The sequence below is a fragment of the Lissotriton vulgaris genome, unplaced genomic scaffold (assembly GCF_964263255.1).
Source record: "Lissotriton vulgaris unplaced genomic scaffold, aLisVul1.2 SCAFFOLD_409, whole genome shotgun sequence".
NCBI lineage: Eukaryota > Metazoa > Chordata > Amphibia > Caudata > Salamandridae > Lissotriton > Lissotriton vulgaris.
The window spans coordinates 1,294,731-1,366,819 of NW_028244340.1; positions in this window are offsets into that span (position 1 = coordinate 1,294,731).

Consider the following 72,089-nt stretch of genomic DNA (forward strand, 5'->3'; position numbering starts at 1 on the left):
AGCACATGGCCAGTGCCTGTAGCTGCACTCAAAATGGCCACCAGCCACATGGCATGTCCCTCCCCATGAACACCCCCAAAAATCGAAAAACACTGCAAAATCAGCACAATACCATTCAATCCATGGCCTCCATGATGTTTAAATTCAAGACAACCCACAGAAATACTAGGCCCATGCAAGACTCACTACCCCTGGGCATAAATAAAGGTTGAAAAGTAGGCAAAATGGTTGGAGGCCTAACAACAAAGCCTGCATTCAAAATGGCCACTTGCCTGCCAGCACATGGCCAGTGCCTGTAGCTGCACTCAAAATGGCCACCAGCCACATGGCATGTCCCTCCCCATGAACACCCCCAAAAATCGAAAAACACTGCAAAATCAGCACAATCCCATTCCATCCATGGCCTCCATGATGTTTAAATTCAAGACAGCCCACAGAAAGACTAGGCCCATGCTAGACTCAAATACCCCTGGTGAAAAGGCCACAAGTACAGGCCCAAAAAACGAAAATCACTGAAAAATCTGCACAATCCCATTCCATCCATGGCCTCCATGATGTTTAAATTCAAGACAACCCACAGAAAGACTAGGCCCATGCAAGACTCACTACCCCTGGGCATAAATAAAGGTTGAAAAGTAGGCAAAATGGTTGGAGGCCTAACAACAAAGCCTGCATTTAAAATGGCCACTTGCCTGCCAGCACATGGCCAGTGCCTGTAGCTGCACTCAAAATGGCCACCAGCCACATGGCATGTCCCTCCCCATGAACACCCCCAAAAATCGAAAAACACTGCAAAATCAGCACAATCCCGTTCAATCCATGGCCTCCATGATGTTTAAATTCAAGACAACCCACAGAAATACTAGGCCCATGCAAGACTCACTACCCCTGGGCATAAATAAAGGTTGAAAAGTAGGCAAAATGGTTGGAGGCCTAACAACAAAGCCTGCATTCAAAATGGCCACTTGCCTGCCAGCACATGGCCAGTGCCTGTAGCTGCACTCAAAATGGCCACCAGCCACATGGCATGTCCCTCCCCATGAACACCCCCAAAAATCGAAAAACACTGCAAAATCAGCACAATCCCATTCCATCCATGGCCTCCATGATGTTTAAATTCAAGACAGCCCACAGAAAGACTAGGCCCATGCTAGACTCAAATACCCCTGGTGAAAAGGCCACAAGTACAGGCCCAAAAATCGAAAAACACTGCAAAATCAGCACAATCCCATTCAATCCATGGCCTCCATGATGTTTAAATTCAAGACAACCCACAGAAATACTAGGCCCATGCAAGACTCACTACCCCTGGGCATAAATAAAGGTTGAAAAGTAGGCAAAATGGTTGGAGGCCTAACAACAAAGCCTGCATTCAAAATGGCCACTTGCCTGCCAGCACATGGCCAGTGCCTGTAGCTGCACTCAAAATGGCCACCAGCCACATGGCATGTCCCTCCCCATGAACACCCCCAAAAATCGAAAAACACTGCAAAATCAGCACAATCCCATTCAATCCATGGCCTCCATGATGTTTAAATTCAAGACAACCCACAGAAAGACTAGGCCCATGCAAGACTCACTACCCCTGGGCATAAATAAAGGTTGAAAAGTAGGCAAAATGGTTGGAGGCCTAACAACAAAGCCTGCATTCAAAATGGCCACTTGCCTGCCAGCACATGGCCAGTGCCTGTAGCTGCACTCAAAATGGCCACCAGCCACATGGCATGTCCCTCCCCATGAACACCCCCAAAAATCGAAAAACACTGCAAAATCAGCACAATCCCATTCCATCCATGGCCTCCATGATGTTTAAATTCAAGACAGCCCACAGAAAGACTAGGCCCATGCTAGACTCAAATACCCCTGGTGAAAAGGCCACAAGTACAGGCCCAAAAAACGAAAATCACTGAAAAATCTGCACAATCCCATTCCATCCATGGCCTCCATGATGTTTAAATTCAAGACAACCCACAGAAAGACTAGGCCCATGCAAGACTCACTACCACTGGGCATAAATAAAGGTTGAAAAGTAGGCAAAATGGTTGGAGGCCTAACAACAAAGCCTGCATTCAAAATGGCCACTTGCCTGCCAGCACATGGCCAGTGCCTGTAGCTGCACTCAAAATGGCCACCAGCCACATGGCATGTCCCTCCCCATGAACACCCCCAAAAATCGAAAAACACTGCAAAATCAGCACAATCCCATTCCATCCATGCCCTCCATGATGTTTAAATTCAAGACAGCCCACAGAAAGACTAGGCCCATGCTAGACTCAAATACCCCTGGTGAAAAGGCCACAAGTACAGGCCCAAAAAACGAAAATCACTGAAAAATCTGCACAATCCCATTCCATCCATGCCCTCCATGATGTTTAAATTCAAGACAGCCCACAGAAAGACTAGGCCCATGCACCACTCACTACCCCTGGTCAAGGCCCCAACAACAGGTCAAAAATCGAAAAACACAACATTTTACAACAAAAAAAAAAAATCGAAAAACACAGAAAAATCAGCACAATCCCAATTCATCTATGGCCTCCATGATGTTTAAGTTCAAGACAACCCACAGAAAGAATCAGTCCACCCACCACTGAGTACCCCTGGGCAAAAGGCCCCAAAACAGCCCAAAAATCGAAAATCCCAAAATTTTAGTTGCAGCAACTGTAATGCCCCAAACAAACTTACTTGTAAAATTTCTAATCCAACAGTGATCCAAAGAAAGTCAAAAAGGCCTCAAATCCAAAGATCCAGCAGCATCCACAAAAAGTAATCCTTCCAGGTCCACATCCAAATGAAAAGTGACCAGGAGATGGACAAAGCACTGGGAGGAGCCTGCTGAACAGGAACAGGAAGTTGAAGACTATGGGGCACTTCCTTCCTCCCACCTCCCTGCCCCCCTCCCCAAAATGGACTCCTCGCTAAAAAAGTGCAGGCAAATGTCAAACTAAGGAGTTATTCACATAAAAATCATCATTTCTAGAAGGTTTATGCTGCTTGCTGGTGGATTTCTTGTGCAGAATTGCAAATTTATATTTTCGCTCGCCGCATCTCAAATCTCGCAATTGCGAAGTACCGCGAGACGTGATCTCGCCGTACTCGCGTTGACAAACTATCGCTGGCAAGCCGCGATGACGTAATCGCGCTCGCCAATTCCCGCGGGATCACACAGCAAGATCCAAAATGGCGCAGCACTCGCAAACTATCGAAAAAAACAACTCGGCAAACGATGATAAACGCCGCGCGCCGCAAAAATTGTATCACCAACGCCGCGCGCCGCCAAAAAAATCCGCTGCGTGCGAATTTGCGGATTTTGCGGGAAATCCGCAAATCTCGCGGATTGCGGATTTCCCGAAAATCCGCAAAATCCGCGAGCGTAACGGATTTTCCGCCCATGCTTAAACAGGAGGAAATGAAATGAAATGAAATGAAAATTATATTTATATAGCGCGTACATACCCTAAGGCCTCGCAGCGCTTGAACTGGATAGTGTGGGGAGCAGATAGCAAGGTTAACACATTTTGGCGAACAGGTAAGTTTTTAATGACCATCAGGTTGCTAACTTCCCGCATATTCGGCGGGAGCGAATTCCACATCTTAGCTGCTAATTGTGAAAACGCCCGGCCTCCCCAGCGAGCCTTATTGACTTTAGTTGTCGTGGCAAGATGAAGGACACTCGAACGAAGGGTTCTCGATGGAATGTAAGGTACAACCAGAGAGCGCAGGATAGCTGGACCTGTTCGGTGAAAAGCTTTGTGCACAATGCACATAGCTTTAAAGTGCATTCTGGCAGCTATTGGGAGCCAGTGGAGTTCTTTTAAGGTTCTTTTAAGGCCTTCCTTGCTGATTGCCCACGAGGGATGCCAAACAAAAGTCGAGCAGCACAGTTTTGTGTAACTTGGAGTCTGTTGATCACTGCTGCCGGGGCTCCCAGATATAATGCATTTCCGTAATCCAGGCGGGAGAGTATCAAGGCCTGAATCATGATTCTCCTCGCCTGGAAAGGAAGCAATGGGAGAATCTTCCGGAGCATTCTCAACAGTCCAATACAGGTGGAAGCAGTTTTAGTGGCCTGCACAGAAAAATCCAATGCTTTATCAAGCCAGACTCCAAGGCTTTTGATGTGGGGTTTTGGTGAGGGAGGAGCACCAAGACAGGCGGGCCAGATGGGAACCAGGATGGTCGGTGCGGAATTGCCCAGTAGCATAATCTCCGTCTTCTCCCCGTTGAGTCTGAGACATGAGGAATGCATCCACTTGGCTACTGCCTCTAGACAGGGCCCTAAGGTGCTGGATGAACCCTCTGTGTGATCCAAGGAGACCACCAGTTGGGTATCATCCGCGTAGGTGATAATACGCACACCGAAGGGCTGTACTATCCCTGCCAGAGGACTCATGTAGACATTAAAGAGCGTGGGGCTCAGGGCCGAGCCCTGAGGAACCCCACAGCTCAGAGGATGTTTCGAGGATGCTACCTCGCCCTCAAACACCTGGAAGAAGCGCTCATCCAGGAAGGAGGTCAGCCATTTCAGGGCCGCGCCCGACACGCCCACGCCATTTAGACGATGTAATAATGTGGCATGGTTAACCGTGTCGAACGCGGCACTAAGATCTAATAATATAATGGCTGCCTTCCCTCCCTGGTCCAGCACGGATCTCGTTTCTTCCGTTACCGCGAGTAAAGCAGTTTCGGTGCCATGTTGAGGGCGGAATCCCGTCTGGGAGGCACAAAGCAGGTCATTGGACTCCAAATACTCTACCAAGATGTTATTGATGTGTCTCTCCAGCAACTTACTCATCCAAGGGAGAAGGGAGATGGGGCGGAAGTTGGCCAAGTTGTTCTGGTCTAATGTAGGTTTTTTGAGAAGGGCCCTAACCATTGCACATTTCCACTGGGCAGGGACCAAGCTGGAAACAATGGACGAGTTTAGGACATCTAAGATAACAGGACATATGGCCTCGCTGACTTTAAGGAGGGTCTGAGGAGGTGCAGGATCATTGGGAGATCCTGAGGTGACTTTAGAAAACAATTTCTTCAGTGCAATTGAATCAAGAAGAGGGAACTCCTCGAGCGAGCTGTAAGCTGGGGCGTCCGCTTTAGGGTCAGCAGTGTCCCGCTTCTCTGCATCAGTAGGGAAAGAGGAATAGATGGCCAAAATTTTCTGAGAGAAAAAAGTTGCCAAATTATTACATCGAACAAGCGCCCCAACAGAGGAGACGCACTCAGGGGGGGGGGGAGATTAGTGACTTTGCTATTTTAAATATTTCTCTGGGTGAGTTAGCAGCTGACTTGATTTTAGAGTCATAGAATTGGATTTGTGCGCTTTTCATTTCACTCTTATATGATTTAATCGCGGCTCTATACTCGGATTTCTTGGATTGTGAGTATTCTCGCCTCCAGGCTCTCTCCAGCTTACGACACGACTGTTTCATGGATCTAAGGATGGGGGAGTACCATGGGGCCACTTTGCATCGTTTTATAGACTGTAGAGATTTTTTTGGGAGGACCTGGTCCAAAGTATCCGTGATCCAATTCTCATAGTTAGACGTGGCTATACTGGGATTCATTGATTTGGAAGGCACGTGCTCATTAAGTGCCAATTCCCATTCAGCCAGAGGCAGCGAAGCCCATTTCCTACCCCGGTGCTTGTTCTTATTTTGTGTGTGACATAGGGGGAATGTTAATAGGCCACGTAAAAGGTACTAAGTAATGGTCAGTCCAAGGCAGAGGCCTAGGAATTTCCACTGTTAAACTATCAAGATTGCTAAAAATATGGTCTAGGAGATGGCCTTTAATGTGCGTTGGATGGAAACCTTTTTGCGACAGATTAATGGCTTGAAGATTAAGTCGAAGATTAGTGGCTGTAGCATCCTGGGAGTCATCCAAGTGCAGGTTCAGGTCACCCAGCAGCGTGAAATTTGCTGCCAGGAGCATCTGATTAGCAGCCGCATCTGTCAGCTCAGTAATAAAGTTGTTCAACGGGCCCGGGGGTCGATAAACTAAAATGCCCGAGAAGGTGGATGTTGGGGAGAACTCCAGAGTAAAGTACAGACTTTCACATGCTCGCATGGCCGGAATGGAGATGCGGCATCGGAAGATGTCTCTGTATATGATGGCCAGCCCTCCACCTCTATGTATCTTACGATCTAATCGTTTTAGGGTGTAACCATGGGGAATAGCCCATACTACAGTGGGATCCATTTCCAACTGGAGCCATGTCTCTGTTAAAAAAAGGGCATCAGGGTTGAGTTCCTCAATCAACATGGCTAATTCGGTACAGTGTCTAGGTAATGATCTGCAGTTAAGAAGATACATTTTCCGATCATGTCTAAGAGGATGTATTGAAGTACTCGAAGCAGATGGAACCCAGTTGCAGGATACATGAGGAAGACCACCGCAATGACCAGAGAGGCAAGAATCCAGTGACCAAAGGAACCAACAGATGGCAAGGGAAGCAGGCGAGCAATGAGGGCAAGAAAACGTGCTACAGGTGCGGGAGTTGGTCCCATGAAGCACATGATAGAAGATGTCCGGCGTTTCGGGCCAAGTGCCTACACTGTGGCATCCTAGGCCACTATGAGAAAGTGTGTCGGAAGAAACAGCACAAGGGCGTGGTGAAATATGTCGACCCAGGTGAAGAAGATCAGGAGGAGGTCGCAGAGGAAGAGGTGGTCACCGTCTTATGCATATACGACCAGGTATTGAGCGTGGAAGGGAAGAGGTCAACCAAACCCGTCCTGGACATGTCAATGGGCGGGATCACCATCACAGTGGTGGCAGACACTGGATCTCCATTCACCATTGTACAACAGGCAGTATGGGAAGAAGCGTTCAGACCCAAGTTAGGCCCAGAGTTGGAGAAACTAGACATTCGGCCGGTCACCTACAATGGCGACCGCATTCCAATGGTAGGATTCCGACGCCTGTTGTTCGAATTTAGAGGCCGATCAGCATGGTGCAAGCTGTACATTGCAGAGAGAGGACCCTCCGTCCTAGGATGGCTAGACCAGGGCGACCTAGGAATAAAGCTGGATCCAGGAGGGAAGGAGCAAATACTACTCACAGAGCAGGAGGAATGGCCTGATATGAACAAATGGAAGGAGAACTACCCAAAGGTGTTTGGAGGCACGGTGGGAAGGATGGAGAAATTCCAACACAAGATCGTGCTCAAGGAAGGAGCCATCCCGGTAGCTCACAAAGTGAGGAATGTACCAATTGCGGTAAGAGAGGCAGTCCAGATGGAACTCCAAGAATTGGAAAGGAGGGGTATAATAGAACCAATCACCTGTGCTGAATGGCTGGCGCCCTTAGTGGTTGTAATGAAGCCCAATGGGAAGGTCAGGCTCTGCGTGGACCTGAGAGAACTGAACAAAAACATTGTAGTGGAGAAATTTCCCCTCCCCAGAATCGAGGAGATGTTGGCCAAGACCAGAGGAGTAAGGTGGTACTCCACTATTGACTTGACCTCGGCCTACCACCAAATAGCACTACATCCGGACAGCAAAAGCCTCACATCCTTCATCACCCCGTTCGGGTGCTACCAGTTCTGTCGTATGCCGTTCGGGCTGGCCTCGGCGGCTGCAGTCTTTCAGAAAATGATGCACCAACTGTTCCGAGACTGCAAGGGCGTCCAGTATTTCCAGGATGACATCCTGGTGATGGGGTGTGACAGGCTGGATCACGATCAGAAGTTAGAAAAAGTGCTACAAACGTTGGAGAACAAAGGCCTTACAGCGGAGTGGACAAAGTGCCGATTGGGCCTGCAATCGGTAACATACCTAGGCCATGAAATCGGACAACAGGGCATCACACCAAAGGCGGAGAACGTAAAAGCCATTGCTGAAGCACCGCCCCCCAAGAACAAAGAAGAAGTCAGGTCGTTCTTGGGGATGGCGGAGTACTACAGCAAGTTCGTGGTACACTTTGCCTCAAAGACCCACAACATGAGGTTGCTGACCAGGGAGAGCACTGCGTTCCAGTGGACACCGGAAGCTCAAGCAGAGTTCGAAACCATCAAAAAGGACGTCACAGGAGCCATACCGCTCAAAGGTTACGACCCACAGGGCGCCACTGTGCTCACGACCGACGCCAGCGACAAGGGTCTGGGCGCTGTGCTCATGCAAGACCGAGGAAGAGGGGAAATGGAGACAATCAGCTTTGCATCCAGAGCATTGACGGATACTGAGAGCAAATACAGTGTGATCGAGAAGGAGATGCTGGCGGTGGTATGGGCCATGGCGAGGTTCCGGCAATTCCTATGGGGTACCCGGTTTCTACTCAAAACAGACCACAAGCCGTTGGTAAAAGTACTAACATCGAGCGGACACGCCAGTGCCACACCCAGGATATCCAAAATGTCTTTAAAGTTACTCGAGTTCAGGTATGATGTGGAGTACATCCCCGGGAACCGGAACCGAGTAGCGGACTACCTGAGTAGAGCAGCCGCCATGGAGCCCGGAGAGGAAGACCCTGCTGGCAAAGGGGAGTTGGTAGCTCTCATAGAAGACCAGGAGAAGTTAATCAGCCAACAAGAATGGGCAGAGGCATACGAGGAGGACACCGACATGAAGGAAGTGAAGACGCACATCGTACAAGGATGGCCAGGCAAAAGAAATGTGAAAGTGAGCCTTAGGCCATACTACGAAGTGAGGGAAGAACTGTCAGTAGGAGACAAGGGGGTATTCATTTACAGAGGAGACAAGGTGATCCCCCCAAGGAACCTCATCACCAAGCTAGTGGACCTGCTACATGAGGGCCATTTAGGCATAGGAAAACTCAAGGCCAGAACGAAACAAAACTACTGGTGGCCAGGCATGGACATAAGAGCGGAGAGGCATGTCAGGGAGTGTCCACAATGCCAAGGAGCAGACAAAACCCTAAAACCCCTGCGTCCAGCGCTCGGAAAGTTCGATTCTCCCTCTAATCCGTGGGAAGAGCTGTCCATAGACATTTTGGGACCTGTCCTAGATGACCAGGGCACGCAGAAGTATGTGTGTGTTCTAATAGATCGATACTCTAAGTGGCCGGAGTTGAGGGTGGACGAGTCCATGGACACTGAGAATATCTTGAAGTTCCTGTCCGAGACCTTCACAAGGGAAGGAATCCCCAAATCCATTTTAAGCGACAACGGCCCACAGTTCACGTCGGAGAGGTGGAACAAATTTATGCTGAGAAATGGCATTATCATCAAACACACCGCGATTTACCATCCAGCTGGGAACGGCTTAGTGGAGCGGTTCAACAGGGTAGTGATGGGAGCCATACAAGCCGCCATCTCCAGCAACAAGGACTGGGAGAAAGCACTAGAGAATATGGTGTGGGCCTACAGAATAACTCCCACCTGTACGGGGTACAGCCCGTTCCAAATATTGAGAGGGCGAGAACCCTTCACGCATGATAACAGGATCTCGAAGGAAAAGGTCATCACCAGTGAGTGGTCTCCCGCAGTGGTCCGAGCCAACTTGGAAAAAGCACAGACTATCTACACCAACCATTACAACAAACGAAGGAACGTGAAAGAGACAGGTCTGGAGAAGGGTGAGTGGGTAAGAGTAAAACTTGCGACCCTGCAGAAGAAAGGAGACAGTAAATATAGCAGTCCCATGCAAGTTAAAGAAGTGTATGAGCGAGCGGCACTGCTGAGTGATGGAAACGTGTGGTCCCAGGACCGCATGGCCCGGTGCAACAAGGTATTGAGCTGGGAGCAACCTGGAAGGGCATGGGAAGAGACGGACGATCTAAATACTGAAGGAGGACAAGGAGTAAGTGAACAAGGCGACGGAGTAAGTACAGAGACGGTGCGAGAAGGGGAAGGAGTGAGCGAGAGTCAAGGAGCAGAGAGGGACTGGCCAGAGAGAGGCATGAATGATGGTGGAGCGGCAAGTGAAGAAACGGAAGGAACTGATATGCAAAATCAAGGGACTCAGGGGAACCCCACCAGGGTTACCAGGTGCGGAAGGCAGGTGGTGAGACCCTCCAGATTTAGAGACTTTGAATTAGACAATGGGTTATAAGTGTTTGCTTATTATTCAGTAAAAGGGGGAGATATGTAGTGTACGTTCTAGCTGATGCACGTCACGTCGGGACGTGACGTGCGGCGGCCATGTTGGCGGCGATGCACGCGCATCGCCATTGCGTGCCGAGCAGCAAACCAGACGGCAGCACCGGCCGGCGCTCCTCGAGCATAAGCCCCGAATTAAAGTTAATAAAGAAACGTTCTTGTACCTACCTGCTGTCACTCATTATTACCGACCATCTTTACAAATAGAAAAACAGTAAAACATTACAGACTACACATCCCATGAACATTAGTGGAGCAGTACCCATAGTCCAATCATATAACAGTCCATAGCATATAATCATGTGACGTCCCTTCCGACACCTATTTCTTCACTGCTCGTCAGTTAAGGAACATTCCTAGCATTCTCCTCTTTTCTGACATGATTTATTGCAATTCTGTTTAGCGTTTTTTCTTTGTAATTAGATCCGCTAGTGCATTCATTGCACAGCAGGCTTTCGCCTGAGAGCTTTCTCCCCTCTGTTCGCGTACCTCCTGGTGTGCGCACATGCGCTGTGGAGATTGTGTGAGGCGTGCAGAACCCGAACGAAGCCAGTCTGTCGAGCGCTCTCGCCGGCACTCTGTGTGCGCTTAGGGATGAGGGCTCTGAGCCTGGGGCCGGTCCGCACTGATACCGCAACGCAGTGATTCCTCCCCACACAGTCCCGATTGAGTGACTGCAGCACCACCTGGCGTTGACTGCTATATTAGCAGCTAGTTCTATTTTTGAATCCTTTCCAAGCAATTTCAGCTCAGCTGTTAAAGCACCTGCGAGGGGGCTGCCCATTTAATCTAAAGGGTGTTTTTTCTTTGTGCTCACACCCTCAAGGTTGAAATTTTCTCATCTGAGGACCATGTTTATTCCTCATTCCAGGAGGTTGAAGAGGAATGGCCCCCTCAATGCCTTCCACGTGTGGGAGAACAGTCTCTGCCGCAGGCAATTTCTAGGGCACTGGCTCCCCTGTGGGATCAGGTGGATAGGCTGGTAAGAAGCATCCCGGGGTTGTTCAGTGACCCTGATCAGGCGGAGGTAGGACCCAGTGACTCCCAGGTGGGAATAAAAGGGCCATGAGCATAACGTAGGGCACTTGGAAGTATTCAACAAACTCAGGGAAAAGTGTGCGAATGCTAAAGCACGTTACCTGCTGGGAGGGAAATGAGCCGGGAGAAAACTTTGACACAGTTGTTCCAAATTCTGACCCTGATGGTGGTTTTCCCTTGGAGGGGGAGTGTGAGTTGGAGGGAGATTTCTTCAACGAGGATAAGGACTCGGGTAGCCCCTGGCGTCCAGGTTCCCACTTCTGTGAGACCCTAGATGGGGACGGGGACCACGCAGATATGTTCGACTCTACTCAGATATACCATCCTAGGTTGGCAGAGTGGATCCCCAACGCCAAAGTGGCGGATTATGTGGCAGGGAAACTCTGTCAACCCCTAGAATAGGAAGTCAGGACTAGGCTAAAGGGAGAATGCCCCAGGCCCTCGCTTAAGGGGAAGGTGGCAAACACGCCGTAGACAGATAAAAAGCTATGCACATTGTTTTCGAAACACATGAGGGATCCCAAAAAAGGAATAGATAGGTCCTGGAGCAATTGCCAGGCCAAACTCCTGGATGTAGTGGGCCCCTTGACCCAAATTATATAACAGGTGGAATGTTCAAAAGCTACTGGATCCCCTTTGTCAATAGACATGGTTTCAGGTTGGGCGCAAAGAGTGATATGCTTCCTCTGCAATGCGAACTGAGCCCTGGCAGCTGAGAGAAGGAGTTCTCTCCTTATAAAGATTGACTTCAAATTAGGAGACATAGCAACCTCCGAGGTGGGGCCCATAGCACAGGGTAAGCTCTTTTCTGAGCCTTTTGTTAAGGAGCTTTACAAGTTTGTTACCACTTTTGAAGCCTTGGATAAGGCCCAGGCCTCCATAAAAAAGATTTTTCTAGGGTGGGTTTTTGCCGGGGCTGGAAGAGGCAGGGGTCGCTTTTCCGGCTGCATCTGTCAGCAAGGCCCCTCCAGCAGAGGTCAACAACGAAGGAATAATGGCAGGAACGATAACCGCCAAGGAACCTTCTATTGCAACAGAAGATCTGGCAGAGGGAAAGGACAAAAAAACAGAGCATGTGGCAACACTTCAGGGGGACCCTCTGGTAAGGATTACACTTTTTCCCCACAAGATATTGGGGGGTTGGGGGCTCCTACACTTTGCACACAATTGGGGAAGGATCACAACAGACCTTGGTGCTGCAGACTGTAAGGGGCTTCCACATAGAGTTCTACGGTGGCCCTATTCAGGAGGTACATCCCAGACCCTTAGTTTTTTCAGCAGAGTAAGAGTGTCTGATAGAATCCAAGATTTCGGAACTCCTGAAGAAAGGAGCTATTTGCAGGTCAGTACTCCACCCAAAAGGGTTTCTAAGCAACTTCTTCCTAGTCCAGAAGAAGGACCAGGGCTTCTGACCTGTTGTCAATTTAAAAGAATTCAATGAGTGGCTGGTCTATCGCCACTTCAAGATGGCGGGGATACGCTTGGTCCGGGACATCCTCCGGTCAGGGGATTGGATGGCCCGACTAGGACTGAAGTCTTCATTTTCCCTCCTCACCGGAATTTTCTCCAGTTCGCTTTCAAACACCAAATGTTCAAGTTTCGGGCTGCCCTTCAGCCTCTCTTCAGCCCCGTGGTGCTTCACAAGCTGTTGCGCCCAGTGGTGGAGATGCTCCATGAGAGGAGGGTGAGAATGATCATCTACCTGGACGATATCCTAATTATGTATCAGTCTTTGGTGCATCTTACCCACAACGTGAACATAACTATTGCATGTCTCCAGGATTTGGGCTTTGTCATCAATGAACAAAAGTCGGAACTACGCCAAGCGCAGCAGTTGATCCTCCTTGGATTTCTCATAGATTCAGTCTCAGCTTCCTAAGACACAGAAGGAACTCTTGCAAGTCCTCCAGAGGGACAGAATCTCGCTACGTCAGCTGGCCAGGATAGTGGGCCTTCTCTCCTTTTCGATTCAGGCCATATTACCGGGTCCATAAACCCTACAGGGCCCTCCAGATACTAAAAGATCAGCATCTTAGAAGGGGTCTTACCTACTCAGAAATAATCTCCATGACTGAGGTTGCCAGGAAGGAACTCCAGTGGGAAATCAACCACATGGCAGCCTGGAATGGAAGGGCGATCTTCCGATTGACCTTAGGTGTGGTGATAGAGTCGGATGCCAGCAGATTGGGCTGGGGAGCCTGATGCGGGGAAGTCTCGATGGGAGGCAAATGGTCAGAGGAGGAGTTGCAATTGCACATCAACTGTATGGAAATGCTGGCTGGATCCTTTGCAGTGAAATCCCTCACCAGGGACAGATTCTCTTGTTGCATCCTGTTGAGGATGGACAACATCTCAGAGGTCCAGTACATCAACCGCTTGAGCGGCCCTCGATCAAAGGCCTTATCCAACCTGGCAAAGGACTTTTGGCACTATTGCCTCCAGAGGCAGATCTCCGTAACAGCGGAGTACATTTCCGGCCTGCAAAACACAGTAGCGGATTGGAACCCCAGGAACTTCTCAGACTAAAGCGACTGTCAACTGGATTGTGCGGTCTTGCTGGCTTTGATGGACAGATGGGACCCCTGCAATCTGGATCTTTTTGCCTCACGATTGAACTAGCAACTCCCACGATTTGTGAGCTGGAGACCAGACCCGAAATCCACTGCAGTGGATGCCTTTCTCCAAGACTGGCCAAAGGAGTACCCTTATCTGTTTCCACTGTTCATGGTTATACCCAGAATAGCGGCCCAAGTTCAGTGGAAGGAAGCTTCCTTAGTATTGATCATGCCAATATGAAGAGCCCAAGCCTGGTTTCCAATGTGAATGGGGCTGTTGTGGGATTGCCCGATACAGCTACCCTCATTCCCTTCAATTCTCTGGGTGACCTTCATCCATTGGTCCTTCAGGGTAATTTGCCACTCATGCAATGGAAGATTTCAGGAGACGCTGGAAGGACAAACTGCTTTCATCAGATGCTGCGAACCTCATCCAGCAGGCATGGGTAACAGGTACAGTCAAGAGGTATCACTTGGCTTGGAGATGAATACACAGTTGGTGTCTGGAGAGACACGTGGATCTCATGGGGGCAAAGGTTACTCACATTCTAAACTTCCAAGCAGAATTGACCCAAGCTGGTCTGGCCTATTGAACAGTTGATTCTTTTCGCTCGGCCATCTCAGCGGGGCACTGCGAGATTGATGGCAAGCAGGCAGGGGAACATCCCTGGATTTGTAAGTTAGTGCGAGGCATCCAGCTGTCTAGGCCCCAAGAGCCTAGCTATTCGGGCTGTGGAATGCTAATAGAGGTCTGAAACTTCTTCTTGGCTGGCAGGATAACCAATTTCTGTCTCGCAAAGAACTGTCATTTAAACTAGCCATCTTGCTATGTCTCATTTCATGTAAGTGGGTTTCAGATGTGAGAGCCCTTGGCATCTCAGCAAGAGTTTTTCCCCCAGGGGTATCACCCTTAACATATTACGGAGGATAAAGACCAATATCAGGTCGGTATCCTATCCTTCCTTTCCAGAGCATACTAAGTTGTGTGTGGTTAGGTGCATTAAGGCATTATCGGAAATGACCTCAGAGCTTCAGCCACCTGGGGAAAGGCAATTACTATCGCCATGCAGAAACCTTTCAAAGCGGTTTCCTCGCCTTCCATTGCCCAGTGGGTACGATGGATCATGTCAGAAGCAGGTGTGGATGTGTGTAAATATGGTGCACATTCCACCAAAGAGACTATGGCATCAAAAGCCATTCAGGTAGGTGGTTGGCTGGAAGATATTATGAATGCGGTTGATTGGTCTTCTGATTCTACCTTTAAGAGGTCCTATTTCTAGCCCATTTTGGAGGCCACGTCTCTGGTCTTAAGTAAGCTTTGAATCTGCATAATCCTCGCCTCTGTCTTGACATAGAATGAAAAATGTCCTAGCTAACAAGAAGGAAAGTTTCAATTCTATTAAGGACTAGGAGACGAGGATTATCCCACACAAAGATTCCTTTTGATCTCAACCCGCCCGGGATGATTCATATCAGTGAGTACTATGCTTCCATGCTCCGGTCTTTGCTGAAACATTAATTTCACTGAAATTTTATACAGTCAAAATTTTGCACTTAGAATGGATTTTTTAAAATATTGTTGACATTCCAGTATACAGAAGAATTTGATAACAGGACTCTCTCTTTATTGTAGGGAATGACCAAAAGTTCTAATAAGCCAGCAATTGCAGCTTAACATCCTCCAGTGAAGAAGAGGGAGCGAAAGGGACGTCACATGATTATATGCTATGGACTGTTTTATGATTGAACTATGGTTACCATGGAGACTGCTCCCCTATGGTTCATGGGATGTGTAGTCTATGATGTTTTAATGTTTTTTTGTTGAATGATCTTTAAATACTGCTATGCAAATAAAGTGAAGAAAGATATACACAATCTCAGCCTCCTTGTCCTTAATAGAATTGAAACTTTCCTTCTCGTTAACTAGGATATTTTTCAATCTATTATGGACACGGAAGCGAGGATTATGTTTTCTATTTCCTTATTACTTTTCAGCAGCCAATAACCATAAAGTAAAAAATTCACTAAATTTCCCATGATACTCAACTATACCACGTGTCCAACCATAGAGCCACCGCCCTATATAAACCCTTCATGACGACATGGTGTCCTCTTTCTTTGTTCAGAAACAGTTAGGTCAATTTGAAATCATCCAACTTGCAGAAAATACTTATATGAACTCTTCATGACAGCTTATTCTTCACCCAGGAACCATAATACAAGACCCAATAGGGGTCCAACATGGAGCTCCGACTAGCAGGGGCAAGAACATTATTTGCAGTCGCAGTCGAAAATCCGAACTTCGACATAGCAATCCATGTAGAATCCAGAAAATCCACTCCATGAGGATCTCACTTGCCCTCCGAACCTGAGAAAGAAGGAAGATACCGTAACACTGATCTCACCACCCATGTCATAAATCAATGACATTAACAAAACAAAAGGGGGGGGGGATAACAATCATCATTCGATTCATCACATCAATACATTATACGATATCTTAAATATAGGTGGGATAATCCTCACCTCCGTCTCCTTAATAGAATCGAAAATTCTTGTCACAGATGTTTGCAAATTTTTAATTCTATGTCAGGACCAGGGTCTCCGATTATGCTTGTTTAAAGCTGCGCCACCACCACAGAAGCCACATCAATAATAGGTTTACAATAGAAAGTCTTGAATGTAGATTCTAATGGCCAGTCTAATGATTTCATGATTCGGATGTATGACATTACAACGCATACTTTTACCACGCATACCTTTACAACAGCGGTATTTACAACGAATACCGTTACAACGCATAGCGCTTAGAGGTGCTGGATAGTGGTAAGTATAATTTTCTATTCCAACTACAGTCCCCGTGGACACTAGGGAAGGTGTTGGATAGAAAATTAAACTTATTCCCTATCCTAGAGCGCCCCCCCAGCGCAATGCGTTGTAATGGTATGCGTGGTAATGCCTGCGTTGTAATGGTAGTGCGTTGTAAAAACTTCGTTGTAAACGTTGTATACCCATGATACCAGCGAGGGTAGCACCCAAGGCAAAGGACTTAGAAGCCATGGCATCCGAGCCAAATGGGCTCCAAACATGGAAACATCAATCCCTGCTTCGCTCATGAGCCAACACACCCATCTCGCCAAGGTGACTGGGGTCATTGGTCAAAAAGGTGTCTGTAATGCTATCAACAATTGTCCATTCAAGTCTGTATAAAATTCCGCTGTACTTACTTCATGCACTTTCAGAATTTGAACCACACATATTTTGGGATTCTCTGGAAAAGACGGATAAGGCACTGACGATGTGTTGCATTTAGTGCGACTAGAAATAGAGAATGTTACTGCTTCCGGGGAAAGTGTGAACCCTGCCAAATCTAAGGCGCGAACATCCGACACCCTTTTACAAGATACTAAGAAAAGTAACATGGTTAGTTTGGTGGATAACTGCTTTCTTGAGAAATATTTATTGACAGGCCATGCCTCTAGAAATCTTAGCACAATGGATACGTTCCAAAGCGCTGAATACTTAGTGTGCGGAGTGTGGAACACATGGATACCCCTCAGAAGTTTAAAACCCATGGGGCGCTCACCAACTGGTTTACCCTTCACCGTGAGTGGCCTGCTGAAATAGCCGATCTAAGATTATTGACCGTCCTATATGCCATACCCGAAGAGGAAAGATAAGACAGAAAATGAATTATTAAAGTATAATGTACTCCAACAGGATTAATGTCCCATTCATGGCACCAGCCGCACCATTGTTTCCAACAAGAGGTATAACATCTGTGTGTATTGGTTGACCAGGCCTCACTAAGGAAGTCGTTAGATTCCTTTGAAAGTCCTGGGATAGCCCATCTGTCCCAGAAACTCGCCATGCCAGCAGGGAGAGTTGACCCGACAAGATCAGTGGATGTGGTAGACCCCATGGATCCAGAAGGAGATTTCGCCGAAATGGAAGAAGAACTGGGGAGGCACACAACTCTCTCCAGAGCGGTATTATCAATACCAATTCTGCTCGTTTTCGACTTACCTATGTCAGGTCTGGGAATTATTAAGAACGGGGAAAACACGTATCCCAGTTTGGAGCTCCAGTCCTGGAGAAAAGCATCTGTGGCCAAGTCTTACGGATCCGGACGCCAATTGGAAAATAATGTAAATGGACAGTTGAGACAAATGGCAAATAGGTCTATCTGGCAGGGCCCCCAGAGACGGTTCAGCGTTTGAAAGACTAGCGGGTGAAGTCTCCAATCACTGAAGTCCTGAAGGTGTCTGGACTGCCAAACCGTCACAGAGTTGTTGCAGCCTGGGAGATACTCTGCCACCACTGAAATCCGGTGTTGCAGACAAAAATGGCAGAACTCCTGGGCGATTTCTGCCAACACCCGGAACTTTGTCCCTCCCAGCTTGTTCACATACCGAACTGCTGAGATGTTCTCCATGCAAAAAAAAATACAGCAGTCCGACTTCAACGCGGACAGGCTGTGAATCATATATATAATCTTTATTGCTTGATTAATTAAAATTATTGCAATCACAACATCTTATGTCGCCAAGAAAAACACATTTACATTACAAACAAAACATCTTCTCATCACATAATATTAAAAACTGTCCCATAAATACAATTTTAAAAACTTATTGATAAGCCCAAATCTAGCCACCTTACATCGGTAATCACAGAATATTATTGCACATTATACATTTTAAAGTGACGGTGTGCTTTATATACTATTTCCATGGATATAACCAAGAAATATTCTGACAAATAAACATTCATTTTCCCTTCCTTTCAAAGTGCTAATGTGCAAAAAATGCATCAATTTGCTGCAGTCTGTGAAACGCAAACGAGTCCGTAAGAAGCTCCAGACAATTGATGGGCATGGTCAGATCATCCTGCGACCACGGCCCCCCTCCCGTGGAGATCGGTACACACCTTGCTCCCCAGCAGCTGGCATCCGATTCGGTCACTATCTCTGGGGTGGAGACAAAGATGGCCTTGCCGTTCCAGGCTTCCATGTGGTCCAACCACCATGCCATCTCCGACCTCTCACTATCCAAACCACAGGGATGCTGGCCAGCCGCAGAAGGATGTAACAATCTGTTCCGTCCGGGTGAGGCTCTGGTCTGCAAAGGACCCTGGTAGGAGTTCCAAGCAACTGATTTTAAAGAAACAGTTCTGACTTGGACCAATGGCCCTCATTGGATATCATGCCACATCCAGCACCTCAGCCCCACTGGCTAGTGTCTGATTCGAAAATCATCTCTGAGGTAGAGCCAAAGATCACTATGTCATTTCACGCTTCTATGGGATCCAGCCACCAAGACATTTCCGTCCTAGCTTCCCCTGACACTGATACATGCTCCGAGAAATGGAGACCCTTGTGGAGGTGTTGGATCTTGAGATGCTTAAGGGCTTGGTAGTGGAAAGGACCAGGGAAGATGGCCTGAATTGATAAAGCCAGAAGTGCCACAATTCGAGCTATCGACTGCACGGATATTGTCTGTTTGCACAATGCAGACCTCAATTCTTTCTTTATATTCCTTAATTTCTAAGGGGGAAGGACTAGTTGCATTAAGATCGAATCTAACTGAAAACGCAGAAATTCCTGTCAATGAGATGGGACTGGGATCGACTTCTGAAGATTAATAATGAAATCCAGATCTTGAAGAAGAAGAATTGTCCACTCTAAGTGAGACCACACCATTTGAGAGCTCTGGGCCATAACAATTATGTTGTCTAGATAGACAATTAAGCGCACCCCCCCTCCCTCGCTTGAAGGGATTCTACAGCAGGCCTTGTGAGTTTTGTGAAGCACCATGGAGTGGAAGAGAGTCCAAAGGGAAGGACCTTGAATTAATAACCACGGCCCAGCCAAGGAAACTGAAGAAAATGTTGAAGTGGGGCAAAAATTGGGCTGGTGAAATAAGTGTCTTTTAAATCTAAACGAACCATTCAATCACCTTCATTTAGGATGTCTCATAAAAGATGAATGCCTTCCATCTTGAAATACCAGTAAATTACCCAAGCATTGAAGTTGTTCTAATTGAGCCCCAGACGAGATCCGCCCCTTTTCTTTTTCATGAGAAATATAGAACTGAGAAAACCTGACGGGTGAGGAGAAGTCAACACTAAAGTTTCTTCTCTAGAACAGTCTGAGTCTTAGAGAAAATTAAATCACGTTTTTGTTGGGAAAAATACATCACTTTGGGTTGTGATTCTAGGAAGGCGGTGTTGTAGAACTCCAACCTGAACCCTTGCACTTACTCAGAACCCAAGCATCTCAGGGGAGCATTTGCCAAGTGTGCAGGAATAGCCCAATTCTGCCCTCAAAAATGACCTCTGGGAGAGGAGTAATTCTCAACTACATCTCCAGAGTCCTGGGAAGTCACTTGCGCTCCTCTGTAGCGCCCTCTCCTGTAGCGATTCCTGCTGCCCCAATTTCAGTAAGAGCAGAAAGTGGGGGTCCTGACTACCTCCTCTGCCGCGTTGGTAGTAGCCTCTCTGCGGGCCTTGGTGGTAACCCTGGCAAAATGCACAACCCCTAAAGCATTCAGCCCTGACAAAAATGGATTGGTGAAACACTTTCTTAAGCGACCCCTGGGCCATTTCACGGGAGTTGTAGGTGGCAACAAATTTGTATAGTTGCTTAAGGAGACTGTGAGAAGTTGACCTGGCATATGCTGTTCACTATTCTAGTGGACACGTTGCACCAGTCCAAACGACCCTTCTGGATGGTAGGTTGTAAAGTCAACCTTATAGAAAGCTATCCTAGTGGTAGCTGTAGAGAGCAGCCTTAAGACTAAGACTTAGAGGCGAGTTAAGCAACTTGTTTTACCAGATACAGTCTCTTGAATAATCAAATGAAAGCACACCACACAAGGTATATATCAAATATATATGTATTTAATCTAAACACAACCCCTCTGGACTCTTTATGAGGTCTGAGGTAAAAGTACAATACAAGGTACTTAATTAGCATACTATAAGTTGCACAGTATACGTTTTGCACTAGGGGCCTCACAAACCATATACTAAAATAGTGGTATAAGAACCACGTGAGGGTTAGAAAGCAGGCCTAGGGCCTGTAGAGCCGACGGAGTGACCAGGAACTACCCAAGGTAGGGACACAAGAGACCCACGGGACCACGTACAGTGTCTAAACACAGCCACGGATCACCATTGACTTTCTATAGAGAATGAACAAGTTACAATTTTAAAGATTAAGGGCACTTAGAGGTGAACTACGATGGAACCCTTTTAGACTAGGACACTTCGAGGGTCAAGACTCATGGGAGCACCAGAGTACCCGTGTTAACTCAGCCAAGGAAGCCGGTTGCATAGGTGTCTTTTGGTATCGGATTTCGTCTTCGATTCCAATGGAGAGCTGCGAAGAAATGCTGCAGGCGACCAGAGGAAAAGTGTTCGGGTGGATCCAAGGGTGGATCGGAGATGTGAAGAACCTGAAAGCAGAGCGGACAGAGTCTGGGTCACTAGCCAGTGACCAGGATGGCGAGGAAAAGATGGCACCCGATGTCAGGTGTTTTCAGGTGATAGAGGTGAAGCTTGACTCTTCAGCCATGAGGAACAGGAGGTGTCAACGACAACCAGGAGCTGGATTTGAGCTGTCCCACAAAGGATGTAGAGTGCTGCAGTGTCGGAATCCGGATTGGATCCAACATGCCCTGGCAACAGCAAACCCATGCAAGATGTCGAGATTGGCTTTGGTTCAGACCATCAAGGTCTGAGGGACTCCTCCTTTGGAGAGGAGAGCATGTCTGAAGCAACCAGGAAAGCTCAAAGAATCAAAGATGGCCCTTCGTGGGGGCTCACTAGCCAACGGACTAGGAACCGCGAAGGAGCCTTGAGCGGAAATGCACAAAGCGGCCCACAGAACACTCGTGGAATGTAGGCCTCTGAGCTTCAGTGCAAAAGGTGCTCGGGGCAGGGGCTTCAAGTACCCCAATGCACAACTTCATGAAACTTCGGGAAGTAGGTGCAGGTGCAAAAAGGCAGGATGTCCAGGAGTTCCGGTCCCACGTCTCTCGTGTCCGCTACAGATCTCAGCTTTTCTGGGAGGGCAGGTCAGCATCAGAGATGTATGGAAGTCTGTGTCCTGTGTTGCAAAGTCTTCGGGATCCAGCGGGAGTCTCGACAATGCAGACCAGCAAAGATGCTCTTGTTGCCTGTTTGAACAGGGTGGTCACTCCTTGACCACAAGGGAGATTCCTTCCATCTTCCAGTTGATATGGAATGTCGAAGGTCCAAGATATATGTTGCAGAGTTTCGTCCAGGGTAATCTAAAGTCCTAGGGACTGGGATCCTATTCTTATAGTAAGTTTAGGGGCTGGACTAACTCTAGGGTCCCACCTATGGGAGGACCTGGGGAAGGGGATGGTTACACCCCTTCCCCTTTGTCCAGTTTCGCACCAGAGCTGGGGCTGAGTGCCTCAGCAACTGGTTTGAACAGGGCAATGCATGGAGCACCTTGTGTGTCCCAGGCAGTGTCTGAAAAGCATTCACTGAATGCAACCCACCCTGCTGCAATACACTAAAGCCTGTCTGGAAAGGAAACCTATTGCCTAGGCTTCCCCTGCCAGAGTTTCGTCCAGCAGCAAGAGGGCAGACTTGTGTCTGTGGCAGCAGCATCCATTTTGGGATGCTGAGGCTCTTTTAAACCTTAATCGGGCATACCAGTGTGTACATGTCTTCTCCTTCTAGAAGGGTGGAATGCTACCCTCACCGCCAGAACTGGCGGTGGGGGGTAGTATTCCAAAGTGTTTGACACCTTACACAACATGTTTTGATAAAGCCAAACCAAAGTTGGCATTAACCGCGAGGATTATAATGCACTTAAGAGTAACTATATGGAGATGGTTCCGAAAGCTGCAGAGGGGCTCTGCTCATGCTAGGGCATCCTCTCACACAAAACCAAGCACTCTGCCTTCAGGATTGTCAAAGCCTTCCATAGGAGTGACTTATAGGTTAATATGTGTCTACATGTAAAGGTAGATATAGGTATACTATATCTAAGTAAGGGGTGCTTACACCACCTTATCCAAGCTGCAAGTGCAGACCTGTGGTGTCATTTTGAAAGGCTGTCCAGGGGTGGCATAATACATGCTTCAGCCCCTGGTAGGCCTCTGGGGTACCTATGCCCTCTGTACCTAAGGTACCATATACAGGGGCTCACAAGGGTGACCCAGTAACCAATCTGAGATGTACCTAAAGTACATGGTGTTAATTCAGAGAGAGTACAGCTAGGCTGTGGTCCTGATTGACAGGAGCACAGCCATACTAAAGTCGAAAAACCAGTGAAACACAGCAAAAAAGTGGGGGTAACCATATGAAGCAGATCCTACTCTCCTACAGAGACCCTGCACCACCGGCCCCGCCTCGCAAGAAGCCAGTTCGTTCAGTTTAGGGTCAATTTTGAGCAGCATGGAGCGCCTTGCCGGTGGAGATCGCACAGTTTGTGTTGTCAAGCTGGCGCACAGCCCTTTGGGCCCAACCCACCGAAACCTCCAGGTCGATAGGGGTTGCGGAATCCTTTGCCTGGAAGGCCTGAGATGTTGAGCAGCTTGTACTGACAGGTGCACCATGCCCTATTAAGTCTGCCATTTCTTGTGGGGGAAGCCAGGAGGTGACGGGAGGATGAATAATCTCAGTTGGCTCGAAATCCAGTGCTTTTAGATGTTTCAGGGACTCTTCGTTGCGCTTTTGCAGTGCATGTTTGAAAACTTCCCTTTAATAAACACCTCCCAATGTGGCAATATAATCTGATGTGTAACGCTTCAAAGGTTTAAGGAAGTACACTTTTTTGAATTGTAAAGACAGCTTAGCCTCTTCTAACGTGATGTGTCTTGTATGATTTGAATGCCATATAATTTCAAACTACAGCTTGTGCATGAGCTTCTAGGTCCGGAGCGGACCCTTGGCTGGCTCTGGCTGGGCTCTCAGCACTGAATTTGTTAGCTCCGCCATCTCTAGATACAAATATTTAAGACCACCAATAGACTGTGCTGATGAGGGTGCCAATTGTAAGGGTATGAGAAAAGAAGGATAAGGGGGAAGAGATAAAGCAGAGTAGTTGGCAACTGTTTTTTTATGGTAATCCTCATCAAAATCAATGTAAATGCAATATTTCTTTGAAGGATGAGTGTAAACAAGAGTATTTCCTTATTATATAAATTAATTTCACCTTAGTACATCATATTATATCACTGTACTGACAGGCATTTCTTAAAAGTGCCTTAGAAACATGTATGCCACGCGCTCTGACAACAGTGCCATTCATGAACTCGGAGGCAGGTCAGTAGTCATGAGCCCCCTTTATGTGGCCAAGATTTTTTTCTATGCAGTGAGCAATATTATAACTTATTAAATTCAACGCAAGAGCTTTTTTTGCAGCGCACATCTTGAACGAAGGTTTTTCCAAGTGCTCTCCTATGCAATAACGAAAAACAGGAAACACATTGAAATAAAATAGAGCTCACTGTCACCTGGGAGATTATCCTGGTGCTTGGCAGGTGTACGTACAGCCTTGCCTAAGGCAGATGATTCGAAGAGCCAGGCTTCCAGCTTCTTGCAGAATTCAAGAATTCAAGGACAAGCTTTGATTGTCGTGTAGTTCCTATGACCTATACAGGATCTGCATGTTTGGATAACATAACCTGTGGGACTGGTGGCAGACTGATTCTGTGCACGCCCACCGGATACATTCACCTGTCTGTATCAGCTGGCTCACAGTGCCACTAGAATCTCCTCTTACCAAGGAGGGAATAGATTAGACTCTGGCAACCTCAGAACATGACAACCCTTATCCCTCAGCATCGTGGAAACAATGTACTACTTTTCGCTCAGTCACTCGAGCTCATTTAGTTTGTCTCAGAAATACACAGAATAAACAGGCTGGGAGTTTTCAATAAGGATTTATTGAACAGTTGTTATTCTGGTGTAGAATAGATGAGCTGCAACAACCTTTAGACAGTAGCAGAGATATATGGTTAGAAGCACTAAGAAAGTAAATGGATGGTATAGCTCTACCATCTTTCAATATTCATGAACACATACAAGTATATAGAACACATGATAAAAAGAGCGTACTCCTATGATGCCTCCCTAACTAGATGAACCTAAATGTTCCTGGCATCTGTGTAGGTGTTATGCCAAGAATCCCTCTAGGATCTAGTCAACCCCATTACCTGAGAAATGAGAGAATATGGGACCCCGTCCTGGTCTTGAGTTGGACAACCCGAGGGATGTTAGACCACTGCGAACTGGAGTGTCTGCATGCAGGAACCTCAGCGTCTCTGGTCAGTGTGTCATCCGGGAAGTCTTGGTATCCTCTATTTCTCTAAGAAAGATGTGATGTATATATACCCATAGTTCTCCCCAGGGGTCCTACCTTGCTATCTTACTGTGTCGCTCTAACGGATGACATCAGGCCTGAACTTTATACAATGATATTATACAGGAGAAGGTAGTCCTGCTGTGCTTCCAAGAAACCTCATGCATAATGTATGAGATTTGAACTAGGGAAAAACCCGCATTCTGAATGCAGTGTCATATCTAGGTAAAAGGTCAGTCCCTAAGAACTGTTATGTATGTAATGTAGGGAAGAATACGGGTGAAAGGTTGCAATGTTAACTGTGCCTATATAGGGTACCTATATGGAATATACCATGATGTGTAACAGCAGGCCATTCCAGGATTTAGGAGCAAAGCTGTATAAGGCCGAACTTCCAGTCCTGGTTCTTCATATGTATGGGAGTCTGACTGAGCTGAAGTGTCGGATGGCTTGTGAAAAGGATACTGCTCTTGAGGTAGATTGGCCCATGTTGTGAAGTGCTTTGAAGGTGTGTGTGAGGAATTTGAATTGGGTTTGCTTGAATATTGGAAGCCAGGGGAGCTCCTTGAGGTGCGGTGTGTTGTGTGTGTGGAGTGGGAGGTTGAGTCGGATTATGGCTGCTGAATTCTTAATGATTTCAAATTGTCTGGTGAGTTGTTTGCTGACTCCTACTTAGAGGGTGTTCCAATAGTACAATTTGCTTGTGACAAGGGTGTATGTCTTGGTTTTGTGGGCACTGATTGGAAGCCACTTGAAGATTTTCCTCAGCAACTCCAGTGTGTGAAAGCAGGGAGCCATGACGGTGTTGACCTAGGCAGTCATGTTGAGTTTGCTGTTGATCAAAATTCAACAGTTCTTGGCATGAGTGGTGAGGCTAGGCGTGGGTCCTAGTTCAGCTGGTCACCACGTGGAGTCCCACAGTGATGGGTTCTTCCTGAGGATCAGAATTTCTGTCTGATCTGTGTTAACTTTGGACAGTTGATCTTTGTCCAATTGGCAACTTTGGTCATGCAGGTATTTGAAGTCTTGTCTGAGAGCTGAGAGGGAGTGTATAAGGTAAGTGTCACAGATGAGGTTGTGAGTGTCTGAAGAGTAGGGGCCAGGCTGACTGACTGCGTCCTTCCAGTCAGGCGAGCATATCCAGGGGAGCGCAGGCTACTAGATTCCTATCTCATGAAGGCGTTGGATGGTGATGGGGTGGGATACTATGTTGAATGCTGCGGAAACTGCCAGGAGGATGAGCGTAGCTGTGTCTTCTCTGTTCAGGATCAAACAGATGTTGTCTATAGCAATGATGCATGCTGTTTCTCTGCTGTAGTCCAGTCTGAACCTGGTGTGTGTGACGTTGAGGAGTTGGTAGTCACTAAGATGATTGGTGGCCGTTGATATGGTTGGTCAGATGGTTGGTAAGGGATTTATGAGTTTCTCTAGGAATTTGGCAGGATATGGCAGCAGGGAGATAAGTCTGTAGTTGTCACACGTCGTTGAGTCCACAGAAAGCTTTTACAGCAGGGTGGATTCTATGTTGTGTTTCCATGTGTCCGGGAAGGTGGCTGAGGAGATGGAGGTGTTCAGAATGGATCACTGAAATAATATCGACTACCAAAATATCGACTACCCAAAATATCGAGGAAAAAATATCTACAACCAAAATATCGAGTTTGTATGTACAAACAGGTAAGTACAAAAATATCGAGTACAAAATATCGTTGTAAAAAATATCGTTGTAAAAAATATCGACTTTACTAAAAACAATGTTTAATTACATTAATATAAAAAAATAATTACTAAAATATAATTAACAATACTTAAAATAACTTTTAATAATTAAATAATTAATGAAAGTAAAAAAATAATATTTTTTTAATCATATTTCTTAAAACATATATATATATATAGTAACAAAATTTAATTAAATAATACGCAATATTGTATATGTACCCCAAAAACCCAAAAATGACCCTGAACCCTAAAAATACCCCTTTACCCAAAAACTAAAAACTGACCCTGAACCCCAAAAATACCCCTTTACCCAAAAACTGAAAACTGACCCTGAACCCTAAAAATACCCCTTTACCCAAAAACTAAAAACTGACCCTGAACCCTAAAAATACCCCTTTACCCAAAAACTAAAAACTGACCCTGAACCCTAAAAATACCCCTTTACCGAAAAACTAAAAACTGACCCTGAACCCTAAAAATACCCCTTTACCCAAAAACTAAAAACTGACCCTGAACCCTAAAAATACCCCTTTACCCAAAAACTAAAAACTGACCCTGAACCCTAAAAATACCCCTTTACCCAAAAACTAAAAACTGACCCTGAACTCTAAAAATACCCCTTTACCCAAAAACTAAAAACTGACCCTGAACCCTAAAAATACCCCTTTACCCAAAAACTGAAAACTGACCCTGAACCCTAAAAATACCCCTTTACCCAAAAACTAAAAACTGACCCTGAACCCTAAAAATACCCCTTTACCCAAAAACTAAAAACTGACCCTGAACCCTAAAAATACCCCTTTACCCAAAAACTAAAAACTGACCCTGAACCCTAAAAATACCCCTTTACCCAAAAACTAAAAACTGACCCTGAACCCTAAAAATACCCCTTTACCCAAAAACTGAAAACTGACCCTGAACCCTAAAATACCCCTTTACCCAAAAACTAAAAACTGACCCTGAACCCTAAAAATACCCCTTTAATTTAACATAATTAGCAATTAATCTATTAAATTAAATTAATTACCAATTACATTTTAATTAAATACCATATATTATTTAATTACCAATTAATTAATTATTACTACCAATTAATAAATTTACATATTTAATTAATTATAATTAAATTACTTCCCACCCTATTCCCCTATAAACCCACAACCCGCTACAGAAAATACATTATTTTAATTTACATAATTAGAAATTAATCAATTAAATTAAATTAATTACCAATTAAATTTTAAATAATTAACATATATTATTTAATTACCAATTAATTAATTATTACTACCAATTAATGAATTTACATATTTAATTAATTATAATTAAATTACTTCCCACCCTATTCCCCTATAAACCCACAACCCGCTACATAATAAAATTACACAATAATTAAAAAAATCATTAATTAAAAATACTTATGAAATAAAATGACACTTTTCACACATATTATTACATAAAAACACTATAAATAATTAAATATTATTTTAAAAACTATATTTTTTACTATCTAGATTATATACTTGGATATTTTCACTGTCTATATTATTTACAGTCGATATTACTTCACTTACCTTAAAAACGATATTTTGGCTGTCGATATTCTGTCTAGTCGATATTTTGTCCAAACGATATTTAAAACTCGATATTCTGTCCAAACGATATTTTGGAGTCGATATTATGTCTGTGCACCGTTCAGAATTGGGGTGAGTGCCATGCTGTACGTTGAAGCCCTTTGGTGAATGTGTGGTGGGAGCAAGGGTGAGATGGGACCCCAAAGTGGAGAGAGTCCTTTCCTTGGACGAGATGGGGAGTTGCATTGCAAGTTCTGTCTCATCCAGTTCAGGGTTGAAGTTGTTGTATATGGAGGTTATCTTACTGCAGAAGAACTGTGCGAGCTTGTTGCGGAGGTCCTCTGAATGGGTGATGCCGCTGGAAGTGATCGCTGGCAAGGTGAAAGCTTTCACGATGGCGAAGAACTCTTTGCTGCTGTTGGTAGGGGTGTCAATGGGGTCTGCCCATAGGAATACATATTACAATACATAAACAGTAGGAACCCAAGAATTGCTATGGAGATAGTATTATGATGCTAGCCCGGAAGAGTACTAGGAAGTGGCAGAGAAGGATGAGACCAGGAGGACCACTAGGATGCGAACCATTGGGAGGAGTAGCCTTAATATAATGTGTATGGTAAAAGGTTGAGGATATTGGAGCCCTCTGGCCAATGACAAGCAATGATCGCCGGTACATCTGCTGAGTAGCATGTAGCAGTAGTGGCAGCAGCCTCTGCATGAGCCACCGTCTCGCATCATTCAGTCATCTTTATTGATGGGGCCGATGGTCCATTTAGGCAGTCTGGCTGCTGGGGACTAAAGCTTTTCAAGTCGAACGTGAGATTTGGTTGTTGTGGACTTACACCTGACATGTTTATCCTGTGCAGCATCATACCTTGTGGTGGGTCCAGAGGTCCCACAGGAGGGTTGGGGTGGGTCCAGAGGGGTAACTGGTGGGAGCTGAAGATCTGCAGCAGAGGCTCAACTGGCAGGCACCAAGGTTTGACTGGTGATCTCTAAGTGGGTGGCAGGAACCAGCTGGGGTGATGGGTTCTGACACAATTGTGGTAGGTTCTGACATCAGGCTAATGGGGCTTGAGGTTTGACTGGGGGTCCTGAGGTTTAGCTGATGGGCCCTGAGGTCTGACTGGTGAGTTTATAGCTTTGGCTTGTGCGTACTCAAGCCTGGCTCATGCTTTCTGTGCCTGATGAATGGTTGATGCGCTGTTGTGAGTTCTGTTTGATTGGGGCAAGGATTGTTGAGTGTGGGGAAGGTGCTTCTCATGATGTTTGACTGGTCAATGATGTTTTGTGTCCTGGGGAATGGCTGACAGTGGGTGATAAGGTTTGGATGATGTGTCCTGAGGCCTTGCTGGTTTGTCCTGTTGTAATGCTGGAGTCCATCAAATGCTAGCTGGCAGGTGGTGAGGTCTGGCTGGAGGGTGTGGGGGGGGGGGGGGGGGAGGAATAAGGTCTTACTGGTGAGAACTGAGGCCTGCCAGATGAAGCTTGACATTCAGTTCATGAGAGCAGAGGTTTTTTTCTGAAGAGAGCAGAGGTCTGGTGTGTGACTCTCAAATTTTGACTTGTGGCTTCTGAGATATGACTGGGTTCAGGCTGTGGATTGTGAGGTCCTGCCAGTGGACCAAGAGATTGATGAGTGGTTATAGGATCTAGCAGGTGAACTATGACAACCGAATAGTGGGTGCCAAAGTCCAGCTTGTGGCTTCTGACGTCTGGTTGGTGTATCCTGATGCCTGGTTGGTATATGCTGGCTTGGTTCTGGCCTGTCATGGCATGTCTTCCTGTTCAGAGGTAACAGGCCTATCTTTTCGGACTGGACTGTTTCTTCTGTAGCTGGGACAGGTCTGACTGGCATAAGGCTAGCTTCAGTCTGTATTGGCAATCTGTAGGTAAAAATCTGTAGGTTAAAACAAGCACTGGCAAAGTCAATAGGTCTCGCCTACTTGAGACATTGGCTTTATCAGTGTTTTTAGCCATGATGTGCAGCAGGGAGGCTGGCTTCGTCTTAGGACTTTTTAGTATTGGTGGGGGGTGGAAGATAATATGAAGTGTGTGTGGACAGGGGTGGGAGCAGTTGGAGGGTGTGAGGAGAAAAGCCTGCTTTTTCGTTTTATTGCGGGGAGGCGGGAGGCAACATGGAGTGAAGAGGGAGAGAAACAATGCAGACAGCAGGGTGGGGAAGGGGAGTAACAACAGGGACTAGTTGAGGGGTGGCAATAAGAGCAACAACAAGGACAATGAGTGGGGGCAAGCAACAACGTATACAGTGGGAGGAAGAAAGCAACAACATGAACTGTAGATGGGGTGGGAGGAGGTGAGAGGAAGAGCAACAACAGAGTGGGTCAGGACAAGCAATAGCATGGACAGAGGGTGGCTGCAACTGCAAGCAACAACACTGACAGTGAGTCGGGGCAAGTAACAACACCGACAGTGGGTTGGGGCAAGTAACAACACCAACAGTGGGTGGGAGCAGGCAACAAAACAGACAGAACAAGGACATCAGAAAGGGCTTAGCAACAGTGGATGGGAGTCAGCAATACAGACAAGAAAGGTCAAGAGGGACACACCAGGGGGGGGGGGAGTACACAAGGGAGCATGCACTTTTTGCTTAGATGCAAAGAAAATAGCAGGCACTGTAGGAAAGTAGGATCTGCTTTCATAGTTACCCCCACTTTTTGTTCGGTGTAATTTTGTTTTTTACTAGTCTGCTGGGATCCTGCTAATCAGGCCTCCAGTCACTGTGTGTCATGGTCGCTTCCATGGGTGGTGCTGTGGAGGGTTCATGCATTGTACCTGCTTTGTGTTGTGTGCACACATGTGGTCCATTTGGGTGTTGTGGCGGAGGGTGTATACCTTGGAACATTCGTGGGTGGGCAGGTGTCCCTCTTGCGCTGAAGTTTTTGTGTTTTGTGTTGTTTGTTTGTGCATTTCTGTTAGTTTGTTATGTGCTTTGTGTTGTGGTGTATTGGAGCAGGTCGGGGAGCATGGGGGAGTCACGGCGGTCGTCTTGTGTGTGGCTGACACTGTGGGTGGCTGTCGTATCTCCAACCCGGTGCTTGTTGTTGAAGATCCTGTCTTGTGTGCGGTGTGGTTCTGAGTTCCTCCTTGTCTTCCTGCTGTGGGTCCATCCTTTGGGAGCAGCTCTGGAATTCTCACCCTCGAGGTTCTCTCCGAGTCCTGGATCACAGAGACAGGTAGAGGACGTGGCTGTTGCATTGTTGGAGTCAGTGGTCGAAGTGGGGGAAAAAAAGTAGGGGAACTGTGGGCGGAGAATCAGTGGGCGGGAATAACCTGTGTGTTGGGTCAGTGGGCGGAGTCAGAGGTGTGGCAGAAAGAGCTAAATATCCCAATTTTTAGTATTTGTTTCCCATTTCACTAACCGGTTACAGCTTATTACGTTATTTAATTTAACCAATGGATACATATGTTTATTTAAGGTATAATATGAGTTATTGACATGAAATACATTCACAAAGTGGGATTAGTTTCCAATTACAGAATGTCCCAAATATCCTTAAAAGTGGAATCGTGAGCCATTTGTCTCCCAGCCATGGAATTTCTGTCATCAGCACTTCCCCTACCTTTTCCCACAAGAGCAGTTCAAACATGAATGGCGAAATATCCTAGTTTGCAAATGTTTTCCACATAATTATGGCTCTGCCATATTTGTCACGTAATACATCTGCTGCATAATCTGACGATTTTAACTAATGAATTGTTTATAGCTCAAATGGATCAAAAGTTACAAAAAATGTGACTTCTGCTGCTGTGAAGTGGAGGGCCCTTTGCAAAGGTTGGCTGGTCACCTTTCTCACTGCTGTGGTTGTATGTTTCACTGGTACTAATAAGGAAACATCTTGGCAGAGACTGTTAGCATGTGTAAAAATTTCAAAATAATAAAGTATCAGAAAATGTACAGCACCACTAATACCAGTGTAGGGTGTCAGAGCACTTTACACCACACATATTACACAGAGACAATCAATCATGCGTGTGTAAATCACTGTATAGGAAATGTTACATAAGAAAAAGGACTACAAGGTGTAGGAGTAGAGTCACATGACAACCATAGTAGTAGGCAGCATAGTTTAATAGTGATTGGTCTGGAGAAATACAAACTCAGAATTTAAAACTTAATACCATGGTTGTGGGTTCTCTTTAATAATCAGAACTGAATTCTATCCAAATGAACCCCTTTTGCAACATTAGGATAATCAAAGACCGGGGAAAACCCATAACACTCTCATTTATGCCTTGCAGTTTGCATGCAGCTCTTACATGACAGTTAATAGCTCTTGGTTAGGATTTTAACTTATTAACTGCAAGTAACAATGGTGTCTCTCTGTCAAAATCAGTATCCCACTGACCTATTTACATTATGTGCACTTTATGATCTGCATGGCACATGTTCTTAGCAACAGGCACATTAAGCCTGTTCTTCCTTTCCATGAGTCAAAACTTCCACTGGACAAAACTCCATCTCTCTTTACTAATAACATTAATCATTGGAGTTATGATGACATTTTTATTGTTGCCAAAAATTCTTGGAGGCCAGGAAGGGGGCAACAAATGCTTTTAAAAACATTTTATACTTGCAAACACGACACCCCCATCTGAAGTGAGGATCTGGTGCAGTTGCACTGCCCTAAAGCCACCCTGCTCAAGGGTCCTATGACCTCAGTGACAGTCACTGTCACTCTATGGTGTGCTGCTTCATAGGCCTGTCTGCAAGACTGGAGGTGAACTTCAGAATGAATCGTTGCGGACAGGCCTTCAAGGTTAACCCACATTTGCCAATGCTAGGGTCCACCTGCTGGTGCTAAGGCACCAGGGCTTTTAAGATATTGCTGGCCTTCTAAGTATTAGAATGGGGATGTGCTCCCTCAGGGGGAGTGGTCTGGTGGACTGGCCATGACGGCTGAACCTGGTTCCCCAGTTCCAATTCTGGGCCTTTGCGAGCGCAATTTTTGCATTTGGGATTCATCATCCCAAATGCAAAAATCGCTAATATAGAATTCGCAAATTTGCGAGGAATTGCATTTAAGGAATCTCTATTTGAGATTCCTTAAATGCAATTCATGAAGCATTTAAAAATTGCGAATTCGCAATTTCGGCCCGCTATTTACAGCGAAGTCAAACCTCGTGGTAAATAGCGGAAACTTAGAAAAATGCACTTAAGTGCATTTTTCTAAGTTGTATGTTACACACACACATGTCCTTGGGACATGTGTGTGCGTAACACCAGCATATAATATCATTTCAGGGGTGCAACAGGGTGTCCTTTGGACACCCCTGCACTCTTGAAATCGCAAACTCAGAATGCGAATCGCTAATAGCAATTCGCACATGGATATGTCTTCCCATTCATTCCTATGGGCCTTTAGGCCCATAGGAATGAATGGGGAGTTATTCCTTATTTGCGATTAGCAATTAGCTAATCGCAAATAAGGAAGCTGTAGGAATCGCAAACAAAATGGCGATTTGTACATGATTCCCGTTTTGCGAGTCTGTAATAGCGATTCCTTAATAATCGCTATTACAGACTTGCAAAACGGGCCGATGATGAATCTACCTGAATGCCTTTTATTTATGTTTTTAAAAACCAAAACATAAAAAAAATGGATTGTCATTTACAATGCCAATAGCTCAAACTTGCTTAAATGCGAGACCTATTGCATTGCAAATGCTTGTTGTAATTGTGTGAGCATGGTTGTGTAAAGTGGTGACAAGAACTGCATACCTTGATACTTGCTCATAAAGCACTCGTGCCACACAAATGGAATGGTAATGTGCTGGACAAATTGAATTCGTTTTTAGGTTTCGCTGGGGGGCGGAGCCGTTAGGCTCCTCCTCCAGAGAAATCTGTAGTTTCTAGTATGGGTGACTTGAACACGCCCCTCTGCTTCATTGGCTAGCTCCATAAATGGAGGCTAGCCATTGGAACAGAGAGGCGTCCGTCAATGCCGGACCAGACACGGGGGCGTTCCCAAGATTCTTTGGCTTTTGCCGATGTCACGCGACGCCGGGAACGCCCCCGAGTCTCCTCCGGCCGGGCCGTGCTTGCTGCTGTCCTGCCTTGTGTCCCTCCTCCCGCCGTCCCCCCTCGCCCCTCCTCGCTGTCCTGTTATGGCCCGATCGAGTGGCCACCTCGATGTTAACTAACTGAAGAGCCGGTGCCCACCCGGCATTGCCCCGTGTTCTCACCGCTGCGGCCGGGGGGGGGGGCCTGAAAGTGATCAGAAGCTGAAGCGAGAGAAACGAAGGGGCTGCGACCTGATTGGTCCTCTGTTGACAGGAGGCGCGCTCTGATTGGCCGTTTGCAGTAGGCCTGTCCCGAGAGCCGCGCTCTGATTCGATGCCTTGCCCGCAGAAGCTGGGCGTGTATGGAGGCTCGACGCAGGAGCCGCGACCGGATTGGGCCGCAGCAGTGGAGCCGCCCCAGCGAGGATCCGGAAGCCGAGTCAGCCGTTCGACCCCGTCCTCGCCGAGGGAATCTCCGAAGTGCCGGGTAATCACCGCCGGGCCCGGGGAGAAGAGGAGGAAGGGTGATGGCAGCTGGACTGCAGGGCCCCCGTGAGCGGAGGGAGCCCTGCAGCGAGAGGAGCGGCCTTCAGAAGCGAGCGGAGGCGCAGAATCTAAAAGAAAGAGAAGGAATGTTGTCCACCCGTTGATTATAACAAATGTGAATCACGGGCTTCGGAGAACATGTAATCAAGTAAGGCTGCTCTCGGATAGAAGGCTCATTGTGCCTCCTGCAGATAGCCGCGGCCTGCGTGTGCGCAGGGCCGGAGACAGACAGACAGACAGGGGCATCGCTGCCAGGAGTCTGGCAGATTGTAGACTCCGAGCAGAAGCGTGACTGTCCAAGGAGCAGAAGCGTGACTGTCCAAGACCGTGGGCAGCAGTGCCACCTTTCCAAGCACGGGAATGTACAATGGACACTTGTATGAAGAGGCAGGAGGCGTTTTAGCGGCTACATCTTGAACGGGAATCCCGGCTAATTCCGTTTTCATGCGTCGGGAATATTTTAGAGTTATAGCAGAATGTGAAAAAGAGGGAGCGGGTAGGCGCTGGAAGTGGGGGTGCGGGGGTGCCGCAGCACCTTCAAAGCAAGCATGATGGAGCTCAGAAGGTGAATGGGAAATACAGATCATCCTTTCCATTTTGTTTTCATCTTGTCACGTTTGCTGCGCGTTCAAAGACAGAGGGCAAATGGGCTCTACTGTCAAATTGTTGTTTATTATTTTAACAGTCTGGCGTCTCCTTTTCCTTCTCTCACTGCAAAGTTAGAGGATGTTATAAGTAAAGTACGTGGCAATCTTGCTTTGATACTGAAAGTGAAAGGACAGGCTGCAGAATTTTAGTTTGGTTCTACCGCACAACACACTTAAAATACCTGGAAATCAACTATACAAATTATTCAAAACATATCGGACGTAGGTCCGCACAAATGAAGCACCTTTTGTAGCCTCAAGGCATGAATGAAACGAAGACCTTAATGTGTTCAAAACAAAAGCAAGGCATTTACTTGGTGATGCACAAATTATAAATGGGAAACCCGATTTCCACACATTATCGTCTGTGTGCTGTGTAGTTTGATCAGTAAATGTGCTGTTCTAATTTAGTGGCCGTTTCAATGGAAAATGAGCTGTTTGTAAATGACAACACACCACAGCAGACTTTATTAATCCATGTGTGGCGGCGGTGTGCTCCGAATTGCACCGCTGGCTATTTATACACACCCCTACCACTCTCCTGTTAGACTTGTTCTTAGCGTGATACACAATCCCCAGGACTGATGTAACATGAATGGCAGCGCTCCCACTCTGACAATTATTCCAACACCAGTGGAGGGTACACTTTATGTTTCGTTTTATGGATGCTCACTTTGCCAATGCTTGTTCGGCACTCTGAAAAGTTAGAGCGCTTTGCAACTCCATCAAAAGTACGAAGCACTATATAAATGCAACAATACGATAAAAGTTATTGAAAGTGTGACCCTGCGTTGCCATGGTTGCAGTGCTGTGCCAGGGAAGCCTGTGCAAAAAAACACATTTTAATCCCTCGGGCTGGAAGCTCACCGTCCCCCCTCCCTTTCGGAGACGGGTTCAGACAGTCTGTGAGACACATGGCCTCGCTGAGGATTAACCCAATTATATGTCTTTGTGTGTCTCACTTAGGCCTTCCCTGCCCTCGCGCCCAGGCCAATCTTCAAAGGGACTTCAGATGAATAAAAAACAGGTGTCGAGCACAGAGGCCGGAAGAACACATCAGCCGCTCAATCTTTAATAAGTGTGGGCAGGGACTGGGCAATTATAGGGCACACGCGTGGGCGCGGGCATCTCACAGGGAAGCCACAGATTCAGCTCCCTCTGGGGGTGCCCAGAACTAGGCACCCCCTGGCCAAGTCTGTGTGAACCCTGAACGCTCTCAGGCCTATTGAGGAGATGGCAACATAGCTCAGAGGGCTGAATACCTGCTGCGCAGATCACTTTTTGTACTATCTACATGACAAGTAAGATTACCCAGGGATATATATATTCCCTGATTGGTATAATGGGAGAGAGAGAGTGTCAGAGAGAGCGAGACATACAGACAGAGGAAGAGTGTGTCAGAGAGAGAGACAGACAGACAGACAGTGAGAGAGAGAAAGAAAGAGTGTCGATTGTCCGAGAGAGAGAAAGAAAGAAAGTGTCAGAGAAATAGAGGGAAAGATTGTCAGAGAGAAGGAGAGAGAGAAAAACTGCGAGAAGATAGCTCAGTGGGTTGAGTTATTTAAAGCAGAGAGAGGAGGGTAATCTGTGTGCATTTTAGGAAGAGTCAGAAAGACAGTTCAATTCGCTGTGGTGTGTGTGCGCGTAAATCACACGTTGCTTATGAGTTCAGTGATACACTGAGATACACCAGTGGGTTAATGTTCCTGCAAGGAAGATACATTTGTAACCTTACAATAGTAAACAAGCTGGTGCACCCACATATAAGCTGCAGGTAATATATTTAAATATCAGTGACGTGGGTCAGGGGTGAGCCAGGGCTGCAAACCTGACTCCAAGTTTCCTCCTCCCCACAACACCACAACGAGTAACTTTGAGTCCAGCTGTTCTAACTGCACCCTTCGCTGTAGAGTCAGGAAACATCAGGTTTCATTCGGTTACCACATGTACTTAGAATTATTACATTGAACTGCCTGACTATCCCACGGCCTGACATGGGCCTATTGTTCACAGCCGAGCAGAACTGCAGTGAAACAGAGACCTTTACAGATAAGCCTGGTGCCTCTGGGTGTGTTGTGGGGCTGGGGCAGAGAGACTCACATAGCTCAGTCGGTTGACAGCTTGCTGCCAGGACATCTTCTGAATCCAGCCTTGGATGAGTGAACCCTAGCGGGGTCTAGTCAGGGTTTAATCATTGCGAGTTTAATAAAATGAGTTCCACTGAGTTGGGCAATAAAAAGGTCTATAATTGAAGCGCCAAAAAGCAACAATATCAGAGAATAAGCGCTACACAAGAAAATACTCAAAGGACTGTAGCATACAATTTTAAAGTTCTTTTTAACAAGAAAGCCATAATGTTCATTTTTGGTGGGGTGCGGAGTCTAGGGGTGACTTGCAGAGCAGTTTGTGTGGCGAGGACAGAAGGCGGTGTCCGGGCATTTCCCCAAAAGAAAACAATGAATGGTGATTGTAGCGCTGCGAGGTCAAGCTAGTGGCATAATCTGTACTATAGAAACATTTCTAGCATATGATACAGTGAAGAGTTAAAGGGCTCTTGACAAAGGTGCATTGTTCATCTTGTTTTGGGAAAGGGGTTGTGGTAATGCTTTCTTGGTAAGAAAGAAGTAGGGGTAATTGTTTGTTGATAAATAGGTAGTGGCATTTATTAAGTGTGGAATCAGGGATTGTCACATGTATTTATTGATTTTCATTATTTGAGATATCGATTTTGTCCGTCTCACTGCTCGGCCACATTCCTCTTTCTTGTCGCGTCCACTGAACACGTCCCGCGCTCCACTTTTGATGCACCATTTGAGCATCACTTTTATTCTAGAAGAGTGGTTCTTAACACTTAAACTGATGTGAAACCCCACTGAGTCATTATTGGAATCCAGGGACATCCACTGAATTATTATTGGAAGCAGGGAACCCCCAGCGTAAGCAGTTGCTATGATTTGAACCTCAAAACAATGCACAAAAATACAAAAACATGTGCACATTAAACAAATGCCCAATTATTGGATCATTTAGTTTAATTTGCGTTCAAATTTGGAAAACTTTTTAAAATTTCAACTTTGTATCTTAATTTGTATATGCTTTATTAATTTTGATATTATTTAATTTGGTAGAGCGGTTGCAGACTCCCAGAAGATGCCCCGCATAGGGTTGTGAACAACAGATTAAGAACCACTGTCCTAGATGCTTACCAAATAAATGAAGGGCACATGCCAAATACAAAGTCAGAATATTATTGAGCTTAGCCTTTCCATTTAACAAATGGCTGCATGTTTAACAAAGTGGTAAGCTACTTCCTGTAGGACAGTGGTCTTTAAATCTTTTAATGATGACCCCGCCCGCCTATAAAAAGATCAGTGAAACATATTTAATAATTCAAACATTGCAGTTATGTTCAATTATCCTTTTTACAAAAACAAACGCATACATGACCGTCACCATGCTATGGACAGCCTGATTCCCTAAAATGTAAAAGTATCTGCAGTATAATTCTTTATCAGAAACCGTGGAGCGTTGGGGGTTATGTAGAACCCCATCACTATTTAATACATAGTCCCACCTTGTAAATGAGTGAGAAAATATGGTACTTTTGGCCTATTACAGAGCGGCTCACCACCACTGTGTTTTTTTCACTAAAAACAAAGCACTATTTTCAGCACGATGACCTCTTGAACTGCACCCACCCTGTTTTTGATGACCTTTGCCATGGGGAGTCCTGCCCTGCTTGGATGAAAGGCACTCTGGGAAAACATGCATTATTGTTTCGTGCTGCTGAAACCAGATTGTCGGGCTTTAACCCGTTGCGTGCTCATGACGAGCTCAGATCGGGTGTGGTCGTGACGAGCTCCACTCGTCATGAGTGCAGCTCCACTGTGCCTCATGATGAGCTGAGTTCGTCACAAGCACAGCGGCGCGCCCCCCACCCCCACACAGCAGGTGAAAACGCCCCGCAGAGAAGGGGTTAAAGAAGCTACAGGTTCCTTCCAGTAGGCAGGGCTGGACTGGGTGTAGCGGGCAGCTGGCATTTTCCCAGTGGGCCGGAGAGGTGGGGGCCAGTTTTGGACCAGTGGGGGCCATTTTTTAGGTTTCGCCTGGCTTCCCATGAGCAGCAGCGTTCGCGCAGGCGAAATCTTATGTTAGAATAGTATGTGGCTTTGTCCTGCCTCTCTCTTCCATTGGCTAGCTCCATAAATTGAGGCTAGCCATTGGAAGAGAGATCTGTCCGTCATTGTCCGAGGCGATTTGTGGGCGTTCCGGCGATTTTTTTACCCTCTCCGCCCCTTTTAAAACGTCATGCGGCGGTGGGCGGTTGTTTTTTTTTTTTTTGCTAAGGTTTGCTTTGTTTCATTCCGCCGAAGATGGCGGCCGGGCAGTAGCTTACTTGTGAAGCTCCGTCTTGAAACTTTCGAGTTCGTATATGTAATGTATCTTTTGCTACCTCGTGTATTTTGTTTGCTCACAATTTTCACTTTTGCCTCATGTAACTTAACGTCTGCTTTTGTAATTTGTTCACTCGGTAATCACAGTGACTGAGTTTCTGAGGCAGTGTTCAGTGCGGCTCTTTAAACTGAATGAGTGGAAGGAAGGGGTGAAACTATGGCCCTTTGCCATCTTGGCTGTGTGGGGAAGTGGTGTTTGCGTGTGACCCTAAAATGTACGTACTTGAGTTCTTAATTCCTCCTCTGCCAGCGCCCGCCATAGTTATCTCTTAGGCATAAAAACATTCTCCACTAACGGCGCTAGGCACAGCGACTCAGAGCAGTGCTTTGGGGAGGCGGAGCCATCCGCTGTCGTCATAGCACACAGCTTAAACCTAACCGCGCAGATAGCAGTGCCTCCCACTTACTACCCCTGAAGTGTTTTTCCAAATCGAATGCACGCATCGGTATCCTTGTAAGATCATTTAATTTAGTGCACAAGACACGAAAAGTGATTTAGTACTTACCGAAGCTAAACGCATTCCACACTGCAGCGTATGTGTGCTCGCCTCATTAGTAGCACCTAGCAGCGCGCGAGGGAGGCGCGGGCTGCTTTGTTAATGTCAATAGGTTGCCTTTACAGTTCTTCTGTCCGCACCCCTGCCATTTCCAAGCGCTATAACGAGCAGCTGTAGTGTTACCGAGCAGCTGTAGTGTTACCGAGCAGCCGTAGTGTTACCGTTACCCAGTGTATTTGACATCGTACATTCGGCGAAGGCAACGATCCAAATTGGTGCGCGTTGCAAACCTATTCTGTGCTCATTCAGGCAGCACAGCTAACGCTGTGGGTTACCATGAGAAGAGGCGGACAGCATGTACATTGTCACAGAGCCATTTATAAAACGAGGGCTTTTCTATGCAGACCCCCTTTATAACTCACTCCCAGCCACCCCCTTCTGAGCAAAATACTGCAATATCGGCTTACTGGCCCATTCAAACGATGGAGCGCCTGGAAGTGGGCGCCAAGGCGCTAGTCGCAGCTGCGCAATTTCTAGCCAGCCAGTGTGGTGCTTGCACACACAGTCCAGCACCCTGCCTGGCACACCGCCCTGCTGCTGCGGGGTGGTACAAGACAGGGGCTGGTGTTCCATGGCATAATTCGTGCCAGCACGCATTGGCACGGTTTACCACTCGGTTTATAGGTTAAAAATAATGCTTCCTCACTTTAATGGGAATTAGCGCATCCCAGGGGCATGAACACTCGAGAGACACAGTTCATAAGTACTGTTTTTTGCAATATGCCATCTGACTGTGTAATTGTGCAAACTAGTGCATCACGCACTGAATAGGAGCAGACCACGCCCACCTGCAGGGGTAGTTGTGCCGCAAACAGGATTCCAGTTTGAGTGGCACACTGCTGCCCACGCTGATGGCACCACCAGCGAAGCCAGCGTTTCTCATGAAAGCAGACAGAGTGGTTTTCACTTTTTATCAGCTGGGGCACATCGAGGCACTGAAGTCAGCCTCGTGCTCCGGCGCCTCAGCCCGTAAAAGCTGTGGTCGTTTAATGATGAGCTGTGGAAAATCCTCTCAACCTTTTACCCACTGACTCTCCAGGCCCCTGCTTACGTCAGAGGCTTTGGGCTTCTCATGCGGCCGGTGGATGACTTGAGGCTTCACCAGAACAAATACTGCCTGCTCTGGTGTCACCCACTACACTGTTTACAATGTCGTTAAAAAAATTGAGTGTCATTTGCGCCATTTTTGTCAGCGTCTTTTCCACATTTTTTTGCGTTGCACTTGTGGCTGTCACGAGCTAACGGTGCCAGAGCCTCACGCGGACACAGCTTGTACCACAGCGGCACTGGTGTTAAACCATGCCCTAAAAGGGCTTCATTCTAGTCTAGAATATTCACCATGCCGCACTGAAGCCCTGGGTGGGCCCACCACCAACCAGTGCGGCTGGGTCTGCCCAGGGGCCAATCCTTGTGGCCTCAGCCTCAGGGCTGTAGTTGGCGTGCCACTGAGCTGAAGTGGTTCTTGTGCCCGACTTTGCACTTTTTTTTGTGTTTTTTTTGTATGTTCTTATATAGCGCTCGACTACCCGGAGGCATCTCGGCGCTTGCCTTGGGAACCCGTCCTGGCTTTTCCCTGTGAGATAGCCCCTAACGGGCATCCCCAAGGTGAAAGCCAGGCATCCCGCCGCGGGGGCCGTTGTGGAGATTAAGCAAGCTTAATGCCCAGAGTTGCAGAGTGTGAACCCATGATTAGGTCAGGCACCGAAGCGAGAATTATCGAGTCCGTGGACATTTGAGCTCAAGACCCTGCCGCGTCGGGAATTGAACCCTGGTCCCGGGTCTGACCTCTGCTTCAGGGTCTGCCTGCTCTAACCAGTGAGCCACACTTCTCCACTTGGCGCCTTTGATGGGTTTCATGTAAATGGTGCTCAGTCCTAGTTTTGCACAAGTGGTTACCTAGGCTCTAACAGAAATGCGCAGGCAAAACAGTGTAGTAATGAGGCATATAATGCTGAGCTCGTCCGTAGGGTACAATAGGTCTCACATTTGCGAGAGATTAAGCTAATGACAATGTGAATGACAATGCCATTTATTTATCTGTTTTCAAAACCAACACATAAATACAAATGTTGTCATTTACAATGCCAATAGCTCTAACTTTTCCAAAGGCGAAACCATTGCATTGTAAATGCTTGTTGCAGTTGCAATGGGCTAAGCGTGGTTTATGTGGCTTCATGATGTATTGGAATTATGTTCTAAAGCTTCCCTTATTAACCATGCGGAATACATGCTAAATGTGTGCTAAAGCAATAAAATGTCTGTGGTTGATTTACATTTTAACTACATTTGTCTTTCGTTAGGTTGGCACAGCACCAAGGATAATGTGCTGCATGGTTAAAAACGTTTAAGGTCCCAAAAGCGAGACCTATTGGCTATGCCAATGCTTGTTTGGTGTCTGTCCTGACACAGTCCCTGGCCTTGAGCCTATCGCTGGTCCTTTCTCTGGCCCTGTTATTGGTTCTGCCAGAGATTCTGTCTCTTCTCGTGTGACTGGTGCTATGTTCTTGTCCTTGACAGAATCTAAGATTGCGCCTCGAGCCCTCGGCCCGTCCACGGTTCCCTCAAAAGCTCACCAATTGCTTATGTTCCAGTTAGGAATTAAGGGCCATATGTATCAAGCCTTTTTTGATTCGCAAAGGCCGAAATTCGCCGAATTTCGGCCTTTTGCGAATCGCAAAGGGCTGTTTTGCATTTATTGATATGAATCAAAAAATCGCATCTTAAGGAATCGCAAATACTTGTGATTCCTTATTTTGCTATAGCATTTAAGGAATCGCAATTTTGCGATTCCTTAAATGCTATGTATGAAGCATTTTACTGTTGCGAATTTAGCTTAAGAAATCGCAATTTACCACCAACTCTCAGTTGGTGGTAAATTGCGATTTCTTTTCAAAATACACTAATTGGCATTTTTTAATGTGGCATGACACGCACATACATGCCCATAGGGCATGTATGTGCGCCATATGCGCACACATGCTGAATTCAGGGGTGCAGCAGGGTGTCCTTGAGACACCCCGGCACCCTTGAAATCAATCTCATTTTGCGATTAGCAAATTGCTTATCGCAAAATGAAATAATTTTCACAATCATTCCTATGGGCCTCCTGGCCCATAGGAATGAATGGGAAATATTCCTTATTTGCGAATTCGCAACTTGCGAATTCGCAAATAAGGAAGATTAAGAAATCGCAAAAAAAATGTGATTTTTTCATACATACCGTTTTGCGATTTCTAAATAGCGATTCCTTAAAAATCGCTATTTAGAATTCGCAAAACGGAACTATGATACATATGGCCTAAAGAGCCCTGTGACTGGCACTATTCCTGGCTTGTCCAGACTTCTATCTGGGGGTACGGAGGCTGGGCTTGCGCCTTTTCTGTCCCTATCCATCTGCCCTTGCGCCTATTCTCTTGCTTTGCTCAGAATGATACAAGCCTACTTATAGGGGTCGGTCTCGGTAAACCATTACCAGAGACATGGTATGGCTCTGAGAAATTGTGAGGGGAGATACGGGTGAGGGAGGCAGGCATAAGCAGGCTAAGGATGGACGAGAGTAGGAAGTGTGGGTGAGAGAACAGCACGGGATGTGCAGAAAAAGATGAGACTGGTAGAAGAGGAAGGAGCAATGGAGGAAAGAGGGAGAGATTGTTGCGCTAATAGAGAGAGTGGTTAGAGGAAGATATGGAAGGCAAGAAAGAGTTGATGGGTGGAAATGAAAAGAGTAATATGGTGAAGAAATGAGGTAGAGTGACGGGGTGACAGAGGGATGGAGAAGGGAGGATGGTAAAGGGAGTGGAGAGAGTGATTTGAAGACAGGGGCAGGGATAGGTATGCATGGGTAGTGGAGCGGGTGAAGGAACGGGGTGGGGGTTTGCATAATCCATCGAAATAACTGAGATGGTTAAAATTAGGGACAGAGAGGGTAGGCTTCACAGTTCAGCAGATAGTGACGGCTGGGGTACAGGAACTTCCTGAAAGAGGGAGAGGAGAGTGCCGAAGCCAGAGGGGATGTGGTGTCTTGGGGGCATGGCATGGTTCCTCACCACGCTAATGATTCGGGTCACAGTCTATGGCTGCAGAGGAGACCTCGCAGTCCCTCACTCCGACTTGTACACAGCAACGCACATCAGTTGCCACCAATGTGGATATGAGCATCCGATACACAGATGTGCAAGGCTCGTCACATACAAGGACATCCGGCGACATAAAGGTTGGCGATGCCATTGGGGCCATATGCGAAAATACACACGGACAGCATCATTGTCATACCTGACACTGAGGAGAAATCACAGGGTTATAGAGCAAGTCATTTTCACTCAATAGCCACAGTCAGATTTCCAGCCCCCCACATTCATACTGAATGTGGCACTTATGGGATAAAACCACAAACGTTTCAAAAAGCAAGACAAGCACCCAGAGTGTCTAATGAAAATCAGGACTAACGTTAGGAAAACCACCCTTGTGCCCGAAGATAAATTGGAAGGGGCAGTATGCCTGGGTGGGATACTGTTATTTTCCACCTAATTATAACCTTCACCCGGGTTTCCCAGGTGTGAGAACACCGGAACTGATTTTACTTGCCGGTAAAATCACATGAGGGTTAGACTGCAAGCACAATCTGGCCTCGTCTCCTGGCCCCCGCCTGACCCTCCCTCACCCTCCAATTCATGTCACAGGCACCAAGGAACGCTCACCACTGCCAGCATACAGGCCCTGTTGTGTCCTTACACCATCCCCACCTCAGCTTCTCAGAGCAGTTGGTTAAAGTAAGCACCCCCATTGTGTGTGTCAGCCTGGGCTCAGACAGCTTCCCTGGCTGGTGTCTGTCTTATTGCTGCCGTACCCAAGTACTTCACAGGTCTTTAAAATACCATTCACTTTTTTATTGTGGCTTTGTTGTGTGGGGGAACACAGAGAGGGGGCGGACAACTACCAGCAGCAGGCGAACTGGACACTGTCCCTGTCTTCTACGCGCACGGAGGAAAAGACAGAGCCATTTTCCTTCTCTGCCCGTTCCGCCCGTTCCCCAAAAGCCGATTAACTATTGGCCTTGGCATTTCTGCAGTCTGAGACGCATGTTTAAAAGAAGAAAGCATGGGAACGGAATCAATAAAATTCAAGAAGTAGGGGCACGCCGTGCCCTGCCGATCCCGCCCACTTCGACCACTGGTTGGAGTGCGTCGGTTTCAGCGCAGAGCAGCATTTTTAAGGCAATCAGCATTTGATTTTGGAAAGAAAAAATCACAACATTAGGTGCACTTCCTAAATCGGACACTGGAAAGCACTATTACCTACCGAAAGTTATTTATTTTATTTCTGTAACTGTACCATCACAATGTTATTGTTTATTAATGGGCACTATTCTGGAACATTCCTATGTCCTATATCATAACAAGATGTAAGATACAGACAAAACAATATATTAAGATAAATGCAAAACAAGAACTGATGAAGGGTGAATTATAATCGGCGCTGTGAGTCCCTAGAATTTCATAGGAGTATAATCAAACCTCTGGATGAAAGCACAGTAATTCCATCATACCACCAGTCTCTACAAAATAAAAGCTCTTACATTGTTACTAAAAATCAAAGTATAATGGGGTTTTTTCCCTACAGGTAAGAACAGGTTTCTATTGAAGGATATTTACCACCTCATGCAACAGTGACTTTTAACATCAAACAGTTAATTGCATGCTATCTTGTTTCAGGTCTTCCCTACCCCGCAGTACCTTGCCTATAACCTTTCCCCCCATCTGGCCACTCTGACCACCTGTTGCAAGGTACAGAATCAGTGCTGCCGGTAGGTGGGCATATTGTGGGTACTGCTCCCGAAGAATCAGACCGTGACACTGCACTTTCTCCCTAACTTGACCATGGTAAGCACTTCTGTACCTCCACAATTGGCTTCTGGTGTACCCCATTAAGTGTAAGTATATAGTACTAAGGTACACAGGGCATAGGTACCCCAGGGGTTTCCCATGGGTTGCAGTTTGTATTGTGCCACTCATGGGAGTCACTTACACTGTGACTATAGGCTTTTCATTGCAGCCAGTGTGAGTTGGTGCTTGCACCTCTCCCAACAGATATACGTTTCCTTATATCTGAGGTTCCTGAACTTAAAATCTATAAGTCACCCCTATGGTATGCTCTTCAGTCCTGAGGGAGGGCAGGGTGCTTGGTTACAAGTGTGAGGGTTCCCCTGCATGAGCAAGACACCCCTACAAACCCAGAGTAGATTCTCCAGACTTTGTAAGTCGGTCAGCCTTTTTAATACATGCAGTGGACATCAGTCATTACGAGATGTTGAACTATATATTAGCAGCACCGAAACCGGTCATGTTTGGTATCAAACATGTTGGAAACATACCCCAACACTGATTCCAGTGCTGGTAGTATGATCCCATGTACTGGGGAGCTACCCTAGGGTGCCCCCTGTATTTCTGGTAACAGCCTTTCAGGGTCTGACAGCACGTTTGGCTCACTAACCCTTGGTCACTATACTCAAAATGAAACCAATGATTTGTAATAACTTCCATGTTGTATGGTTGATAGACACATACATCGTAACATAGCCTTTGTTGTCCTGAGAGGTCTCGGTAATTTTGTGACAATCTTGATAACCTTGCATCACTAGGTGAAGTGATGGACATGTAAAGTGCGAAGCACTCAGCGCGTTTTTCTTCAAGTATGTGGTTATAGTAATTTATTTGCAGTTCTCAGCATTTATGGCTGGTAGAACATCGAATTGCCCATACTCGATGTTCTGACTACATTTCCCATGACTCTCAGTCGCTGCAGCAACACGTTGTCAGTTGCGCAACGAGAGCTCTGACGCATGCGCATCACCACAATGCCGGGCGACTCCACACTTCCACGCTTAGAAAAGAGGTAACGTAGCCTTCACCGTTACCTCCCCGTACAGCGCAGATGCCTGACTGGGGTATCGACGGACAGGTAGGTGTACCTGTTCGATGTACGGATAGTGAGTATTATCTGACTAGGGGGAATCCTGTCTTGGTATGAGCACAGAAAGTGTGGCACTTCTAATAAGTGGCCTTTAATCGGTCTCTGCGAGCATCAGTATGGGTTATAACGATCGTTTCACTATAGCTTGGCTACCCCTGCCCCTTGATAGCTTTTTGTGTTTTGTGTTTACCACTTGTGAACCAAACACTCTCTAAATACGTTATGTAAATTGTGCTGCGATCAGTTGATCTTCAGCGTTGTCGACAATGGTCCGACTCAGCTCTAATATTGGTTTTTCTGAGTTTGAGGTGCAAACATACCATCGGAGTTTCTAAACCCCGTTTTCGATATTTCATGGCTTTACATCTTTCTAGTGCTGGGAATAAATAAACACAGAAGCAGTGTACCAGTTAAGATGTTATTGACATTAGCTTGAATTGATTGCTTGAATCCTTTGGTCTGGGATTCATGAGTTGGCGGTCTCTTATGAGGTTTTTTCACTGGTCTGTGTGTGGTTCTTTTTGTATTAATATTAGAGCGGTGCCACCGATTCCTGAGCTGTGGCCAGACGAGGAGCGGCGCCGGTCTCTCAAACTCTAGGTGAGTGAGAGGCATTTACAAACTAGGAATGATTGGGTTCTGTATCTGTAAAAGATTGTTTGCAGGTCTATTAACTATAATAGTAATGGAAACTCATGACAGTTAACCTGTGTTAACGTGGTTTTTCTCTGTTTTTCTTATATGTGTTCTTCATACTTGATGCTTTTCTCCCGTGGCAAGCAGCTTCTACTTAACAGGAGCGTTTGAGAAGGCCTTATCAGGTGATATCCTGTATTTGTTAAACTTTGATTTACACACATTTACGTTGTCTAAGCAGTAGCAAAATATAAATTTGGTCCTGAGGAAGCAGAAGATACATAGTGTATCTACAACTGCAGAAACATGTCGACCTCCACTAACAGGCAGTAGATATTTGTTCAAACTACTGTTTATTTTGCTTTTCACGTTTTTTAACCTTGGAAGTGGTTTGCTTTCTATTAAAATTTCTCTTTGAAACCACTATCCATTTTTAATCATTCACTTCACTAGTTATTCTTTGTGCACTGCTTTTTCAGTTACATCTATCGGTGTGTACTGAGTATGCGCTGTGGACACACCGCTTTACTGAGACTGGCCCAAATGATGATCAATAGGGCGGCCCAGTTAGAGTGACTGATGGGATTCCATATCACAGAGTGATGGGTCCTAGCGCATCAGGTAATGATCAAGACACATTGTTTGAACACAGAGTTTTTGAGTTTCCCCAGACCCACAGTTGTTATTTTTGTATACAGTGTTCTGTTAAGGGGCTATGACTGTGAGTGGTCTATAAATATTTCCCTTGGACCCTATCCTCTCTGTTTGTGTTGTGCTACAGTAACCTCTACCAACCAATCAGGAGCTCAGTTCTTTCAGTCTGATGGCTGTTTTATTATAGACATGGACAGAATGTCATGTTTGTGGGGACTGGACAGCGTTCAAGCACACAGGCTGATCGGGTTGATTCACACTCCTCCCAGGATCCGTGTCTCTGCCTTCATATCTTCAGGACCATATGCAGGAGGCTTTGAAGGCTGTTTTAGATGAATTTCCCTCTTCAAAGAGTACCCATCGCTCCAGTTTTTACTCCTGCTTTCATGGCTTAGAGCTTGGATGCTCCGTTCCTATCCTGGTCCTAAATCTATTTAGTACCTTGTTTCCATTTTTTAGATAGTTATTGCAGATATAGTAGAAAGTAGCTAATATGGTTGGGGGGTTTCATTTTGACCTCTTCCTGCTTGGTGTCCCCAGCTTCATTCAATGGCACTAGAGGTGGTTTGATCGAGCCCTGTGGTTCCTCCTCTTCAGTCACTGGAGTGTTTGGTGCTTGGCCATCTTTGATCGAGCCCTGTGGTTCCTCCTCTTCAGTCGCTGGAGTGTTTGGTGCTTGGCCATCTTTGATCGAGCCCTGTGGTTCCTCCTCTTCAGTCGCTGGAGTGTTTGGTGCATGGTCATCTTTGTTCAGGGCCCTGTGGGTCCTCCTCTTCATTCGCTGGAGTGTTTGGTGCATTGCCATCTTTGATCGAGCCCTGTGGTTCCTCCTCTTCAGTCGCTGGAGTGTTTGGTGCTTGGCCATCTTTGATCGAGCCCTGTGATTCCTCCTCTTCAGTTGCTGGAGTGTTTGGTGCATTGCCATCTTTGTTCGAGCCCTGTGGTTCCTCCTCTTCATTCGCTGGAGTGTTTGGTGCTTGGCCATCTTTGTTCGAGCCCTGTGGTTCCATCCTCTTCAGTTGCTGGAGTGTTTGGTGCATTGCCATCTTTGTTCGAGCCCTGTGGTTCCTCCTCTTCATTCGCTGGAGTGTTTGGTGCATTGCCATCTTTGATCGAGCCCTGTGGTTCCTCCTCTTCAGTTGCTGGAGTGTTTGGTGCATTGCCATCTTTGTTCGAGCCCTGTGGTACCTCCTCTTCAGTTGCTGGAGTGTTTGGTGCATTGCCATCTTTGTTCGAGCCCTGTGGTACCTCCTCTTCAGTTGCTGGAGTGTTTGGTGCATTGCCATCTTTGATCGAGCCCTGTGGTACCTCCTCTTCAATCACTGAGTGTTTGCTGCTTGGCCATCTTTGATCGAGCCCTGTGGTTCCTCCTCTTCAGTCGCTGGAGTGTTTGGTGCATTGCCATCTTTTTTCGAGCCCTGTGGTTCCTCCTCTTCATTCGCTGGAGTGTTTGGTGCGTGGCCATCTTTGTTCGAGCCCTGTGGTACCTCCTCTTCATTCGCTGGAGTGTTTGGTGCTTGGCCATCTTTGTTCGAGCCCTGTGGTTCCTCCTCTTCATTCGCTGGAGTGTTTGGTGTATTGCCATCTTTGTTCGAGCCCTGTGGTTCCTCCTCTTCAGTCACTGGAGTGTTTGGTGCATTGCCATCTTTGTTCGAGCCCTGTGGTACCTCCTCTTCAGTCACTGGAGGGTTTGGTGCATTGCCATCTTTGTTCGAGCCTTGTGGTACCTCCTCTTCAGTTGCTGGAGTGTTTGGTGCATTGCCATCTTTGTTCGAGCCCTGTGGTTCCTCCTCTTCATTCGCTGGAGTGTTTGGTGCATTGCCATCTTTGTTCGAGCCCTGTGGTACCTCCTCTTCAGTCACTGGAGTGTTTGGTGCATTGCCATCTTTGTTCGAGCCCTGTGGTTCCTCCTCTTCATTCGCTGGAGTGTTTGGTGCTTGGCCATCTTTGTTCGAGCCCTGTGGTTCCTCATCTTCATTCGCTGGAGTGTTTGGTGCATTGCCATCTTTGTTCGAGCCCTGTGGTACCTCCTCTTCAGTCACTGGAGTGTTTGGTGCATTGCCATCTTTGTTCGAGCCCTGTGGTACCTCCTCTTCAGTTGCTGGAGTGTTTGGTGCATTGCCATCTTTGTTCGAGCCCTGTGTTTCCTCCTCTTCATTCGCTCGTGCGTGTGCGTTTCCTTTTCAGCTACCCCATTGGCCTTAACGTGCGTCTTTTAATGAAAGACTGCACGCTATTGGCCAAAGGCGTGCGCGTTGCTCCGCCCACGGCCTATTGGTGTCTATTACGCGCTTGGTGCGCATAATAGCCACCAATAGGCTGTCATGTGGTTTCAGTTATGTGCCCAGACACGGGCCCGATAAGTGAAACCACATAGCTCGCGAGCGTGCACCTCTCGCGAGCCTCTTTTTTTCTGGGATCCATTTCACATGGAAGCAACAAAATAAAAGAACCACTGACGTCTTTTAAACCTGTTTCTTGCCTCATCGGCGTATAACTAAATGTGTGTGCGTGTCTGCTGTCAAAATAATGTACTAGAGGGCGTACTTGCAAAAAATTCACAGCCTCCAAGCTGCCCTGGACTGATTTGAACAACTCCCCCCCCCCCCCCCCACCCCCCTGCTCCGAGCTGTGGGAGAACCTGAGTGTTTTACATGGGCCTAATGTACTAAATGTTGCATTCTTATAATAGGTACTGCACGGTTATCTACGAAGATGCTCGCTTGGAGTGCGACCCTTCACCCCATTTTCTTTTTACCATAGCCACACTTTGTCTATTAATCTTAGTGATTGCTGCTTGACTTGTGAAGAGACACTGCTCCCCATGTTATGTTTTGGAGGGCTTTCTAATGCTTTTCAGCCCTCAGTGAACACAAAGGGCCTCCCCTTTACTTCAGACTGCAGACTCCCTGCCGCCCAGTGGTCCTGCTCGGGGGGAGGGGGGTCTGGTGGGCGGGGTGTCTTTGTCCAGGCAGCGGCAGGACCAGCATCCATGTGAATGAAATAAACAGCCCCTAGGTCCTGTTTCCCACAGTGACGTTATTTATTTATGCCTTTTTAGGGCTCGCCTGCTGATGCGCTTCTGCGCATAGCTGGCGAAGCTCTATTGTGGCTTATCGAGAGTTTAACCACCACTGGCGATTCCACTGGCGATTCCATACAGTGCATGTGCTTTTTAGGTCATTGCGCAAGCGCAAGCCCTAAAAGGCACGTGCACAATGCCACCAGCCGCCTGCCTGCCTGCCTCGCATTACCACATCAAAGACAGCCCTCCCAGCGCATTTCTCACCCCCTAATTATTCACGGCCGGCAGGCCGTGTCTACTTTTAAAACTTGTTTAACTTGTTTCTTTGAGGTATGCTTCAGGCTTGTTTACATTGTCTACCCCCAGCTGCTGCTCAATTTCTGTTCACTTCCCTAATGCATCGCTCGCTCTAATCTTGTAACCTCAACCCCTCCACTAAGTTTTGTTTCCTCTCTCTGCCTCGCTCTCCTTGAGTTTCGTTTCTCCAGCTTTCTAAACTCATTGGGATGGGCACTGTTTATTAATGGTCTAAGACATTCCTCCCTGTTATCCGCCTCCAAGGCCCCCCCATCCTGCACCCATCCTAGCTCTTCGGCCAGCTCCCAGGGTTACAGTGAACGGGCTCAAACTCTCTGACCATTAACCCTTTAATTCCACTTTAAACGTTCCCTTTCGGACTGCAGGTTTCACCCGAGGGCTAGAGCAGGAACATTGCAATTATGTGTGTATTCCTGTTTTAAAAATGTTTTGCTACGTACAGTGGTAAAAACGCTTTTGGTTTTCAGGGGCACATGTGAAGTGTTGGAGGAACGCTCCGTCTCTGTCCTTCGTGCCAGATACAACACCCCCTCCCCAAGTACATCTCTTAACCTCTAAGTCTGTAACATAAGTGCCAGGAAAGGGAACTTTCTACTCCTGAACGTAGAGTGCATGTCATTAGGGAGGCGTTTTCAAGGTCTGCATTCAGCAGTGATGTAAAAGCTGTCCTTGAAACCAAAAACCTTGAGAATCCTTTTTTCATGCGCCAAATAGAAATGAATGAACCCCCATTTCAATGGTTAGTTAGCAATGATGCCTTTATCGCTGTTCCATCGGATAATGTTTTGTCTTCTGAATTCCAAAAGCTGCATCTTGTTAAATATATGCCTTAGTGACTTAAATCTGGCCTGTTGTAAAATTGAGAATTTGTGAGACCAGTACCGCTGAATATTTTCCTATTAAGTGGACACTGACTGCACGTATTTAATATCTGTGGCGCTTTTAAAAGGCTGAGGCTGCCCATGTCGTTTACAGAAATTGGTTCCCGCACTTCACCGACAGCAAAAGCTACGTTCCAATATACTATTTTTCCCTCCTCCTACGTTCTGAGAAAAGTCTCCAAACATCTGGCAGACAAAAATGGAAATGGTAGAAACAAAGCTAAGCCTTGGTGCAAACAGCTGCATACAACAGAATATGAAACGCAAGAATTGAAGCTCTAAAATGTGACCGCAAGAGTGACTAGGTAAGATTACAGGGACAACTTCTTGGCAAAAAGGAAAAAATCAACCTTTTTGTTTTAAAACCCCTCACTCACCAACCTAGTGGTGACTTGCTTCATCATCGAGGTCCACCCTGGTGACCTAGCGTCACCAGGATGTGCTTCGACACCTGTGTTACAGTGGAGCAGGTTGTGACTGTAAGTGCAAAAAATGTGTTAAAAATTGTCCTGGTTTAACTTAAAATTAAATTTTTATTTTAAAGTAACAGAACAATGTTAAAAATCGGTGGCGAGATACTGGTAGGTGAGTTACGACCAGAGTATCTCTATATGTGTCTGTGTGGCTTGGTCGACATGTTTCTACCATAAGGGCTACTGCCCGGTATTCCTCAGGACCAAAGAACAGGTGGACGGGAGGTGTGGGCCCCCTAAAAGGCGCACCCTATCCTGATCCCCTGTGTACCAGCTGGAAAAATAACCAGTGGTTAATGTGCTCAATCAAGGTGATGAGAGCCGTCAGAAAAGGTTAAAAGAAAAAGAGACTTGTTTCTAGCCTCTAAAGTACTTCAACGGGCAGGGGGTAGGTTCTTCAAACCGACATAACATATTAGTTCGCGGAAGAAGGTAACGGCCATTAACCTACTGCTATCCTCCTCTGCTCGGCTAGTCCGAGAGGAGGATAGCAGTAGGTTAATGGCCGTTACCTTCTTCCGCGAACTAATATGTTATGTCGGTTTGAAGAACCTACCCCCTGCCCGTTGAAGTACTTTAGAGGCTAGAAACAAGTCTCTTTTTCTTTTAACCTTTTCTGACGGCTCCCATCACCTTGATTGAGCACATTAACCACTGGTTATTTTTCCAGCTGGTACACAGGGGATCAGGATAGGGTGCGCCTTTTAGGGGGCCCACACCTCCCGTCCACCTGTTCTTTGGTCCTGAGGAATACCGGGCAGTAGCCCTTATGGTAGAAACATGTCGACCAAGCCACACAGACACATATAGAGATACTCTGGTCGTAACTCACCTACCAGTATCTCGCCACCGATTTTTAACATTGTTCTGTTACTTTAAAATAAAAATTTAATTTTAAGTTAAACCAGGACAATTTTTAACACATTTTTTGCACTTACAGTCACAACCTGCTCCACTGTAACACAGGTGTCGAAGCACATCCTGGTGACGCTAGGTCACCAGGGTGGACCCCGATGATGAAGCAAGTCACCACTAGGTTGGTGAGTGAGGGGTTTTAAAACAAAAAGGTTGATTTTTTCCTTTTTGCCAAGAAGTTCACCCTCCGAAAGTTTTTTCCAAAACTCTACGTAGGGGATACTCCTCTCATTGTTTTCATAAATATTCCTATCAGGGGAATAGGAGTTATCTCTTTTTTCACTTCTCAGTGATAATATCCCTTGCTCTCTCTCTTGATCTCAAAAAGATTACAGGGACACCACCACATCATTCAGGGACACCACCATACAGCTCCACCGATGCACCCACCACACAGCTCCACCGATGCACCCACCACACAGCTCCACGAGGAACCCACCATACAGCTCCACCAATGCACCCACCACACAGCTCCACCGATTCACCCACCACACAGCTCCACCGAGGCACCCACCACACAGCTCCACAGATGCACCCACCACACAGCTCAACAGATGCACCCACCCCACAGCTCCACCTACACAGCTCCACCGATTCACCCACCACACAGCTCCAACGATGCACCCACCACCCAGCTCCAGCGATACACCCAGCACACAGCTCCAACGACACAGCTCCACCGATGCACCCACCACACAGCTCCACTGATGCACCCACCACACAGCTTCACCGATACACCCACCACACAGCTCCACCGATGCTCCAACTAAGCTCCACCAATGCACCTACCACACAGCTCCACCAATGCACCCACTAAGCTCCACCGATGCACCCACCACACAGCTTCACCGATGCACCCATCACAGAGCACCTCCGAGGCACCCACCACACAGTTCCACCGATGCACCCACCACACAGCTCCACCAATGCATCCACCACACAGCTCCACCGATGCACCCACCACACAGCTCCACCTACACAGCTCCACCGATGCACCCACCACACAGCTCCACCGATGCACCCACCACACAGCTCCACCGAACGACCCACCACACAGCTCCACCGATGCACCCACCACACAGCTCCACCGATGCAGCCACCACACAGCACACAGCTCCACCGACCCAGCTCCACCGATGCACCCACCACCCAGCTCCACCGATGCACCCACCACCCACCTCCACCGACACAGCTCCACCGATGCACCCACCACACAGCTCCACCGATGCTCCCACCACACAGCTTCACCGAGGCACCCACCATACAGCTCCACCAAGGCACCCACCACCCAGCTCCACCGATGCACCCATCACACAGCTCCACCGAGGCACCCACCATACAGCTCCACCAAGGCACCCACCACACAGCTCCACCGATGCACCCACCACACAGCTCCACCGAGGCACACACCACACAGCTCCACTGATGCACCCACCACACAGCTCCACCAAAGCACCCACCACACAGCTCCACCGATGCACCAACCACACAGCTCCACAGATGCACCCACCACCCAGCTCCACCGATGCACCCACCACACAGCTTCGCCGAGGCACCCACCACACAGCTTCGCCGAGGCACCCACCACACAGCTCCACAGATGCACCCACCACACAGCTCCACCGATGCTCCAACTAAGCTCCACCAATGCACCCACCACACAGCGTTACCGATGCACCCACCACAGAGCTCCACCGAGGCACCCACCACACAGCTCCACCGATGCACCCACCACACAGCTCCACCAATGCACCCACCACACAGCTCCACCAATGCACCCACCACACAGCTCTACCTACACAGCTCCACCGATGCACCCACCACACAGCTCCACCGATGCACCCACCACACAGCTCCACTGAGGCACCCACCACACAGCTCCACCAAACGACCCACCACACAGCTTCACCGATGCACCCACCACACAGCTCCACCGATGCAGCCATCACACAGCTCCACTGATGCACCCACCACCCAGCTCCACCGATGCACCCACCACCCAGCTCCACCGACACAGCTCCACCGATGCACCCACCACACAGCTCTACCGATGCACCCACCACACAGCTCCACAGAGGCACCCACCATACAGCTCCACCAAAGCACCACCACACAGCTCCACCGATGCACCCACCACACAGCTCCACCGATGCACCCACCACACAGCTCCACCGAGGCACCCACCACACAGCTCCACAGATGCACCTACCACACAGCTCCACCGAAGCACCCACCACACAGCTCCACCGAGGCACCCACCACACAGCTCCACAGATGCACCCACCACCCAGCTCCACCGATGCACCCACCACACAGCTCCACCGATGCACCCACCACACAGCTCCACCGATGCACCCACCACACAGCTCCACCGAGGCACCCACCACACAGCTCCACAGATGCACCCACCACACAGCTCCACAGATGCACCCACCACACAGCTCCGCCGAGGCACCCACCACACAGCTCCACCGATGCACCCACCACACAGCTCCACCGATGCTCTAACTAAGCTCCACCAATGCACCCACCACACAGCTTCACCAATGCACCCACTAAGCTCCTCCGATGCACACAAAACTCAGCGCAACCACAGCATCACTCAGCTAAACTACAGCATCACTCAGCACAACCACAGCATCACTCAGCGCAACCACAGCATCACTGGTTCAAATATGTTCTTTCAATGTTTAAAGCTGTTTTCCAGCTTTCTTGCTTTATTACAAATCACAAAAAGATGTTAATTTCACTTCTGTTCTTGGATTTTCGTCACAATAAAAAACACTGAACATAATCTTCACAAAAGGTATTTACAAAAGTTTAAGCTATTGCCATTACAAAATAAATCAATTACTTAAGTTTTAATTATTTAAAAAAATTAAAAGCCATTGTTATTTGTATATCAATACATCTAAGTCAAGTAAATACAAAACATGTTGCATTACAAATGCTATAGGTGTTTGCGAAAGTTATAACTATTGGCATTGTAAATGACAAAGCTATTAATTTAGCTATTTTAAAAAATAACACATAAATAAAAAAATAATAATTTATAAGACCAATAGCTCAAACTTTCCTAATGCGAGGCCTATTGCATTTCCAATGCTTGTTTATATAGCGCAGACTTTACCCGAAGGTGTCAGAGCGCTTCACAACAGGAACAGAACTGATACATGAGAACATTACAAATGAACAAATTACAAAAGCAGACGGTGACTGCATCAACGCCAACCATATTACAATGCCGGGTGCTTTCCTGGTGGTCGGAAAGACCAACCGCCACGCACCCGACTGGCTCCTTGAGCCTGCTTGTGCGGTGGAGGGGCTCTTGGTTCCTACAATGCTGGTGGTGCCTACCAGGCTCCACAGTAGGGCTTACGATATCACTTACCCGCCAGCCTATCCATGGCAGTTCACCCGCCATGGAAATGTTGGCGGAAAGGGACATTGGAGGCCCATAGCGGGCCCCTTTCCCCTCAGCCCCCAGACATGGGACCTGACAGAGCGTCCGCCTCCCCCCTTCTGCTCCAAAACCACCAAGATAATCTGCGGCGTACCCCAAGGCTCATCCCTCAGCCCAACGCTGTTCAACTTCTACATGGCACCACTCGCCCACGTCGCCTGACAGCACGACTTAAACATCATCTCCTACGCCGCCGACACCCAGCTGATCTTCTCGCTCACCAAGGACCCCCACACTGCCAAAACCAACCTCCACGAAGGAATGAAGGCTGTCGTCGACTGGATGAGGGACAGCCGACTGAAGCTGAACTCGAACAAGACAGAGATCCTCATCTTCGGCTCAACCCCATCGGCCTGGGACGACTCCTGGTGGCCAACGGCACCAGGAGCACCCACCAACCACGCACGAAACCTAGAGATCATCCTCGACCCCACACTCTCCATGACAAAGCAGGTCAACACCGTCTCCTCCACCTGCTTCCACACCCTCCGCATGCTTCGCAGGATCTTCAAGTGGATCCCCACCAAAACTAGAAGGACGGTTACCCAAGCCCTCGTCAGCAGTAGACTGGACTACGGCAACGCACTCTACGCAGGAGCTCCGGCCAAACTCCTGTCACGACTGCAACGCATCCAGAATGCCTCCGCATGACTGATCCTCAACATACCCCGCCGCAGCCACATCACACCCCACCTGAAAGACCTGCACTGGCTCCTCATCAACAAGAGGATAACCTTCAAGCTCCTCACCCATGAACACAAGGTACTCCATGACACCGGACCGGCGTACCTCAACAGACGACTCGGCTTCTACACCCCCGCCCGCCAGCTCCGCTCCGCTCCACAGACCACGCCCTCGCCATTGTCCCCCGCATCCAAAGAGGGACCACCAGTGGCAGATCATTCTCCCACCTCGCCACCAAGTCATGGAAAACCCTCCCCATCGTCCTACCACAAACCGAAGACCTTCTAACCTTCAAGAAACTCCTCAAGACCTGGCTCTTCGAACAGTAGCAGTTCCCCCTAGCGCCTTGAGACCCTCACAGGTATGTAGTACGCTTTACGAATGCTATGATTGATTGATTGACATGTCGGTTTTTACATTGCAGCAGATGATGCAGCCAGCAGCACCTGCTGCAATGTAAAAGATAGGCACTGCAAATGCCATAGTGGCGGTTGCATTTTAATGCCTATCGTCGGGCCACCACCTTGAAGGCCAGCGGTCCCATTTCCCGATTCGATGGCAGACGGACTGAAGTCCGCCTGCCTTCGTAATCAGCCCTTAAGTTTGCAAACTTCATGGTCTCTGCTTCATGCACAAACACTTTTAACATGTGCAGCTTTCTTTCGGGCCACTAGAGTTATGCAGCAATGGATGCCAAAATTATGTTGCAGTGTTGACTAAATGATGCAACAATAAAAAGGCTGCAGCGTAATGCGGTGCATTTTATGATACTTTATTATTTTGACATATTTATACATACTGACAGCCTCTGCAAAGCTTTTGCCTCATTAGTACCTGTGTAACATACAAATGCAGCACAGGGAAAGGTGACCAGTCAACCTTTGCAAAGGGCCCTACACTTCACAGCAACATAAGTCACATTTCTTTTAGTAATTTTTGAACCGTATGAGCTACAAAATTGTTTTGGGTCAAATCGTTAGATTATGCAGCAGATGATGTATTATGTGGCAAATATGATGCAGCCTTAGTTACGTGGATTTTTTTTCCACTTAACTTAATTTTGCCCCAGCATTGTAGTTGATCAATTTATAAGTTCACCAAACCCAAAAATCGAGTTTGGGCACAATTTGTATTTAAAAAGCAGTCCTTCAACACAGGGCTACTTTTAAACTGACCTCAGGCTTCAGCAGTGCACACATGCAAACACAGAAAGGGCTGCTGGCCTCTAAACTGCCATGCCCTATTCTAATCTAGGGACTTAAAGGTAGTTCTAATCTCCCTGCCCTATTATGAACTAGGGTCTTATAGGAGAGGTCATGCCAATCATAGTACCCTAATCCACAGTGCACCCTAGTGTATGTAGGTGTTTCACAGTATCTTTAAGTGTCTCTTTCAGAATAGCACTGGTCCTGTGCCTTTTCAGGCAGAGGCCAGGGACAGTCAGAGTCAGGTACCAGCAGTACCAGTCAGCAAAACGTTGGGGAGGGCAAAGGATGGCTTTGCAATAGTAAAGAAGCACAAATTCAGAATTTAAAATATAACACCATGGTTGGGGGTTCTCTTTAATAATCAGAATTGATTTCTATCCTAATGGACCCATTTTCCAACTTTAGGATAATTAAAGACTGGGGAAAAATCATAATGTTGAGGTTCCGTGCCGATTGTAAGTGGTGTTTTCGACTCGCACGAATATGGTCGAGTCTGGTATCTATGAACCGCAAATGACGAGTTTAGTGGGTGTACGCATTTTCGTTGTGCTAACCTAAACCGTTCGTTTGTTTCGTGGGTTTCTATGTCTGTGCCCACGGGTTCCATCTTAGATGCGGCATCCATTTTTGTCTCTTGCCCTCAAGTAGCCAGCGAACGGACGCTGTCCGCTTCGCGACCCTGGGATTCCCAAACTGTTGCGGAAGACACGTTTCCTTTGAAAGTGTCTTTATGATGAGGGGGATGACACTGCGAGGCAGCTGGCCCCGCTCGAGGCTCATCTTGTCGTGCCGGTCTATTGTCTTAGCCGTGCATCTCATTAGGCACGCCCCTTTGATGCCTGCAGCTCGTGTTTCCCGATACCACCCCCTTTACACCCTTTCCGATCTCCCCACTGTTTCCGTCTTCCTCTACACCTGTTTCCGTTCCTTCTTCGATCTGTTTACTGCTGATTGGAATGTACTAATGGTGGGAAGATGGGCTTTTACAGTGGGGAACCACCGAATGTTTCTGTACTTATGTTCCGGGCCCTGTATACATGAAAGCGACCCTTTTGGCCTTTATGATGGGAACCAAGTTGTAAACCTTTGTGTACCATGTTAATCTATGAGAGAAACTTGTATAAAAGGAGCGACCCACAGTAGCAATTCGAATCAGACTCCGCAAACTTACATGTTGTGTACTTCACGTGACTTCTGTGTTCCCTGCAGTAAATAAACCTCGAATCTTTGACGCCGAAGGAAGTGTCCCGTGTCTCTGTTATTTGTACGCCGGAACAGGTAACCCACGAAGGTTTCAGGTGTTATCCCTGGCACCGCTAGGTCTTAAATAACCCAGTCCTTCAGTTGGCGCCTTTAGGGGCTGCATCAGTGGTACCGGTCCAAGCCCGACGATCGTGAGGAACTTCGTGTGAAATCTCCAAGGGAAGGTGCACCCCGCTTCATCGATCCTGTTGTCGAAACAAGTGGCCCGACGACTTTTCCCGCGAAGATTCCCGCCTCCTGACGGCTGCGACGGACTGCTGCCCTGACTGTAGACCTGTTTTGGCGCCTGGCGTAGACCTTGGTACAGCGAGACGATTGACGGGCCTTCCTGGTGACGCCATCGACTTTTGAGTTAAGTATTTGTGGGTCGCTCCCATAGTCCTTAGTTGTGGGTGCTTAGTTGTTGCATGGTTCCATTGCATTTGTGGCTCTTAGTACTTGGTTCTTTGTTGTGATATTTGACGTCTGCAGTCGCCAAAAACCGAGGGTTTTTGCTCTTTGCAGGGACTTGGTAAATCCTATAACCCTTGAAGTTTGTGAAACTCGGCTGGTGTGCAAGATGCCTGGTCGTAGTACTTTGTTCAGTTGTTTTGGAAAATGTGGTGCGGATTCCCGACTGGAGGACTCGTGTCCGATACCTCCGGTTGGAACTCCAACTTACGAGTTATATAGTCGCCATGGTTTGGGTCCAATCACGTTCAATGAGTGTTGGGTTCGCTATACTAAAAAAGACGGTGTCCTTAGTTGGCCACCTCATGGTAGTTTTGAGACTCCGATTCTAGACAATCTTGAAGCTAAATTGAAAGAGAGAAAGCAAGGCCGGCCATGTTTGATTCCTTTCGGTTGTGGGGTAAAGAAGCCAAACAGAAAGAAATTAGACAGATAAAACGCAATCAGAGAGATGGAGTTGGAAAAGCAGAACAGTTTCAGCGAGATAAGGAGGAAAAGGAAAAGGAAGTTTTCGATAGATTGCAGCGTATGTCTGTAGACAAATTTTACCCCGCTTTGCCAACGGATACAGATAAGAAAGAGGAATCAGTTGAGGATCCTTTACTGTCCTATCTTTTGAAGTCACCACCTCCGTACGCACAGGGTACCGCGACTCCAGTGGTTCCCCCTGTACCTGCTCCTGTACCCCAACCTGTTCCTCAACCTGTACCCGTTCTTCCGACTGTTCCTGCTCCCTTGCCTACTTCTGTCCCTACTGCTCCTCTGCTTGTACTTCCTCATACCCCTGCTCCCGCTGTTGCTCCTGTTCTACTTACTCCTGCTGTTTCTTCTATTTCCGACTCTTCTCTTGTTAATCCCCTATGTTATACTTCTCCATCTGCTCGACGTCGTACTCCTTTAGTTGCTGCTAACTTTTTCAATTCTCTTGGACCTATTCTTGAGTCCGCTGGTTCGGACGGTCCTCAAAGACGTAGTCAGCTTCCCAGTAATCGGGAACGTGCTGTGCTGTATAATATGGCGATGGCTTGGATGAAATATCCCATTAGGAATCCTCCACGTTCAGTGCTGGATACGTTTTGCCAGTTCAATATACCGACACAAAGATATGTTTTTGAAGAAATGTGTAAGGTTTTACGTGATCAAATATCGGCTGATGCATCTGACGATGTATTGACTGCTTTGACTAATTTACAGCTCCAGTTTTCGAGCGGAATGATAGTAGACTCTAATGTTCGACGTGCTGTTGAGCAATTGTTATCTCTTCGTCCCTCTATAATGCCTCGAGCATTATTTGTGGAAGATATTGAGGGACCGCAAGAAGCGCCTGGTCAGTACCCCATGCGTGAGGTTCCTCCAGTATGGATGCCGGGTAATGCTGCAGCTCAACCTCCGATCTTGCCACATTTCCAGAGAGTGTGGATACATCTTCCATGGAAGAGATCGGAAGTTTTGCAGGTGAAGCAATCTTTGCCCGACCCTCGCAAAAATCCTGCAGGGTAATCTAAGGAATTATCGCAGCTTGTGGATGCTACGATAATGAACCTTGCCGATATCGATATGCTGTTTGGCAATGTCGTACCGCAACCGGTTTGGGCGAAAATTCGTCAGGAAAACCATGCGGCAGAATTAGGTGGTGATTGGGCTGCTCTCATTGCGGCAGATACACGACAAATTGGTGGGGCTAAGCCCGAACAGTTAATTACAGCTCTGCCCCAGAGAATTATTACCCTAATGAAAACACTTATGCCAGCTATGAAGGTGAATTGGGATAAGTTGTCCGCTTGCAAGCAAAAGAAGGACGAGAGTGTCTCTGATTTCTTTACGAGATTTGAGGAGGCATTCATCGACCACAGTGGCCAGGATATGGGTACAGAGGGAGGTCAGAGGTTGTTTGTGGACAAATTTGTCTCTAACTTGTTGCCGGACCTAAGCAACAAATTAAGAAATTCTGAGAGTGCATGGGCTGTTTCTACTTCTGCTCAAATATTGGCTACGGCACAGTATTACGAGAATAGGGAGAAAGAAGAGAATGATCGTGCTGATAAAAATACAAAAGAGCTAAAAACTAAAGTGTTGTTGCAACAAGCGTATCCTCCGCGTTCGTATCAGAATGACTCGCAACAGCGGAATAGATCACAACCGCAGTCTAATAGGTCGCAATCTCGAAATGACTCCTCTTCGCAGAGATCTTCGTTGGGGTACAATCAGTGTGCCTATTGTAGAAATGAGGGCCATCTAAAATTCGAATGTCCAGTTCTCCATGAGCGTAATAGTGGTAATTCGTCTAGAGGTGGTCGTGGTGGTTCTCAACAGACATCACGTGGTAGAGGTCGCGGTGCTCAAAACGATCGTTCCACTAATACTTCTGACTCTAATAATTGTTTTGATCAGCGCGGATCATCGCAAGGGCGATCTGCCCAGTACAATGTGGATGATTATTACGTCGATCAGGATGCTGACGACGGTAATTACTAGGACAGCCTTAGACAAGGAGAGGAAGTAGTATCAGTTCCGGTTGATCAGAGAGGGCCTTACGTCGCAGTTGCCACCTCGGGCGTCGTTGAGCCTTTTCTGTTGGACACTGGTGCAGCGTAAAGTTCCATCATGCATTCGAAACTCCCTGGCGCACCTTTGTCTGGCTTAACAAATGTTTCCGTTGGATTCTCTGGCGCCCCCGTTAGTAATCCAGTTTCTCTTCCTTTGCCCCTTACAATTGGGCCACGTGAGCTGAAAGCTCCGTTGATTTTGACTACTGGTTGTGGTGAAAATCTTTTGGGCCTGGATTTGCTAAAACGTCTATATGCGACTTTGTATTGTTCTCCTGCCGGAGTAAAGCTTACGTTGGGTGAGAGAGTTGTCTCTCCTATGTATTTGTCTCTCGACAAGCTTTCACCGGAATTGAGTTCTCTTCCTGCATCTTTGTGGGCAACAGGTCCCAATGACGTGGGCCTGCTTGACATCTCCCCTTATGTTGTCCACTTGAAATCTAATGTGCGATTGCCACGTATTCCCCAGTATCGTATCTCCCTTGATGGTGAGCGAGCACTGTTAGCGATCATTTACGATTTGATCGAAAGAGATGTTATTGAGGAGACTCGGGGAAACGTGTGCAACAGTCCTGTGCTGCCCATTTTGAAACGTACTGATCCCTCAAAACCACCTGTTTATCGTTTTGTAATCGATTTACGGGAGGTGAATAAAATTGTGGTTCCTCAGTTCCCTGTGGTGCCTGACATCACGGCTCTACTAACTCTGATTCCAGCCTCTGCATCTTGGTTTTCGGTGATCGATCTGAAGAATGCGTTCTTCAGCATTCCGATTGCCGAGGAAAGCAGGGACCTTTTCGGTTTCTGTCTCGGAGGTCGCAGCTTTAGGTTTAAACTCGCTCCTCAGGGCTACTGTGAAAGTCCATCGATATACAGTCAAGCCTTGAGGGGTCAACTTGACGCGTTTGTGTTGCCGGCTGGTGCAGCCTTGATCCAATACGTCGATGACTTATTGGTGGCTGCAGACACTCAGTGATTTACATCATAAGGTGTCGCCTTCTAAATTACAATATTGTTGTCAAGAAGTAACCTATCTAGGTCACTTATTGTCAAAGGAGGGAAGAAGGTTGACCCCAGAGAGAATTGCAGTGATTGCTCGAATGACTGTGCCAACAACTCAGAGAGATGTGCGTGCCTTTTTAGGTATTACGTCGTATTGTAGGCAGTGGATTCCAAATTTTTCATTGCTAGCGAAACCATTGGTGGCTCTTACGTGCAAGGATGTTCCAACTCCTTTACCATGGACGGAAGAGTGTCAGAAAAGTTTTTCTGAACTGCGTGACGCATTGTGTTCGGCTCCTGTGTTAGGGACCCCTGACTACAGTAAGCCGTTTACACTATATGTTCACGAGAGAGAAGGTTGTGCGTTGAGTGTTTTAACGCAACCTTTTGGTGGTAAGCAGCGTCCATGTGCATATTTTTCCTCGACCTTGGACCCAGTAGCTAAAACATTGCCGAGTTGTTTGAGAGCAACAGCGGCAGCTGCGGTGTCCATCCGACAATCTGCAGGATTGGTCATGGATAATATGCTTACGGTGATGGTTCCGCACGCAGTTGACACTCTCTTGAATCGTACGAAAACTCAGCACTTGACGAGTGCAAGATTGTCTGGGTACGAGTTGACGCTTTTGGCAAGTCATATTCAGATAAAACGTTGTAATGTCCTGAACCCGGCGACTTTGTTGCCAATTAGTATGGAATCAGATAAAGTAGCACCTCATGACTGCTACTTACGGACTGAGGAGGAAACAAAAGGACGTGTGGACCTTAAAAACACTCCTTTGGAAGATCCCGATGGGACCTTGTATGTGGATGGTTCATGTTTTAAATTGCCGAATGGTGATGTGACGACTGCATATGCTGTGGTAACTTTGAATACTGTCGTGGAAGCTGCGAGATTGAATCAGAATTCTGCCCAAGCTGCAGAACTGATTGCTTTGACTAGAGCGTGTGTGTTGTCGAAAGGGAAACGGGTGAATGTGTTTACCGACAGCCAATACGCTTTTGGCGTCGCTCATAATTTCGGACGATTGTGGAGAGAGAGAGGTTTTATGACATCGCATGGTACTAAGATTCAACACGGACAGCTCGTGAATGATCTTTTGGATGCACTTACATTGCCTAAACAGGTAGCGATTGTCAAATGTAGTGCGCATTGTAAGGTGACGGATGATGTCGGTCGTGGGAATGCGTTTGCGGATGAGACTGCTAAGGAGACTGCCCGGAACCTTAGCACTAGAATGTATGTGACGAGTTCGGTTAGGTGGCCTACAGAGACTAGTATGTGTGAGGATACCATCGAGAGCGTGAAAATGATTCAGAATGAGGCCACTGAAACTTAAAAGACGAAGTGGAAAGAGAGTACGGGAAAGTTGGATGTGAATGGTTGTTGGATTGATTTGTCGGAGCATAAGAGATGGATGTTGCCAGATGCGTATGTGCTAGCTGTTGTAACTATGGCACACGGGTTAGCACATATTAGTGCGAAAGGTATCTGCAAGTTGTTGTCCCCTGTATGGAAGAATGATGGTATCACGAAGTGTGCTGAGAGATTGGTGAAGAATTGTATGATATGCATGATGTACAACCCTGGAAAAGGAACCCCTACACCTCCTGGCCATTTTGCTCCCCCTTCATGTCCCTTCGAGGTGATCCAGCTAGACTTCATCCATATGGAGCGATGCAATAACCTGAAATACGTTTTAGTTGTGGTTTGCGCATTCTCCCGATGGATCGAAGCCTACCCTCTTAAAGATAACACTGCCCTGTCTACTGCGAAAATCCTACTGAAGGAATACTTTCCTTGGTATGGAATGCCACGAATTGTATGGTCTGATAACGGAAGTGAGTTTGTGGGGAGTGTGATGAAGAGTGTGTATAAGGGCCTTGGAATTCTCCAGAAATTCCACAGCGCCAATCATCCCCAGTCAGCAGGTTTGGTTGAAGGGTACAATGGCACCCTCAAATTGAAGCTGGCGAAGGTTCAGGCTACGACTGGTCTCTCGTGGCCTGACGCCTTACCTCTAGCCCTTCTGTCTACTCGGGCGACTGTACACTCCCGAGTAGGGCTTAGTCCCTACGAGATTGTGTTCGGCCGCCCTGCGAATGTTTGGGGGGTTCCTAGACCGAGTGTGTTCTCTGATCTTGAGTACCCAATGTTGATCGATTATTTGCACGACCTGACTGCTAAACTGAGGTTAATTCACCAACAGGTTTTTGAAGCACTGCCGACGCAGACGGAGGGTCCAGGCCACCAGCTCCAGCCCGGAGACTGGGTGGTGACTCGTAATTTCGGAAGAAAACGAAACCTTGAGCCCCGCTTTACTGGACCCTACCAAGTTCTACTCGCCACGAGGACTGCTGTTCGTTTGGAAGGTCGTAAACATTGGGTGCACGCCACCCATACTAAAAAGGTGCCTCTACCTTTGCCGGCAGACTCGTGGGTGAGGAAAGGCATTGCTTCGTCTGAAACGGAAACTTCACAGACCTTTGTCCCTTTTAGCGACGCTCAGCTTGTCGGAGAATCCTCAGTGCAGCAGAACGACATTGTTGAACATTTGTCATCACCAAACTCAAGATCTGAACAATTGGCTGATCAACAGAATTCTGTTCCACCACCGGATCAGTTGTTTGATGAACAGACACGTCCTGGGAGAAGCCGATACTTCCTGAGATCTAATACTAAGGACAAATAAAAAAAAAGTTTTTGCTCTCTCCCTTGACATCCACATTACCCCATTGACACCAGTCAGTCTGAACACACTCGTACCATTTTTGATTTTTGTAAATATTGTGAGTTTGTTTCCACATGTTTTTGCTTCCACAGCTTGGAAATATTGTGTATATTTGTAAATAAGTACCTTAGATTCGGGTGTACCGTAGGGCCGCGCGTGTACTTCCTTCTGGTTAGTAGGTCTTGACACTAGGTCGAAGGCCGTCGATTCCTGGGAACTCCTGGGGATTTACTACTGCTACACAGAACGAAGTGCGTCAAGAAACGTTGCGGACGGTCTTAGAGGATGGCCTTTTCAAAGCTGATGGACTTGGAAAAAGTTCAGGCGCAAAGATTCAAGCTGCAGCAAATTACTCGTACAAAATGCTTCATGTTTCAAGTGTTCCTTTTGTTCGTAACTGTTTCTTTGTTATTGGCGGGTGGGGTGTATTACTTGATATTGACGTTCCTACCTTCTGCCATACCTACCCCTACTTCTGAACTTAAAACTACCTCCACTGTGTCTCCTCATTCCTTTCACATTCTACCTCAACACGAGCAGGCTAGACGTGCGGAGTTCAGAAACAATTCCTTCGTTCAACTCCTTCATTAGCATCAGTTGGTCGTAAACACTACCAATTGTTGGGTGTGTGGGTTAATGCCACATACCACCGACAAGGGAATTCCATACTTGGTTCTGCCTTATAGTTCCCAGGGTTCAGCTCGAGCATTGCAAACAATGTTTCGAAGTGCACTAGATTCCTACCCCAGTCGAGAGCCACGTCCTCCCCACTTTGGTCCTGGACCGTACCATAAGTCTTTGGCCATAGCGATTGCTGACTTAGATAGGGATATCTATGAACCGTCGCTCATCCCGGACGAAGAGGTGCGAGCCTATAGGGATCTAAGTGAGGTTGAGTATAGTGCGCTCGTGGGTGAAAGACAGCTTAGAAGCTCATCCCCAATATGGATTGTACCCCACCTTGGTAATTTCTGTCTAAAAGGTCGTGGCCGAAGCCAGAGAGCTCATCTTGGAGAGAGTGCTTGCTCCGAGACGTATGTCTTACCGATGCTCTCTTCCCCTGTGTTTCTGACTGCCAAGGGTACGTACTTCGTCTGTCATGATCGTGCATATACGTGGTTGCCCTCTGACTTTGTGGGCTCATGTTACATTGCAAATTTGTTGCCTCCGACGTTTACCGTTGATGCAGATTACCACAAGACTAGAGTCGTAAGGGGCGTGATTAGCGAAGAGGACACTGCCGGTCAAGAGGCAGGAGACTTTTTCAAGGGTTTCTTTCCGTTTTGGGGACCTATGGTCAATAGTAGGAACCTGAGACAGTTGACTCGAGTGGTGGAATCGACCGCTAATATCACTGCCAGTGCCCTTGGTAACATCACAGCAGAACTTCAGGCGGATAGGCTTATGACGCTACAAAACCGTATGGTTTTAGACGTAGTATTAGCGGATCGAGGTGGAGTATGTAAGGTGATCCATTCGAGCTGCTGTATTTTCATTCCAGATAACGCTCCGACTGTCTATCAAGCCATCTCAAAGTTGCATAAAATCTCTGAGTCCATACACGTGGACGTAGGGGATTGGACGCTACTTGGGTGGTTTTGGGGCCTGATGTCGACCTGGGGTTGGAAGATTCTGATGATCATCGGAGTTGTTGTAGCATTCCTGTTCACGTGTTGCCTTTGTGTGCAGTGTGGCCCTGCCTTATGTGGCCTTTGTGCTACGACGTGTATGAGACAGTCACCTGTTACCAAAGGAACTCTGATGGATAGAATGATGTTGCAGCAGCACTTAGATGGTCTGATGAATATCGAATATGATTCCGACTAGTGCTTGCCTACATGAGGGCAAAAGGAGCGTCTGAGGTTCCATGCCGATTGTAAGTGGTGTTTTCGACTCGCACGAATATGGTCGAGTCTGGTATCTATGAACTGCAAATGACGAGTTTAGTGGGTGTACGCATTTTCGTTGTGCTAACCTAAACCGTTCGTTTGTTTCGTGGGTTTCTACGTCTGTGCCCACGGGTTCCATCTTAGATGCGGCATCCATTTTTGTCTCTTGCCCTCAAGTAGCCAGCGAACGGACGCTGTCCGCTTCGCGACCCTGGGATTCCCAAACTGTTGCGGAAGACACATTTCCTTTGAAAGTGTCTTTATGATGAGGGGGATGACACTGCGAGGCAGCTGGCCCCGCTCGAGGCTCATCTTGTCGTGCCGGTCTATTGTCTTAGCCGTGCATCTCATTAGGCACGTCCCTTTGATGCCTGCAGCTCGTGTTTCCCGATACCACCCCCTTTACACCCTTTCCGATCTCCCCACTGTTTCCGTCTTCCTCTACACCTGTTTCCGTTCCTTCTGCGATCTGTTTACTGCTGATTGGAATGTACTAATGGTGGGAAGATGGGCTTTTACAGTTGGGAACCACCGAATGTTTCTGTACTTATGTTCCGGGCCCTGTATACATGAAAGCGACCCTTTTGGCCTTTATGATGGGAACCAAGTTGTAAACCTTTGTGTACCATGTTAATCTATGAGAGAAACTTGTATAAAAGGAGCGACCCACAGTAGCAATTCGAATCAGACTCCGCGAACTTACATGTTGTGTACTTCACGTGACTTCTGTGTTCCCTGCAGTAAATAAACCTCGAATCTTTGACGCCGAAGGAAGTGTCCCGTGTCTCTGTTATTTGTACGCCGGAACAGGTAACCCACGAAGGTTTCAGGTGTTATCCCTGGCACCGCTGGGTCTTAAATAACCCAGTCCTTCAATGTTCTAATCTATACCTTGAAGTTTTCATGCAGCTCTTTGATGACGGTTAATAGCTCACTGTTCAATGTTAGGATTTTAACTTATAAACTGCGAATACCAAAAGAATCTCTCAGATAAAAGCAGTAACTCACTGACCAATTTACATGATATACATTTTGTAATCTGCGTGCTACACATTCTTTGTAGTAGGCATATTAACCCACTGTGTCTACCTTACCAAGAGTCAAAACTTCCACTAGACAAACCTTCGATCTCTCTCAATAAAGAACATTAATCACCAAAGTTATCTTCACATTTTTATTGTTGCCTGAAAATTGCTGGAGACCAGGAATGCAGCAGCAGGTACTTTTCAAATCATAATGCACTTGCAAACACGACGCCCCCACCCTAAGTCAGCAACCTATGTTTGCTTGGTGCTGCAAGATTCATATACATGGTTCTTTAACATTTGGTCTGATTACTATATGAATGTAAATAACAATGCATACATGAAAACTGTGACAACATGCCTGCTTTTCTCAATATTTCACTTCGAAAGTATGCGATTGTATTTGTTTAATGGGCAGTGATTTGTATAGGGTCACTGGAAAGTCCACAAGGTTGTCCCTGTCCCCCCAGAATTTTAGTGTCACCTACGCCCCTGAGGCACAACCTCTTTTCCGAGCAGTACTCACTTCTGAGTGAGTTTGAAAGGTTCAGTTTTCACCTGTTTTCTGGATCGCCTGTAGTTTTCGGTCTATGCTGTTATTTGTGCAGTCTGATATAGCGCGCATTTTATCCACAGGTACTAAAGCACTTTACAATGAAATGCAGCATTACATGGGAGTTTAGGAGTGACAAGTTATATTGTTTACATCATCTCGTTCATTCCATCCACCCACCCACTACACGCTAAGCTTATTGTTGTCGCAAGTTGGCGCTTTACAAAACAAACAGTTTGAGTTCATAACCTGACACACTCTCGCTCTCTCCTTCGAACTGGGTGTGTTCACGGGCCCTAATTAAATGCTGCTGGGCGTTTGTGTGTTTCTCCATCTGAGTCTGGAGAGCTCGAATTAATTAAAATATTTTTAATAATGCTGTACACATTGAGCAGAAACTATCTTTTAACTCTAATTAGAATCTCAAAAGGGAAAATCTGACCCTATGTTCCTGTTTTCCAGCCCCTGCATCCCCAGGACCACCCCCAGGATACATTGCACCCCGGTGAGTTGTGAAAATAACTGGATATCTATTGATTTATTTATTTTAAAGGTTTTATACAGCGCTGGCTAGACCTGAAGGTATCAGAGCGCTTCACATGAGCATCAGATCGTACTTACAGCTTACATCGTTACAAAAGTTACACAGTTATTAGAGCATGGCAACATAGTTACTTGTAAGGTCGAGATAAACAATAAGCACAAATACGAAAGGGGAAAAGCAGGTAGGGGGGAAGATCAGAGGCGTAGCTAGAGCTTGTGGCGCCCGGGGCTATCCTTCAGATTGCCGCCCCCTGGGGGGGTACTGGGAAAAAGGACGGCGAGCACCTGAAAGAGGTCCGAGAGACACGTAGTATCGCCGCTAATAGTTACCTCGTTCATGCA